Genomic DNA, 60,948 nt, shown 5'->3' with positions numbered 1-60,948 from the left:
CAAAATTTGCAGTGATATTATCAAACCTTTCCAAAATTCCAAGGCGTACAATTTTACATTCGCAATTGTATGTTACATGTGATTAGTGAAATACAAAACATATGTATAATTTATGAAAAAATGATTAGGTTTGAAAGTAAAATCTTTACAAGATCAGACACACCCTTATGGAAAAGAGATGAATACACAAAAACAATATATATATTCAAGAATTATATCATCTATTATCATCAATTATCATCAATTATCAAAACAGTACAGATCTGTGTTGAAACATTCAAGTGAAGATTTATACATGTATGTGAAACATCTGGAATGGCTACTGAGTACATACTGCTTTCTGCATCTAAATATGCTTGCCTTCACCACAATTACATTATGTTGTGCAATAAGGGAACATGAATAAATTATGTGAATTACCTGCATAGTGGCTCTTGTCCTGTCTTCACGTTCCTTCCTCAAAGCTTTCAGATCAGGGCACGACAAGGAGATATCGCTGCTTGACTCATCCCCTAAATCCAGACTGATCCTTGCATCGCCACCAGAGGACGCTCTTGCACTTTGGCTCCTAGCTGCTGCCATTGCTCAATGTGTTTGGAGCACTCAGAACCAAGGAAAGTCTGCAAAGGGGACATCAATATTAAAGTGACTGGGATTAATGAAGATTAATGAAACTAGATGAAACCTCGACTGCGCGCAGTCGAAAATTATGCCTCCGTCAGAGCAATTGTACAAACCAAAACAAAAGAAATTTTTCAAATTGGAGTTCGATTGTATATAATCCTTAAAGGTTCTCAGAATATCGTGATTACAAGCTATTTCTCATATACATGTATGACCTGTTGATCTTTGACCTCATGACCCCAAAATCTACTCAGTTCATTGGCTCTACAAGATACATACTGTACATGTCTTGAGTTTGATGGTAATAAATCCATCGGTTCTAATGATCATGCGATCACAAGCTATTTTTGCATACATAATGAGCCCTGTGACCTTTGACCTTTGACCTTGTGACCCCAAAATCTAATAAATTTATTGCCTCTGCAAGTTACATACATGACCAAAGTTTGGCAGGAATCCATCAGTCGGTTCTTGTGATCACGAGAACGGGACGTATGGACGTACAGACGTACACGTAAGGACGGACGGACGGACAACCCGTAAACTTAATTCCTCCGGCTACTTCATAATGGAGGCATAAAAACTGTGTAATTTTTGTATGCAATGTTACTTATTATGTTCCTTTTACTGTACTAAACCTCTAACATGCAAAATATACTGAAAAATTCTCAAACCACAAAGATATATATGGGTTTCTTTGAAGGCGTCACTGTGTGGCACCCTCTAACAGTAAATTCTCCCAACCTTTTTTGAATATTCCATGAAAATAACATATAAGACAGGATTCTAAAAATATGTCAACACTTACATGTACATGTACATGTCTGGAATGGTATATAGAGACAATTCATTGCTTTCTGACCATATCCTCCTGTATATACACCTCAAATGTAATTAAATTGTAATAATATAGTTGGAACTGGAAGACTTAAGGAATCGATCAGATCAGTTTTCCCCAATTGTTATCATTAATAATGGTCTGTTTTCACTCAAACTTTCAGATTAATGTTTAAAAGATACATCTGGCATTGAAGTCACTACCTTAGCACCATTTTCTCTCATTTGAACAATGATAGGCCCTACCAATTAGTTCCTTTAAGAATTCTTGCCACTCAAAAGTACAGTTTATTGGGTAATTCAAATTGGTGTCTTAATAATTACAACAGGGGATACAATCTTTGAAATCCAGTCTATTCTGTTATTCCTTTCATTCATGTTCAAGACAATGCATATGGGTGCAGTCAGACATTAAGTAAACATGAAAATTTACAAACATATATTGAGACCATCAAGTCCTTAGATGCAATTCTTTCTTTTTTCTTAACAATCAAACTTAAATGCTGATGAATATTATGTTAAGTAAGCAACTGTAATCTTAGTTTATATGGTCGCTAACTGAACACACGCGCGCCCCCGCACCCTTCCGTTGGTATGGTATGCAATTGTAGTGTGCTGCAATTTGCCATGAATCCTGTGAGACAGCGCATATTATACGTCTTTGTTTTTAGTCAAAATACTCTGAAAAACTAAGAAAATTGACATGAAACAGGTAACAAACATATTACATTTACCGGTAAATCATGACCTTTATTTGGACATTTGTTGAATATTTACTACATTTTCGGTATGTTTTAGTATCTCCACGCCGGAGTTACGGGTCAAAGTTTGGATAGACTTCTGAACTAGTGTAAGAGTTTAAATTAGACTAATTCCTTACTTGTATTTGTCACAATTACTATTTGTTTCTCTAGTCTCTTCTTTCTATACATATTCATTTCACATCATTTGCTTATTCACTTACATATTCACTTTAATCCAATTCCTTCCTCCATTCATCTTCTCTACATACCAAGTCGTCCATTTCACCTGGTATGTTCCTTGTTCTCTTCTTATTCTCTTCTCATTCTTTATTCATGAATCTTGTGTTTATGCTTTACATATTTCTACTTCTTGCTTATCATTGGTTCTCTTCTCCTTTTCCTTATGAATATTCAGTTTATGTTTAAATCCTATTTTACTATTGGTTGATAGCGTATATCATGTGAATATACTCTGCATGAGGCACACGGACAGCACGATATAATAAAACACATGCAGACTTGCACTGGACTTGCACTGAGTGAGTGGTATTAATTTAGGACTCCGTTTTGATTATAAGTTGGAGACTTAGGAGAGAGGATTTGTGACTTTGGCAGTGGTTTGCATGATTGGTGTTTAATACAGTGATTGATCGGCAAGAGATTATTCATTAGTTTACACTAGCACCAAAAAATTGCCAGAGCCCAGAGGAAAAATGCAAGCGGTAAAAATGCCAGAAGTTAAAATGCCTTGCGTGGCCATCGGGTAAAACTTAAACTTCAAATTCAAAAGTCAGTGGACATTGTAATGTTGAATGTAGATCTAGTGTAGAAAACAAAGCTGCCGAGTTTCAGAAATGTTCATTACCCGTCATTGATTGACAGTTGACTTTAATTCAAAAGGAGAAAAGGTAACCCCCCCCCCCCCCCCATCCCCACTCAGTGTTATTTAGAGTAGGGTCTACGCATAGACCTATCTAGTAGACTATATACTAGTACTATATAGACCCTATCTGAATTATTCTGATAAGTGATATGTTCCCTCCTTTTGAAAACACCCCCCTACGTCCGGTATGTAAAGTCAATACTCTGAGTGTTTCTAACTTTGGCTATACAGGCACGGCGGAGCACCCCAATTTGCATATCATTAGCGGCCCGTTCTATTTGAATAACCAACGGACATCTGCGTGAATCCGAACATGTGTGTGCTAGAATGTCAAATCTTAAAATTCGCGTTGCGCCTTTATTACTGCCAATATCGCTATGAAACTTTCCATACTAACTAAAATTATTATGAATTTGATGTCATTGAAATAAATACGAAATTCCATGGAATAAGACTCGAGATATTAATGTGTTTTGAGCTTCGCCCCTCGAAAAACACGACGTCTACTTTTTAAGTTTGTGACCCTATCAAGCAATGCACGAAGAAGAGACTTGGTATGAATATTCATTAGGGTTGAATCCATACATGGGCGAAATTTTCGCTTCTCCGCTGTATTTTTTTTGGTTATAACGTTCTTTTTCATGGGGCTTCATTTTTAAAAGTTGTAGTCAGCGAACTCATTGAACATGACGTCATCGATCTCAGCGATGTACTGCGCATGCGTCTTAGGCCCGGTGCAGGCCAGATCGAAACAGCTGAGCCATTAGCGTGCACGTGTGCAGTCGGCTGGCAAGACATGTATAGCCAATGCACACGCGAGGTTCAGACATGACACACATTTGAATGTATGGGACTGGTCAAACAATTTTGCGACAACGAAGGATTATTTTTGTTCGATGAGATTCGGACATTGGGGTATGTTTTTCTCTGTTGCGACCCTATCAAGCAACTATGAAAAGAGATATTTCACAAGGATTGAGATTATTAAATTTTCTTTCTGTTCATACGAGGCAATTCTCTTTCGCTCTAAAAGAAATGGTGAATTTTACGGTGATTTTGTATCTCATTTTTTTCGTTTTTGTTCGTCAAAACTATCCCTTAAATTTCACATTTTCTGTGCATCAATAACTCTTTTTATACACATGAGTGTCTTGCAAATTTATTCAATACTCGATTTAGTAGCTTTGATTGGTGATATTCATCACATTAATGAAGAATTTGTCTTCGAAATTTGTTTACTTTTTTTCGCATCGATCGGTACACAATTGTTGATTTTATGCAAATGATGTTTACTGGACGAGAGTCGATCGCACCAGGGAGGTGAAAGAAAAGGAGGCGAAACTCTTGTAATTTATTCAAACGCATTCTTGAGTTCTAAAGCGTAACAATGGGATGTCTAACATTCCACTTGGCTTTGAAGTTCCATGCTCCGAACCGCGCTTCCACTGCGGGGAATTTCGAAAGCCAGGCACCAGTTTTACATTTATTACAAAATATTAAATTACCGGCAAAATTTCAGTGTAAATCAAAAAACTTTATATGGGGATTTTATTGGGAATAGTGCATCAAACAAATTTTCAAATTTAGAACTCCGTCCTTTCTTTAATTTGTGTGCCAGAGTTGGTAAAAGAAAAATTACATCCTGTCAAAAACTCAATATTTTAGGATGATGCGCTAATTTGTGCATGCTTTAATGTCCCGTTATTTGATCCATGATTTACAATCTTCAATAACATTAAGTTTGCTAATGCGTGTTTTCGCGTGTTTTTTGTATTTTTCAAGTTTAAAAAAGGATGAAAGTACACAAGTTTGTGTTCGCTTGTTCTACTCTTTACACATTCAACAATGGATGAGAAATCATTGGAAGGGACAGCGAACAGTTGCAGTGATACCATTTTCTGATGTAGGAATTCTAAATCCTGAAATTTCATGCGCTCTTTTATCTCACCACCTGGTCAACAGTTGCAGATTAGCGCATAACTTTTCGGCGGCTTGGAGCATGGGGTCAAAGGAGAGCGGCTTTATTCCTGTCCTTCTCTATCACGTCCCTGATCGCACGGTAATTGGGGTGCTCCACTGTGCCTGTATAAGAGCCGCGCAGCCGAGGCAGTGCAATGCAAATGCATGGATAAGCCCAATGGCAAATGGCTGAGCAATGGAACCAATGAATGAGAGGACGCGCGCCAGGCCAGAGTCATCGGGGGAGCCCTGGCCGCGCCCCGTGACGGCTGCGGGCCCCTAGGCACGTCTTACACTTTAATAGACTTAGCAGGTCCTACTCGACATTAATTAATAATAGACACCAAAAATATAACTTTCACACGCTAGAAGGTACACTGGTCATTTGCTATGTCTATAAAATCATGTTAAAATCGTATTTTATGCACTGAACTCACCCAAAGTGAACAAATATAAGTATGAAGACCGTTACTAAGAACGCTTTTTTTCAGGTTACAGACGTACACACAGTCGAAACCGGAAGTGGAAAAGGTCACAGGCGAGCTTGGCGCGCCGCTTCAATTCAATACGCGCGACATCGACCAGGCCAGGCTGAACAACAAGTTGTAAATTGAGTATTGTGACACAAAAATGGACAACGAAACCAGCATGTATCTCGAAAATATAGAGGAGTATGTTCTTGATGAAGACAGAGTTGTGAGTATAGCTTAATTAACAAACTTTTTTTTCCTTTAATGTGAATAAACTTCGGCGAAATGATTGAATATAGTTACAAAAGTCAAAACATGGTTAAAACTTGCTTGATGGAATGATATGGTGTTGTTAAAGTTAACTGTACATGTTATTGCCGGGTTGGTATTGGTGGGAAGAATAAAAGAGTTGGGGGGGGGGGGGGAGGTAGGTAGGTAGCCTTAAGGGCTTGGTGGTAATGTTTTTATGATATCATAAAAAACATTACCACCAAGCCCTTAAGGCTAGGGGGGGGGGGCGGAGAGACACGGAAGTGATCTGGGGGCCGTTTCTCGAAACCATCATAACTACAAGATCAACGACATGTCGCCACTGTCACGCAACTTGTCAGCTAAGTGTTTCACGAAGCTGTCTTTGCCAAGATGAGCGACAACTTCCGCGACAAGCGAGTTGTCACTGCTCCGAACCCGTCATATCTTTTTAATTGCTGTAAAGCGCCATCACAAGTCAGTTTGTTGCTATTCCATAGGCCGCGAAATGTACGATTAGTTTCACTATCATTTTGAGAAAAATATAGACGAGTTCGATCGGTACGTAATTCTCTGGGATGCGAAATGCAAATGTAAATGTAAAGAAACGATAATACAGAAATTTTAAAAAGCTGAATATAAACATTAAATCACAAATTATTAAACTATAAGTATAACATATAAATAAAAGAGATAAGAATGTTACACACCGTTGTCCATAGTCGATCCATAGTCTTTTCTTAGGATACCACATACCTTTGGGGGCCTATGTGCATTATTATTCCCTGTCTAATTACTTCTTCCAAATTATATTTTTGATATCAAATCAATTATATAACGAGTATTTATGAGACTCTAGAATAAAACTGACTGAAAAAAGGTATTTTGCCTAAAATTCGTTGTCACATAAAACAAAAAAAGTATGTATTGATAAACTATCACATTACGGTATCCTTCGACTACCTTTTGATTGGACTGTCAAAAAAAAAACACTCACTGGTTTTTCTTCAATTTAAGAATCTTAACAGAAATATGCAAATCGTTTGATGATCTACACTTGATAATGACACTATTTATTATTTAATTTATGAGAATTTATATATATATATATATATATATATATATATATATATATATATATATATATATTTCTTTTTGAACAATTTTAGCCCCAAAACTTGTTTTGGGTTATTCGTGATAAATCAACTGGATCGTGACGAAGACTATGTTCTTGAGCTGCTAATATCGCGAAATATCGATATCATGTCTGTCATGGCTTCGTGAAATGGTTTATCCACTTCATGACATCTCCGTAGGTCACCGACAAAGATATGACTGTTATGGAGTTGGTTTCGAGAAACGGCCCCCTGATGACATTTGATGCATGCCATATCATAGAAATGTAACCGTTTATTCAAACTGATCTCTCCCCACGCATTATGTGTCGTGAAAGTAATTACGATGCCAATGGTGAAAAAGATGATGGATGTTTGTGTGCATGGTGTCGCACCAGGCCTTTGGGCGAATTTGGCCTGGCTGCAAATGCGAGGCCGGGTTGTCTCGACAAGATTAATCGATCAAGAGGGGGGAGGGGGGGGGGGGTAATGAGTATTGAACTATTTAACCCCCAAAACAGCCCCTATACGTACGCGCCTGCTCCACTGTGTACCACCCCCTCCATCTCACAAGAGTTACTGATGATCTATATATATGGAGGTTAATTAGAGCCTCAACTAAATGTGACATTTAAATGTAATTGAACACGCTGACTTGGAAATTCTGAAGCATGCTTATTAGTCTAATTGACTCAGAGATATTGACTAATTTTTTTCCAACTTGATTAGTTCAGATAAAATGAGAAAATATAGATCTAGATATTTCATAAATCATCCCCCTCCCCCTCACTCTTTCCTCAGATTGAGAATCACTTTTTATGAAATCCTATATTGATGTAAAATCTATCCCTTTCTCTTTTTTAGGTTACTTACAAATGGCTCAGCCAGACTCTGGAAATTCATGTGAATTTAGCTAAGAGGTAAGAGCACCAGTAAAATAGAAGTTCAAAATCTACTCTGTATATATTTTAAGATGCATTTAGAAAAGCTTGACTGTCATCATCATCATCACAATCATAATCATCACTGTTATCAATCATTATCATCATTATCATATTGATGATGGTTTCACTTTAGAAAATGTTTTGAGAGTGTTGGAAATGTGCTAACATAAACATGATCATGTATTTTATGTTTGGTCTTTTTTTAATTATATATTTAAATTTTAAAGTACTAATTTTGTCATAATGTTTGTTTTTATCTGCCACAAAAGTTTTTGGCTGTGATGATTGTTATCTGTGTCAAGCCATTATGTATGGAAATTATTTCTTTAATTATTTGTATATGATATATGGATATACTGTATATGATGGAATTTGTTTTGAAAATAAAGAACCATGTGGAAGGGGGGGGGGAATCATTATCATATTATCATCATCATTATCATCATGATAATCATCTTCACTGTCATCATCATCATTATCATCCTCATTATCACTGTCATCATCATCATTATAATCATCTTCACTGTCATCATCATTATCCTTTTCATCATTCTCATCACTGTCCTTTTATAATTTTCATGAACCCAGTAGATCTGTGTGTCATCATTTCCATCAAGCTATTTTTTTGCATTTTAGTTATGTTCCAATTTTCGTAATATCCATCCTTCCTTTCACCCTTAGATTACTGGAGACATTCTTAAGTGAACAGAAGAAGAAGGGATCTTCTACATTGAATGTCACATACGCAATCACAGGAACACAGGAAACGAAAAATGGAACTCAGGTACCAGCCTTAGAAACCTAAATTATTTATACAGCTGTCATGATTATCATTTTTCGGTTTTAATTTATGGTTCAATTGTAATTAAGTTTTACCTTTAACTCAAACAGGCCCCCAATTTTTTTTCTTTCTCTGGGGGCTAAGAATTAATAATTAATATGTTTAAGGGTTTTAGGGTTTGTATGCATGACAACTGTTGAAATTCAGGGGTTCAAAATTTGGATTTGGGAGCCCACATCTCCATTGGACCTGATAATGTCTAGGTAGTCATGAACAAAATGTTACGTTGTAAGATGTGTCATACTTAATTCCTGTCACATAGAGCATAGCGTATTCAAATCTCCATTTAAAAAAAAAAAGATATTCAGATATCTTATAGTATCTTATTAAGACAATTTGCCAAATCAAAAGTGTAACACAATCAATAATTCAATATAAATAGCACCTAAATCAAGGTGCATGCATCAGAACTTCATTCTAGTTGCATGAAAATGTGCACCAAATGGGGTTTCAATTTTATTTCATTTTCTCCTATAGATGACGAAGATTGCTATCGTGAAAGAAGATGGGTTAGATGGTAAGCTATTTAGCTACGGTATTCAACAATCAACGCAAATCAAACTCCATTGTGTTAAGAATGATAATCAGATTTGTATTTTGCTGTAAATAGTTTTATGTGGCTTGACTTTGAAATTATTCTGCTCATCTTTAGTTTATTTCATTATTTAAAGAGCTCGTATTGTGACCACTAAACTTTAACCCATGTTTTTACATAAATGATTTTTGAGATATGAAAAGGAGTTTGCTTCAACAATTTATCCCTCCTGCAGTGCACCAAGGTACCAAATCCTGTTCATGTTAATTGTGCTATATAGTTTTCCATTCAGGTAAATGTGTGATGAAACATATTCCCATGAAGATATTTTATACAAAATTCAGCATTGTGGATTGGAACCATGCCAATGCACTTAGATTATTTCTCTTTTACATAATCCTTCGTATCTAATGAAAAGGCGCTTTATAAATGTAATATTATTATTGTTATAATTATTATTGAAACAAAGAATTTAAACTCAAGGATAGCCTCTTAAAAGTTAGTTTATGATACCGGTAATTTTTCATGATTTCTGTATTTGTAGAAAAGGGAGAACACTCAAATGACCTTTATTTTCATTTGTTTCATTGTGCAATGTGCAGCTGTGAAGTCAGGTATGAAGGAAGTGCTCGGACAACATGTCTTCAGTATTCAGAAAAGCGCCCTCAAAGACAACAGCTCACTCTTTACAACGGATTATGAAATTACCCAACAGAACATTGCACAAATAAACAGGTACATGTTCAGGACAAGTCTCAAAAGAAATAGAAATAGTTACATTTAAATTGTGCTTGATACAGAGAAACTTGCTGGAGTGCCTTGAGAGGCCATATTCCTATAAAGGCCTCATCATTTGTTTCCAACAATTAGCATACAGGTTTAATCTACATATTTGTTAATTTATAGTTAGTAGATATTCAAATTTTAGTAGGATAGCCAAATTGAGTAATTGTTGAAATTTAGGTGTCATAGTGAATCTTGAAATGTCACATACATATCACGTAAACATTTACGTGTATTTCTCTTTTACATATGACTGGCTCAACTACACTGGTATATATAAACAAGCCCTTGGTGAAACAGTTAATGCTATTTGGATCAAAGGAGGCATATGTAGTGCAAAACTTTCTTAATCCTTTTAAATTCCTTTATAATAATAGTAATAGTACAGGGTAAGAGTAATAGTTATAACAATAATAACAATAAACATATTTCTTAGAAAGAGCTTTACAAGTTACAGCATAAACAACCATAGAGCTTTTAGTATTATTATCCGGTCACTGTATTCTGTTACGATTCTGTAATTTATGGTGCACACTCTCCACTCCCTTGGGAGCATTCCAGCCAGTTGCCTTTTGACTGGCTGGCACGCACATGCTAATCCAATCACATTTTAATTGATGTAATAAAATAAATTGTGTAATAGTGAGAGGCATTACAGTTATGTTTTACATCTTGGAAGATATAATAAGATATAAATGTTTACTGGTGATACACTTTTTATTTTATGATGTCCAGGTTTAGTGCTATTCAATGTAAAGCAGTTGACGTGAGATCATTGGCAGATCTGGAAAGGAATCAAGTACCGCAACAAAAGTCTTCAACAGGAAAACCGAAGGTAAGATAGGGATATTGTTTTATGAATATTGGTCATAAATATTTCCATATTTCATTTGAGATTTCTCTTTTTTTACTTTTAATTTTTGGAAGGCACAGATATGTCTGTTTTGATTGTGTGTATTGCATCATAGTTTGCTGACACCAGATTTGGTTGAAGTAATTTGCATATACATTTCTCCCAGGCAGCTAAACTCTATGGGACACAGTAATTACTTGAGCTTGCCTTGTCATGGAGCCGCCCTAGAGCAAGGGAAATGTATGATGATGAATTTTTCTGATGAAATTTTTAGTGGAGGTTGCAGTGCATTAGATTAGACCTGTATTTTGTAAAAATGAAGTCCACTCTCCGTGCTTGACTACCCTTGTTATAGAAAGATTAACACCAGACTGTTAAAACATTCCAAATGAAAATCCAAGACTTCATCTTTAACTTTGTTTGCCTGTGTTGGCATTCCTTTGAGCAGGTAAATGGATTTGGCAATCAAAGTACGTCATCAAAGCCTGCATCGTCAACTTTATCATCATCATCATCTTCAGCGTCGCAGAAATCCAAAGTTAAGAAAGGCTCGATTGAAGCTAGCTTTGCCTCACAGTCAACAAAAAACAAAGCTCACGGACCCAAGAGTGAGAAGACGGAACAAAAACCAAAAGCAAAGAAGAAAGAGGAGCAGGTATACAATTTTGATAAGTCGTATACTTTTACGGGGAACTTTGATAGGACTTTGCTTTGAGTGAAAGCAGAAAAATTAGCTTAATTTGTTTTTCAAATTTACAAATGAAAAATGGATTTACATTTTAAAATGTACCTTTTTGATATGGAAAAAATGTATACAGAGACATTTTATTATAAGATTGATTGAAACACTTGAAAATATGCTAATAAAACAAAAGAAAAAAATGTACATTTTAATGCTCCAATCAAGGGTCATTTGATGAAAACGTCACAATTATAATTTTTAAGCATATTATGAAAACTTTATGCACAGTACCTTAGACATGCTTTCTTCTCATTTTGTGTTTAGAAATCAAAGCCTAAGGGTATGCTAGCATTTATGAGTCAAAAGAAAAAGGAAGATTTGCCTTCAGCTTCTTCAGGACCAGCAGGGGATTCTGGGAAGGATGATAAGAGATCAGTCAAAGAAGAAAAGGAGAAAGAGGAGGAGGAGGAGGAGGAAGTAGATGTAGAAAGCAGCAAGCATGAGAAGACAGGGGTCAAAGGTGGAAGGTTACAGAGGTCAAGTCAGGCAGACAAGAAGAAGAAGAGAATAGTTGCTTCAGATTCAGAATCAGGTATATATTTTCTGATGATACTTTATCCTCATCCTCTCGTATCTCTCTCTTGTGTAGTGTGGTTTTCTTTCTCTCATCTGCTCTACCCCTCTAGGTGTCTGTCTTCTGATCTGCTGGTCTTTCTCTCTCTCTCTCTCTCTCTCTCTCTACCCCTCTCCCCCTCACTCCCTCCCTCTCTCTCTCTCTCTCTCTCTCTCTGGGGCTCTTTCCCAGTCTGTCTGTCTGTCTCCTTATTCAAATTAGTTTAATATGTAATACACAAGCATAACTTGTAGAATTGAGACAGATTTCTTTGGAAGTTCCTCTCTGAAAATACAATTTCATGGTAAACAGCAGTCCAAAGATTTACCAGGGACTACTTCTGAGGCATATAATACCCTTATCCCTTCAGATTGCATTTATCTTCCTCTGCTTGCAGCCTTTAGTCCATGTTTGTAATATGCTGTATAGCCCTTTGACGATTACTAGGAGAAGAAGAAGAAGAGGAAGAAGAGAACATTTATATCAAGTGTAATAGAAGTATGTTCATCATCTTATTCTTGATTACTTTTGTGCAGATGATGAAAGCCAGAAGAAGACGGTTGCTAGGAAACGAAGGCGTATCCTCCGGCAAGAAGACAGTAGTAGTGAAGAGGAGGAGGATGAGGAGCAAGATGACATGGGTAGGTAAACATTTGCTATAAACAGGGGGAAAGTCATAACACAATGATAATAATAATCAAACTTTTTCCTGGCTGTAGCTATAAGCTGCCCTAAAGCAATGAAATCAATTCTGAAATTTCTTCCTATCAGGTACCCATTTTCTACACCTGGATTGAGAGTGGCAAATATAGATTAATGACTTGTCTAAGGACATTTATGCAGAGGCTTGACTCAGAGGAGCCATTTAATTCACAGGATAGAACATATCCACTAGACCAAGACTACTCGAGAATATGGAATTGCTCTGATATTGATTTTAATGATCATGTTTGATTGCAACATTTATGAACTATTACACTTTGCAAACTTTTTTTTGTTCACGATACCGACCATTAAATCCACCTGTTGTGAACAATCTCATCTCTGTATATAGATTTACCTTTGCATAGTAGTTATTGCTATGTATGAAAAACCTCTGGCAAGCTTCCAAGATTTAGTTTGTGAAGTATATGTAGAATTAATAGACAAGTTTGTTATGTCGTATGGATATTTGACTAACTAAAAACTGATATTGACTTGACCGTCACCTTCAAAATACAACTTCATCTTAATTTCTAGATGATAGCCCCATCCCACCGACTCCGCCCCCTGTGGCCCAGCCTGTCCAATCAGATGAGGAAGATGAGGCCACACCCCCATCTAAGAGCCAATCAGAGGAGAGGTCATCGACAGGGAAGAAGAGAATCAGTAAGAGAGTGCTGAGGAGCAAAGTCACTGTAGATGAGGAGGGATGTATGGGTAAGATTAGAAACTCATCTTTCATCTTTTCCTTCATCACCTTCTGTGCTATTGACAGCCTATCCCACCCAAGAACTTTAGTGTAAACAATGTAAAGCAAGGTCTAAGAATAGAGACATTTGTTTCCTGAAATTAAAAAATATGTACCTTTATTGTGGAAGTTTTGAAGATATTAATGCCCAACACAACAATTAAACAAAGCATTATAAATCGAAAAAAAGTAACACATGTTTATGGCATTTGTTCAAAACCTTGGTAGCACCGAAGGGGTTAGACTGATATACAGGACTGGTCATGCAATTTCTTTATGAAGTTGATAATAAATAAGAACTATTTTATTTTGTCTTATGGAATTTTGGAATCAGCAACATCAGAACAAGTGGATAAAATCTAGCTGAAAAGCACAAACAATAAAAGAAAAGTGGAACACTGATTCAGGTTCATGGGACTACACAATCATGCTGCATCAGGCTTTCGTACAGATGCGCTTAATACTGTTTTTAGCAATTATATCTCAAACCAAAGAAATGTTGCAAAGTGCTTTTGAGTCTTGTTACAATTGGTTTCAGCAATTTTACTGAAGTTGTAGTTTCCTTCTTTTTTTCTGTTGATGATAAATCTTTGTTGTTTGATGTTGTTTCTACAGTGACGGAAAAAGTCTGGGAGACCGAGTCTACAGATGCCAGTGACGATGACATTCCTCCGCCAGCGCCCAAACCCAAACCACAGCCCAAGAAAGAGGACAAGGATTCGGACGACGACGATGATAAGAAAGGAAAGAAAGGAAAAGGAAAGAAGACCTCACCACCAAGTAGTTCAGGCAAACAGTCTTCTTTAATGAGCTTTTTCAAGAAGAAATGAAAATCTTACCATTATTTAGAGACAATGTTGAAGGCTTTCTTATGCAGGAGCTTCTAGAGGCATCAAGTACTTTTAGGACCATTTTGGAGCTCTTGCTCTTTTCAGGATTGCTCCAAGAATGTTCAGCTCGGCTCAGGAGAAAATTCCTTTGAGAAATTGTCCTTCATGGCGATGGATGTTTTTGTAAAGTCATGGAATGGTATTCCGAGACTTGTCTGTTGTAAAGTGAGACTGGTTCATAAGACTAATCATTGATAGATGATGTGTATACAACATGCCATCCAGTATTATGCCTGATTGATGGTAACCTTCCTACATCACCATCACATGAAACGCATGGCTACCAATGAAAAATTCATGGCATCATCTTGGTACGTGCAGAGAACATTCTGTGATGCACATTCGCTCGGAACAGTGGGTTGTACGACACATGCTTTAGCAATGATTATTTCATGGTCGATATTATACACTAACCTGACTGGAAGCTATACCTAACCCTAATTAGCCAATGAAAAATGGAAAATTCAGGAACCCCAACCCTATATCTTTGAAGAAAATATGTCTGGAGCAGTTAGGGCAAAAGCAACTGTCGGGTCATGGAAAACATGAGCTGAGACTAAGGAATGTTGAAGAGGCTTTTAACTAAAGAGAGATATGTTATAGTTCTTCTGGAGCAACCATTTTTTCCTTCACTACTCTTTTCAGTTAATAACTGTACAACCTCCCGTTTACAAAGAGCACCTGTATAAAAATACCACTTTTTTACCGACAACAAAGCGGACCTGTTTATAAACATTAATTTCTCATATAAACTGCTTTCCTTGATTTCACAGATTTCAATACAATTCAAAACATATTTTCAATATTTAAACAAAGGCAATGTGTTAACTTATGTAAATATGATCAGCTACTCACCACAAAATATCGGTACTGCAAGTTCTGAAATTGCAATTTTTTTATGAAGAAATGTCAGGATTCATATTCCCTTTGTATTTTGATAAGGGCTTAGAGAAAAACTGTCTACTATAACTTTAATACAGAGATTATAAACCAATATGATTGTGTTCCAAATCAACATAAATTTTCATAATAAATGAACTTGTCTATAATGGGCAGATAGGGGTTGTTTATTGGTGACCAGGGGGAGTTTCATAAAGCTGTTCGTAAAGTTACGCATGACTTTACGAGTGACTTTGATATGAAAAGCTTAATGAGATGCTCAATCATTATTAACTGCATCAACTAAAGTTGAACTGTGCAGATGTAGATTAAAATTCTTATTTTAACAAATATTTTAATGCAAAGTATATTTTTTGCCATAATCTAATTGAGGTTATTGGAAATATCAGAAAAAACTTTGGGCATCCTATCTGGCACTTCATATACAGGTCGTTCGTAAAGTCATGCGAACAGCTTTATGAAACACCCCCCAGGGTATATAAAGAGATGTAACTGATCTAAATTGATTCTTCATTACAGAGTTGCTATTGATATCAATTTGTTATCAATTTGACTCGTTACGGTGGATTCACAAACCACAGCGCTATCTGGTGACATCAGTGTAAAGACAACTTCTCATGATGCATTATGGGAAAAAGTCGGGGGAAAAAAAAAATCAGCTGTGGCATTATTATATACTCTAAGAGATAGGGGCATTAAATCTGAAATTTTTGTGAGGAAGGTTTGAATAACTTATCCGGGGTAAAAATTTGCGCAAATATCAGAACAATCAATCTCATTGAGGAAATATACATAGTTCAGACTACTTCGGTAATTTTGATAGGTGGCTAGCATTATGCTTCGCTGCACAGCACTGGTTGAAAGATGTTGCGGCTTGCCGGTGGGGGCTGGAGAGGCAGTTATTTTGGAAAGTCTTGTTTAAAGACGGGGCACAGGACTATTTTTTTTTGTATACTTCTATACTTGTATATTTCTATTTGGCTCATACAATGAAACTTCTTCCAAGAACAAATTTCACATATCTCAACTGCCTCATATTGCATTTGAGAAAGGAAGTACATATTTGTATTTTTATATATCTGATTGTGCAGGAAAGTTTTGTACAAATTACAAAGATATGTATTCAAATATATAAGGTCTTAAGTCAAGTACAGTATATGTGCCTCTTTTTACATTCAGGGATTATCAGGATGAATTTGATCAGTCAAATGAGTCAATGAGATGAAGGAAAATATTCCATGTACATGATAGAATGTTGTAATATATGACATATTACAATAGAATTTTTTTTTAAACTTCTTGGGATCTAAGAGATTATCTTGGTATTGAAACCTTCGTGGCTGAAAAAAAGAACAATATGCACATACAAAAATGTAGGATCAGGATATTTACCTTGTTATAGTTTTGGTATTATTTTTATGCCTCCGCCACCGAAGGTGGTGCCGGAGGCATCATGTTTTCGGGTTGTCCGTCCGTACGTCCGTACGTCCGTCCCGTTTGACCGTTATCACAATATCTCAAGAACCATTTAAGATTTAAACTTAAGACTCGGGAATAGTATTTATCACCATAGGAAGACGATCTGATTAGATTTTGGAGTACGTAGGTCAAAGGTCACAGGTCACAGAGGTCAACTTATGAAATTCCTTGTATTGAGTTTGTTAGCGCGATATCTCAAGAACCATTTGAGATTTAAACTTCAAACTTAAGGATAGTATGTATCACCATAGGAAGATGATCTGATTAGATTTTGGAGCACGTATGTCAAAGGTCAAGGGTCACAGAGGTCAACTTATGAAATTCCATACATTGAGATTGTTATCATGATATCTCAAGAACCACTGGAGATTTAAACTTCAAACTTAAGGATAGTGTGTATCACTATAGGAAAACAATCTGATTACATTTTGGAGCACGTAGGTCAAAGGTCAAGGATCATAGAGGTCAACTTATGAAATTCCATACATTGAGATTGTTATCATGATATCTCAAGAACCACTGGAGATGTAAAAACTTCAAACTTAAGGATAGTATGTATCACCATAGGAAAACAATCTGATTACATTTTGGAGCACGTAGGTCAAAGGTCAAGGGTCACAGAGGTCAACTTATGAAATTCCATACATTGAGATTGTTATCATAATATCTCAAGAACCACTGGAGATTTAAACTTCAAACTTAATGATAGTGTGTATCACCATAGGAAGACAATCTGATTAGATTTTGGAGCACGTAGGTCAAAGGTCAAGGGTCACAGAGGTCAACTTATGAAATTCCATACATTGAGATCGTTATCGCGATATCTCAAGAACCACTGGAGAATTTTCACTTCAAACTTAATGATAGTATGTATCACCATATCATAATATCTCAAGAACCACTGGAGATTTAAACTTCAAACTTAATGATAGTGTGTATCACCATAGGAAGACAATCTGATTAGATTTTGGAGCACGTAGGTCAAAGGTCAAGGGTCACAGAGGTCAACTTATGAAATTCCATACATTGAGATTGTTATCATGATATCTCAAGAACCACTGGAGATTTAAACTCCAAACTTGTTTAAATTGCTCTATGGCGGAGGCATCATTTTCCACTGCGCGCAGTCAAAATTCCATCTAGTTTAGCAATGTCCCACTTTATGATTAAAGGGCAATCCAACCCTTGAAATAAGTTGATTCGTATGTAAGCAGAAAAATAACAGAAACAGAATGGCAAAAGTTTGAATTGAATTGGACCAATAGTAAGGAAGTTATGAATGTTTAAAATATGAGATCACTAAGTGCGAATCTCAAATTGGGAGTTCGGTCAGTGGATCGTAACGTAGGACGTGGATAACTATCCCATCTGCTGTGTACAACGGAAGTTCCTTCTCCCTTGGGGCACTACTCAAATAGATAGCATATTATTATAGGTCCTCTAAAAAGAATAGAACCGCTTGAGCGATGAATTTTTGAAAAATTTAAATTTTAGTCTTTTTATATGTTGGAACAGATGGGAAAGTAGTCTGGCACTACATCACATTGTCATAACCACTTCAGCCAATTTGAAGTGCCCATAGGTATGGTGATTACAACATTTATCAATTCATAACTTTGTTATAGTTAACTAGATTTAATTGAAACTTTGATCAGTTTGCTTATCTGATTTTTCTGCCTCCTTTTAGAGTATTTGTCTATTTGGCTTGGATTTCCCTTTAATCTTTTTAAGCACTTTTCAACCAAAAAACTAAATAAAACTAAAATGTTTATCCATTGTTTAACGACAAGCACTACCATTTTTTTTCATGAGCCATGATTTTCCACCAAATCTTTGTTTTGAGGATATCCTGTGTAAATTTAGCTCATTGTCAAGTTTAGGCAATTTTGAAATTACACCAAGTATGTAATACATAGATAATATTAGCATTCATGGTATTTTGAATATTATTTGCATCTATTTCCATGGTAACTATTTGATAAAGTGCAAATATGAAGCTCCTGTTATTGATCAGATGCCACTCACATCAGGGGAGTGTTTCACAAAGCCTTTTTTCAATGACAAATTACAAAAATCAGTGACAAATCTGCTGATAACCAATCAGAAGCAAGGATTTCAGTAGCTTATAACAAAAACTGTCATTTGTCACTGATGAAAAGTTTTGTGAAAAGCCCCGTTGTTTCCCTTCCATTAGCTTTAAAACGCAACTGTTCCTCATAAACCAAACATAAGATTACATTTACTGTTGTGTATAAAGCAATATGATTGCCTATCATGTATACAATAGGGGTTGCTTCTCATTAAATTTGTACATGTAGTAAAGACATAATAAGTTGTACAACATTTAATTGTACTTGATATTGTTTATCATATGGTCATGAGGACCAAACATATGATTTTGAATGATTTATTGTACAAATAAACTCAAATATTTTGATGTTGATACAAATGAGTATGCAGTCATTTATGTTTGCCTGTTTAATTCCTGCCTTCCCTATTTTTATATTTGTTTTGTTGTGCTATTTTTTTGCTTTTGTTGTGTGTGTGTTTATTTGTTAGTTTTTGATTGTTTCCATTCAACTATTTTAACCTCTATTATGAAAGGTTTAAAAATACATAAAGGAATATCACTTCTTCCATTACACACCAGGGAAAAAATTACTATTTATTTTTCGGGGGCTACTTTTCAAGCTTGCATGCATGAAAATAACAATCTAAAATTTGTTTTGCATTGAACTCTGTGCAAATTTACAGGGGCTCTTTTCTGATTTTCGGGGGCTATTTTGGGCATTTCGGGGGCTAATTCGCCCCGAGCCCCCGTGTATTTTTTTCACTGTTACACACTCTTGCTCGTCCTCTCCCTCTCTCAGGAAAATAATCATATCATAACAAATGTTATATTATTTCATACATTTTAATTCAAGAAGCTAAAATAAAGAGAAATAAAAAAAAAGGTTGGCTCTCTTGCCATTCTGTATAAAGGGTAATGTTGGTTAGTTGCACATTTTGAATCTGAATATTGTTGAATTAAATGCAAAATGTTGATTGTTCAAATTTTAAAATAAAGAATCCTACATGAAAAACAAAATGGACTACAGACTGTAAAAAATCTTTAAAAAGGGAAGAGCCATAAAAACAACTGCTCATCAAAAGGTATATTGCTTAAAGTTAAAAATCAAGTGACAAGACATATCAGTCTTCTCAGTACAGCTGAAAGACTTTGAGAGTTTTTGTATCACTAGACGAGGACTGTTTGGGTTGCGCTCTCTGTGACTGCTGAGCAAAGTGGATTCTAAGATGATCCAATGCCTTCCGGGATCTTCTATGTTCTGTCTGTTCCTTCTCCAGCTCTGCCCTGCACTCCCCAAGCTCTTGGTACAGAACAGCAATCTGTGATTCATACTCGGACCTCATGGTCTCTTCCTTCTCCATCGTCTCCAACCTATGTCTTGTGTCCGCTTCGGATAACTTGATCCTCACTTCCTTTAGATCCTGCTTGGTTTGAGAAAGAGCCTTCCGAAGGTCGATGGCCTCTTTCCTCATTTTCATTCGCTGCTCGACAACTTCCCTGTAGTCGTCTTCTGCCATCGCAAGCTTGCTTTTCTGTAGCCGCACATCCTTGGTTAGATGTTGGTTTTGTAACTGCAATCTCTGATTTTCTTGGTGTGACTGTTTAAGTGCGTTGACTTTGGTGTTGAGAAGCTCAGCCTGCTGTTTGTATTTCTTGTCAAGGTCTTTGTAGTGTCTCTGCAGAGCTTTTAATTCAATGTGAATAATCTGTTTCTCTTCTTTGACTTTCTGAAATTCCTTCCTAAGGATCCCTATCTCTCCTGCAGTCCAAAGACCATCTTCAACAGTTTCTGTTCTATTCTCCTCATCCCCATCACGACTTCTTAACGCTTTCTCCTTCCGTGAAGATTCATTCCTCTTCACCTTACCCGTCAGCCTCACTCTCTGCTTCAAATCAGACAAAGGCTCACCGACCTGAATGTTCTTGTGCTTGGGGATTTGTGCCTCGGCATCCATTCTTGCCTTGACTTGCTCATATATATCCTTTGCCTTCTTCCTCTGTGCGAGCCTCCATGCCTCCTGTGTGCCTTCATCAGCCTCTTGTGGTTTTCTTGTAAGGTCCGAGAGACTAAGGCTGAAGTGAGGTGGGAATAAATCTTCTACCCAGTGCCTCTGGCTGGTGGCTGTGTCTTGCATGGTGTACTGCGACATACTGCAAAGGTAACAGTAGGAAAAGAAAGTAGTTTTATTTAATGCTCTTGTCTAGATCCAAATGTTTCTAATTTCTGCTTTTTCATCATTATCCTGTATCTCGTTCAACCCATATTAAACAGTTATCTGGGAGAGCAGGCTCAGAAATGAACTTGAATGAGACCACCCTGTTAAAATAAAACTATAATAAATAAATAAAAATCATACTTGGAAGTTGGAACCATCCCAAAAATTAATTGACGATTAAACAAAATATCAATGTTGTTATTGAATTACTTCAGTCCGCTGGCAGTAAATATCATTTCTATAAACTTTCACGAATGCCAACTGATTTCTTCAAAGTCAAAGACAAAGTTGCATGCAAATGATAGACCCTAATCACAAATTCACAATGTCAAAGATAACATTAACAGACCTTACAATCTTGATTAGAATAGATATGTATTAATGCCACACTAAAGCAAGGACTGTTTGTTTGGAAATATAAATATCAAAAGATGGATCGGGTATGGACAGACAAGGGGTTCTGCTCGAATAACCGACACGGGCGCAGAGCTGAGCCATGGCATATGGCACAGATTACTTATCAAGACACCCAACTACGAGTAAAAGAAGTAATTACACTATGAATAGGGAGGCCAATGCCCGGGCGTAAGGCTTCTACACCTACGATTTGTGCGCTCGTCGCCCACTTCAAAAAATTAGCAAAGGGAAAAAAATGATGTAAAAATAAAAATTGAAGAAAATATGAAAAGAAAATACAATTATACATTTCACAACATACCTATAATCACGGATCTGTAACAGTCTTTCACCATTTGTTGACAATCTTGCAGATTTTGACGTTTTTTAATCCAATAATTGTGGTTGCAGACGACCTTGACGCACTCGCACCACCGACTAAGAAAATCCTAGAGGGCGTAGAGGTTTGCTCACTAAAAACCTTCTCATTGGCAGAAGGTAGACCCTAAAAATATGGGATCCGTTTTGAGTAAAGAACTTTTGATAGAGATCAACATTTCAGATGTTCACAATTGCCACTTCTAACAACTAGAAAATATAAAGAAAAAAGATTATATCTTTTTAAATACAGATTTTTACAAACTGAACATTCGAAAGTAGATAGAGTACGATGTTTCTGTCAATCTTGCGTTGGTTTGAGCCCTATAGCTACATCCATCTCAAAATGAGAAGGAAAACAGTGAACAGTGACGTCATTGTTCGCGCCAAAAATAAAGGGTATTGCGACATAATCTGAGCTCCGGTCAGAGCGTGCCCAAAGCGTAGTCTTATTTATAGACCCTAGTACCTTATTCTCACAGCACTAGATACGAGTGTCGTGAAGTAATGTATGAGAAGTGTTAAAAAAGATATTTCAGTAAAAAAAAAAGTCTACGTGAGCAGTCTATACTCCAATTGAGAATTGAAATGAAAGCCATGATTTGAATGTGTGTGTTGTATGATACATGGTTAGTGAGTGTGTATGTTACGTATAGCGAAAGGGAGAGAGAGAGAGAGAGAGTGAGAGAAATATTAGTACACGTACGTTGCATGCATGGATGTGCGCTATGATTGTGTTCGCTGCAAGATGGATTTTAATTGGACCTCGTAACTTCTCGATCGTTGATAATAAGGAATACTCATGAGGAAATCAAATTATTGGAATACACATCTAAGGTAAATATCAATGAATTATATATATTTCTTTCCTTTTTTGAACCATCGTCTTCGGCTCGTAGTAGTAGAAGATGTAATCGTTCGCACATTGATGGCTGGACTTCAGCCTGCATCGGGGCTTGCCTGTGTCGGTGGAGGGATCAACTAAGAAGAAGAAGGTGTGTACGTGTGCGACCGATTCAAGGCTAGCCGCTGTTGAGTGATTGCACTTTCGCGCGAAGTTTTAAACTTCATCATGAACTTTGTCCCTCGGGCCTGTCTAATTATGAACGTAACTTTGCGACATGAAATATAATTGTTTCAAGGCTCTTACGTACGGAAAGGCGTAGAAGGAAATGGCTACAAACCAGCTGGATATCTCCTATTTGATGGAACCTATGGAGTCGGCAGATGGGTGGATTTTCTTAGTGAAAGTAAATGCTTTCTTTTAATCTTAGTTTTAGTATAAACAAATTAGTAATTAAAAAGTTAGATTTGGGCATTGGCCTCCCTACTATGAACATGACAGACAAAGAAAGCGGACAAAATATACAGTTCCTCAGGTAGACAAAGGAACATCCCTTCACTGCCATTATGTAAAAAGGTGAATATGCATGTGACACCTGTTCTACACATTTTTACATAATAGCAGTGAAGGGATGTTCTTTTGTCTACCTGAGGAGCTGTATATTTTGTCCGCTTGCTTTGTCAGTCATGTTCATAGTGTAAGAAACATGAAATTGAACTTGAAGCCCGACTGCTGAAGGCAATATCGTTATCTTCCAAAATGTAAAGGTGGTAATATTCACGCGACGTGTGAACTTCGATTCTAGTTCTAGATCTACTTCTAGTCTACTTTCCAATCGCAATCCCGGCCCCGCAGACAGTCAAATTCAAGGGGACATGGATGGCAACATGTGGGACCGAGGTTAGGCTTATAGAGTTTAGTCATAATTAAAAAGATGAGGCCAATTTCGATAGTTCAAAATTGATTACTTGGATTTCATTGTTATTCCATGGTTATTAATGAAATTTTAAACCAAAATATAACAAAATATAATGTATTGTTTACTCACTTTTCGCATTTCTTGCTCTCCAATCTTAATGTTGTTGCGTTGGTTTCAAATTTTAATTTTCCCAGCAAATTTGTTGTTGTTGTTCGTTTGGTATTAATATAATGGCTATTAGTCAAATTTGACTATTGTTGCCAATTTCATCGCATCTCTTTCTTTTAATGTCTTGGTAAAATTATTATTTCTTTCTTTCTTTTTCCAATCTCATTTTAATATAATATTAGTCATAGTCTACAAAAAAATAAAAACAAAAAATTATTTCAAATTAAACCACGATCCGCACACAGTTCCAACTCACGCTGGCCCTGTCCTTTCTATGATGCCTTCTTACCAGCCCAGCGAGTTATGTTACGCCGTACGCTTCTCGGTTGATAAACTCAACCTAGGTCACTCTGGCATAGACAAGGGGGCGTCGTGTACCTGTATGTTTAGAGGGTTTATTTATTTATTAGGAGAAAGACAACTGCATAAGCAAAACACTTGTGGGCTTTATTAGTTTATATGAGTTAGTTCATGAAATTATTTATATAGCGCATGACTTTTAACTACTATAATCATTGGGGGGTGACATGCTTTCGAGTAATGATATAGCAAGTTTTAATTGCTTTTTTTCTTTTCCCCAGCAAAAAACATGCATGGTGTCTCTCAATCACTAAAAAACAAAAATAAATGAAAAATTCTTCGCTTCACTTTTTCCGCTCAGAACTTATTTATGACAAAATTAACGGCAACTTTATCTCTAATAAAATCATAGTTTAACTATAGGTTCTTATATATTTATGTACGATACTGTGGGATAAAACGATAGATTCGGCGCTATTATTATTGTTCAAAAATCGTTTATATGTTTTCGTGAAGCCTTGCAGAAAGTATTGGATTTCTACTTTCCACCTCCCTTGGAATTATTGTAACGTTGCGTCGTCTAAATAAGAGGCACTATAGCTAGCATATTTTTGTTACGGCATAATCAAAATGATGATAACTGGAATAAAATAAAGGGGAATATAAAGGTAAACAGTTAACAAAAAAGCTATTGCATACTACCAACTTTCAATTTGCTGCCCGACCCCACATTTTTTCCGCATGCGTTCTTGTGAGACTCCCACGCATTTTGTATTTGTAATTTTATAGTGAAATCTGACTATAATTTTCGAGTTTTGTGTTTGTGTAGTTGATCATTATTTTGTAATAACTTTGAGTACTTTTCCTCCGAGCAGCATGTGCAGCTGCCCAGTCCCAATAACTGTTTAAATCTTTCAGTTTTTTCAATATGCTATATCTCCCGCTCTCTTTTCTCTCCTGAAACTCTCTTATCTCCTCTGGTTCATCTCTTTCTCTCCCTTTCTCCTTTCTTCTTGTCTTTCTCTTGTTACTTTCATTTCTTGTTTTCCCTTCTTCATTCCATTTCTCTCCCTAGTCTCTGGCTCTTCCTTCTTGTTTGAAGGAGAGTGAAGCTCGGGATGGGGTGGGGGGGGGGTAGTTTGGAGTTACTTTTCCCCGGGGCTACTTTCTCCTTTAATCCCCTCATTCTATATATTCTTCTCTATTCTTCCTTCTATATAGAGTCTTCTTTCATTAATTTTATCCCTTTGTTCTATGCAATTTGTATCGTATGCATGTATTATTTATCTATTCATGCTTTTATGCATTTGCTATTTTTATATGAATGTATTTATATTCCTTCTATATATTAGAGTCTTCTTCCATTTATCCCTTTGTTCTATGTAATTTGTATCATAATGCATGTATTATTTATCTATTCATACACTTTTTATGCATTTGATATTTTTATATGAATGTATTTATATTATAAATTATGTATAGGTTGTGTAATTTTGTGTAGGCTAATATGCTTCACCTGGATGGAAAGTTTACTCTTTTGTTTTGGAAGAAGAAAAATGATAATATTTTAGTATATTCTATTCTGTGCATGTGTATAGATGTTTGCAACCACTTCAATGCCCCCCCCCCCCATCCCCTCCTCACTCTCTGTCTCTCGCTCTCTCTACCAACCTTTTCTTCAAATGTAATTGGATATCAAATACACCATCCCATACAATGCTAACACGTTCAATTGTAAAAACATTAATCACTTGATTAAGGAAAAGGTTAAAATGAAAGTTATTCATAATTATTATTACATGAAAATTAATTGGATGAGCAAGCCCCATGGGCAATCGGTAGGTACATACAATATTCAGTGACAGGCAACATGAAATTATAATATTTCTAGCCTGCATGTCTGACAAATTGATTAAAACCATCTGCTCTATTGCTTTTGATGGAAATACATTTTCTTGTTAGGTGAAAGTGAACAAAACATATACATTTTACTCATTTCGTTATTCTCTATGTTCAAATCCTTTTTTATAACCTGGTTTCCATTTTTTGTTTGTTAAAATCGTATTTTGTAACTTTCTATATTTATTTATATTTTTATATTTGTATCATATACATTTTACTCATTTCGTTATTCTTTATAATCAAATCCTTATTTATAACCTGGTTTGCAATTTTTTGTTTGTTAAAATCGAATTTTGTAATTTTCTATATTTATTTATATTTTGATATGTTGATGAAATGTATATACTTGTTTGTGTCATGAAGGGCCTCAACGAAAACCAGTATCTGTTTGCTGATTGGGCTACCCTTCTTTTTAAAGATGTGTTATAAATAAACAAATACAAAAAAACAAGATATGTTGAGGGAACATTGTAATTAGTACAGGTCCTGACAGAATCAATATTTTCTTAACCTTTCAGTCCATGTAGCCATTGGAACTAATCAAACAATAGAGGTTGCTCTGAAATCTAATTAAAACACCGATTGACCAAAATTATGGTGCAATCACTCTAATGCAGGGATGCCAGTTAGAATTGATCAGAGGGCCTGAAAATCACCTAAAATGAGCTATTTTGTACCCCAAAAAAGCCCAACTATTGTCTGAAAATAACTCGCAAGGGCCTGAAGTCAGGCTATTGCCTGAAAACTGGCATCTCTGCTAATTAATGTATCATTTGAATGATGAATGTCATCTTGCCCCTCACAATTATTTTAGAGTGAAAATTATTTTTTAATGTTTTTATAATCCCTCTACAGTCTACACACAATCAATGTTTTATGTTCAGTACTGGAAACTACACGCCCTCCATCCCCCTCCCCCCCCCCCCCCCACACACGCACACAAACACACGCAAACACATAAATAGTAATATTGATAATAGTGACATTAATTTTATAAAGGAAAGAAAGAGCTAAGTAATAAACATTGTAACTACAAATTAGATACTAGAAAAATAACACTCCTGCACTTCACAATACCATTTCAAAAACTTTGGCCCATAATATATCAACATCAGATTAATACATTTCAATGACTACAACAAAAGTGAAATAATTCTTTTGATTTGTTCCTTTTTATTATTGTTACTCATGTTAATTTCATTCATTTATGAATCAAAATCTCAAAAGTTCCTCTCTTTATTACATGTACATCACAGAATGAATATTCTAGATATATATATATATGCAGCCAGGTTTAATTCAAATTTGATCAAAATTTTGAAGGTTAATTTGTTATTTTTTTCAAAACATGACATTGAGAATAATACTGGTGGGGATTGTGCCCACATATTTTGATACTGCAAATCAAGTACTCTATTTTCTGGTTATAACAGAGAACTGGCATACTGAGATGAAATAATTGACTAATTCCAAAAATTCCAATCATAAATTATTAACTAAAGACAATATTACTCTGTGTGAAAAATTCTGGAAAGGAGGTTCCTAACCAAAATTGAACAGATGAATATTTCTAGTTTAGTGCCTACAAATAGCTAAGAATGTTAAGACTTAAAATTCTAAGTTATTTAAAATGAGACCATTCTACCCAAAAATAAATTAAGTGCAAGCAGATCAAATACAAAAAGAATTACTTTCTTCATAAATTTTGTTTATCTACCTCTTAAGAGTCTGAAAGATGTCAACAATTTTGAAGAGCAACTGATATGAAAAGATACTCACAGATTTGAGAAGTTTTTTCTCAAAATTTTAAACATTTAAAAAGCATTTTCAAATATTGAAGCTCATTTTCATTTTGTTTATAGTAAGGGTTTCCTGCCTATAACAGAGAACATGTTGGTGAATATAATATTGACACATTTTTTCATTCTCATAATATAAAGAGGGGCAGTATCCAGTCCCATAACTTGTTTGAAAATGTGTTTCAATAAATTACAATAATAATTTGTCCTAATACTGCTGTGGTACAATTTATCAAATTTCCTCTATATTTCATGATTAATGAGAATAAAATATAATCTATTGTTTTGACAAGAAGCGGTGGTTAATATCATTCCTGAAAAATTCTCTTCAAAATTTCTGCAGATACAATGTATCATCTTTGAACTTTTATGATACAAGAATATGTCATTACCATGGTACACGTCGTAAAAGATTTTTTGAATCTTCATATCTGCACATAATCATACATACACCTAAAGACATACAGAACTGGGTAGTGGTGTAGCACTGATTTTTTTCTTCTTCAAAATCTTACATTTTTTAAGAAACGGGTTAGAGCTACATAATGCCCTTCTAACCCTAGATCCAACTATGTCAAAGGTCATATACATGTTGAACTGTTTCTACATAGTAACGACCTCTTACCAGGTCCCTGCTGTTACTACTTCTAAAAGCTGAATTATTGGGACTCAGGTTTCAATGTACAGGTAGACAGAAACTTTACAGTGTTTATATATGTACAAGTATGTACCAAAATCTTATTAAAAGAGAAGCACTATACAGGAACATATGTTTACACAGAGACAGAGGTTGTCATAATAATATTATTTAGACATTACATTTTCTCAGAGATTAATCATACTTACAAAATATCAAATTGAACCTCGTAATGTACCAATTTCAACATACTCAACCAAAGTTTGTTTTATAAAAAAAAATATCACATTTAACACAGACTAGTCATATTTCTACCAACAAAACATGAATTGGTATATGTACAAATACATTCATTGAAAAGAAAGAGGTTTGTATTTTTGGTATATGGTGTCATTCAGGCACAAACGTGGAAAATGGAAACTGGATTTGAAAGTACCAACAAATAATTTTTTTTAAATTTTTTTTTAGAATCCACCCTGATCAGTGTAGAACTAAACATCACTACATAGTCTTGAGATGTAGAAAATTATCAAAAATCTTGTTCTCTAGATTAGAAAAGAATACTATTAGCCAAGCATGACATAATATGTGTTTAAAATAAGTGTGCATTACTTAAAACTGTCTAAATGTGCAGTGTTTACATGATAGTAGGGTCAAATAGTTGATGAGAAAATGAGGAAAGACATAACCTCTCTCTGGAGCCAGAAAGGTGTTAACTCATGTCATTTTGCAGAGTTAATGTCCCTTCTGGCTCCGAGCAGTTGATGAAAAGATTTTTTGTTGTTTGTTTTAAAGTCTAGGCAAGTGAAAGCAGTTTTCGGTGGTATTTTGAGTTGGAATAATCAATTGGTTATATATGTAAATAGATCCCATACATGCAAGTATACAAAGAGCCAATGATTGCTATAAGAATCTACATACAACAAACTCTCCTTGAAAATTCTTCACTGACAAACATGACATATGTAGTGTATCCTGTAATAACAACAACATAAAATCATCTTGTGAGAGCCAAAAAGTCATTACGGTAGTTGAGATACTTTTACATAGAGTTAATGCCCTTTTGGCTCTCAGCAGACCCTTTATATATCAGTCGGTAACAAGAAATGTGTAATAGTATATGTTCAATATTACTGCTATCTTACATACAGTCGTAGATGTAAATGTTCCTAATGAGTACATGTCAAGAACATATCTGTGTATACATTGTCTTTATACATTAAAGACCCCTGAGAAACAAATAGATTTGATTTAGATTTAATCAGGTTTTTATTTCAGCTCATTATCACGGACAGTGGATCAAACATCATTCTCTCAATAAAGCACTTTGCAGGCTTACATTAACAGCTAGCAAGGGCATGTAAGACTTCTTTAATAATGCAGAAAATTTGCAATTTCTTTGAGCATATTAGATTGCATATGACAATATGTTGCCAATCAAAAGATTTCAATACCTATGATAAGTATTTTCTTATTTACTTTACATCTAGTCTGTAATGTGAGGCAAAGCAATATAGATTACGCAGTGACATTAGATTCGCTCTTGTGCTTATACACAATGTACATGTCATATCCCTCTGAAGTAAAATAGAGTGTACCCAGTATGGCACCTTGAGGCACACCATCTACTGAGATGACAGCTAAATATATGTATTGGGGCAAGAAACATCAGCACAGTAATTCCTACTATTTTGTTAGCTGTATTTTAATACATATCAAGCCTACTTCACAATTTGTTTTTCATTAATCTGGACATTTATAGAGGCAAGGTTCAAGACAAACACATACAGAAGAGTTTTTGGACTGGAGTTTCCATCCATTGATAAACTGAATGTTACATGATTAATATGATTGAATACAGTATGAAAGATTATAATTCCTAGAAGTATCAGTATTTCTGCAAATGATAAGGAATAAAGTTTATGGAATTAAATTGTAATAGCCCATCTAATAATAAGTCTTTCCTAAAAGATTGCTTCAGTAGGCAAGTCTATGTGCTGTGTATGATTACACGACCATATGGCATTAAAAATTAACATTACTTTTGGAAACATCACACAATCACGACATACGATAACAGTACATGAAAATAGAAACAAAGTACATTTACAACAACAAAAACACAAACATAACAATTAACAAAAATAAAATAGAAGTAAAGAGGGAAATTCTGCTATTCCCCTCTAGCTCAGTCAATATCTGGTGCCTCTATATCGATAACCGAGAGTCACTTTGTGCATGCATCATTGTTGCTGATCAGCTAAGTTTTGTACGAATAGCGCCATCATTGTCAGCCTTCAACCGATACACCTACAGCGGCTTAATATGTATGACTAAAAATATCATCACAAGTACCACTATCAGTATCTAATGGCAAAATATAAAAAACGAATTTTTCAAATATCATCATGTCTCTGAGGACTATTCAAGAAATATCATATTTGAATTTGGAATATATAATAAAATTAAAGTCAAATTACACAACATATGAAAAGGAAATACATGGAATGACTCATAAGTGATGAAGACATGCTCTAAAAAAAACATCAGTTAATTAATGAAAAATAATAAATTGCAACCAATTCTTTACTCTTTCGTGAAAACAAAATGGTAGGAATCTAATCTATCTTTTCCAGAAGAATAGTGCTGTACTGCCTGTACATGTACTCTGGAACACATACTGGTCCAAACTTGCCACAGCGAAGTTCTTCTACAGAGCCAGACATGAATCAAACTAAAACAAAAAAGTATGTCAGATCTGTAAAGAGGTCTGATAGAAAAGACTATTGGTTTAAGTTCATAATTTTTCCAATATATTTGAGTATGAAAAGGAGTATTGCATTATGTGCAGCAATGGAAACATGTTTTAAACAAATATTGATTGAAGTTCATAAATTTCTGAAATATTGGAGTACAAACATGAGTATTGCAATATGTTGCAATGCCGGAAACAAACAACAGCCTCTAAAGGATGGTGCCAAAACTTTAATCACAGATTTATCAGATACATAAAAAGCGAGTGGATCAAGCTACATGTACATACATGTAGTAAGGATTTATAAAATTTAGTATGCTGGATCGGACTATGATCTTAGGTTGTGAGCTACACATAATTTACATTTTTTGGGTAGGATACAGAAAGTCCACTTCATAGAATTTATGTTGGAAAATGGAGTACAAGGAACATGTTTCACCTACTCAGAAACAACAGCATATCAATGCTAGCCTATTACACATGCCTTTCTTTGGTTCGTGTGTGAAAAGGAATAGTCACTCAGATCTTACTATAAAAGAAATTGTTTCTATTCAATTGTTTCTATTGAAGCCAGAATCTCTTGTACGACTCAAGAGTCCTTACCAATATTATGCTCCGGTTAATTAGAGTACATGAATAGTTGAATTTTTTTCAAGAACACTCTCAGTGCCTTGAGCATTTTGAAAAATTGAAACATGTAGACTGATTCTGGTAAGAGAGATAATACAAAATAATAAAGTCATTTTTATATAGCGCATAGTAATAAATTCTCTATGCGCTTTGTGAAGTACTGAAATTCTCAATCACCCAAATAGGTTTGAATTCACAGGTAAAGCCAGAGTAGTGATGATGATGATGATGACGACAAGAATAATAATAATAACAACAATTATAACAATAATGATAGATAGGCCTACAGAGCAATCAAACGTCCATAATAAGTTCATTTATATGAAAGCAGAGAAAAAAGAGAAACAGAACATCAAAAGTTTGAAATAAATCAGACCAATAATAAGGAAGTTATGAATACCGGTATATAAAATATGTGGTCATTAAATCTAGATCTATACGAATCTCAAATTGGAAATTTGGTCAGAGGGCCTTCTCATTTGGGGTACTACTCAATATAAAATATGGAAAGCATATCATTATACATGCAGGTCCTCTATTTAAAAAAGAAAAGACTCTCCAGTGAGTCATACATTTAGAAAAATTTACATTTTTAATAGTCACTTTGTGTGTTGAAACCAATGGGAAAGTTGTTCTGCACTTATAGTATTCTCTCTTTTTTTTGTCTGATTTTATTCAAACATTCACCAAGTCTGATGATAATTATAATTTTTAAAAATTCCAACGTTCTTATTTTTTGTCTGATTTCATTCAAACTTTCACTGGTCTGCAAATCTGATTTTGTTCTGCTTTCTTTTGGAGCAGATATCTGTTCAGGTTGGATTTTCTGTTAACTAAATTGATGTTATTTACCCAGGGTAGTCACATCAGTATTGATACTGCTCTTCCTGCAAGCTCTGTAATCATCATTACCCCTGCAATGCCAGGTACCTCTTTATTCACCAGGGGGTTGTTTCACAAAGATCTTAAGTCGGATTTAACTCTAAGATGGACTTAAACATTATGGAGAGCTATTTGTAGCCTTAAAATAAAATATATTCAAAAGCAAAAATTCAAGTACCGGTACCGATATTAAATTCCACATCAAGAACATGAAATCTCCTTGATAATGGAAAATATGAATGATTTGAATCAACATTTTATGCCTTTTAACATAACTTTTACAAAACATTTTCAAAGATGCGAACGGCTTTCCATAATTATTAAGTCCAACTTAAAAATAAGTTCAACTTAGGACCTTTGTGAAATATCCCCCTGGGTCTGGAGGGGAAATGTGGGTGACTTTTTTCGAAGGATGTATGACTGTATGTACCCCAATGAGTGAGGACTGAAACAGGAGCCTGCTGTATGACTCAAGAACCTTCATCAGTATACCAGAATGCTCCCACTAGAGATCATACATGTATATAGTTTCTGAAGCACCTAAAAAGAGACTCGGGTTGATAGAAAACCGTTTCTTTCTTTATTCTGTATTGCATTTTTTCTGATGACTCGATCATTGTCTTGTTTGTTTCCAAATAAGTACCCATGCATGCAAATTGCATGAAAACTCATGTATCCCTGATAAAAGTTACATATTCCTTTTATTTTCTGATACTAATCGCATTCCTTTCATTAACAGTATTTTTTCAACAGTGCTCAGGTTTATAGATGTGATGAAATCATATACATGTATGCTTTCACAAAACTAATTAGCAGATGATTTTCCTCTTTTTTGTGTGTTTGTTAGTTGAACATATGTTGAACATTTTACACAGCAGTTCAGGCTCTACCATATGGTACTTATTTTGCTGAATTTGTATATTTGTGGGGTAGCTGATGCACACTACCATGTAATCAAGTCATTAAATATTGTTGGAAGATAAAGAAACTTTATGAATGGCATCATGTACAGTTTGATGTTTTCAAATCAATGTGTAAAAAGTACAGGTACACTTTAATATCCATGATAAATACAAAATCGATCAAAGCATATTATCTTCATGATTAGTATTTTTTTTAAGTCGTAGACAGTCAAGAAAATCAAAAAGCATTTATACGCAACAAAGGAATGAAATAAAATCACAAATAATTTAATTAATCAAACTCAGAAGCAACAGAGAAAAACACATTCTGGACAGGCTATTGCACATGAGTTGAATTTGAACGATGTCTACTCAGATTCACCACCATTACTGTTATATTATCCATGGAACCCCGGTAGAACGCTTGAAGGACGAGGCTTTTGGCACCAAAATGTGGCTCCCCTAATCGCTCTTTGATATACTGGACGGCTTCTTCGTTGGTAAAGGTATCCCACAATCCATCGGTGGCAAGGATCAGGAACTGGGGATTGTGTTCATCGAGGTCAAAGGACAAGATGTCGGGGTCGGCGACCACAAACTTGTGATCCTTGAGCGGGTAGTCTCCGATGGCACGGGAGGTGGCGAGGATTCCTGCAACGCGCCAGACGCCGTTGAAAGCGATAAAACCTCCAGCTTTCTTGATGCGTTTGCGCTCCTGGGGATGGTGGGGTTTGTGGTCGTAGGAAAGAGGGACAGTTTTGCCGGATCCGTCGCACATAACACCACGAGAATCTCCGACGTTTGCGACGATCACATCCGAGTCTGTTATCAAGGCTACAAGAGCTGTTGAACCTAAATAGAATAAGACAAAAGGAAACAATTAATGAATGAAAGAGCTACTATCCTCATATGCATATGTATGATATAACATGGCTGCACACACATTTTTTTCCCTACGATGTAGGTTATACGTACTACTATTCTTAGGGTCTACATGTACATGTATGTGCATGAATGCATGAGGGCCTGTTCAACATATATATGAAATTATGAGGGTGCAGACTTTAGAGTTTAAATTAAGGGACCCCTATCTGTTTGCATTGGGTCCTGGACATGATCATTACAAAATACAATCAAAAAGAATAGTGGATACAGAAAAAATGTTTTCCGTTTTTATAACATATTCTAATTACAACTGAATGGCAAAGCAACATCTCTTTCTCCAGTTCAACAAGAGAATAAGACACAGGTCAACATAGATCTATGTGAAGTATGAGAGATGTGTACATGAGTAAAAAGAAACATTCCACATTGTAAATGGTCTGTAGTGCTATCACCCCATTTGTATTCATTCCATCTACCGATACCTTTCTTCATCTGGCACAAAAATGACAGGTTGATGAATAATTGTAAATGAGGGAATAGAACTCCAGCATTGACTGCCCCCATCAAAATAAATGCCAGATAAGACATGTCTTCATCAGCTAAAGTTTGCAAAATAATCCGCTATCTCAACTGTCCTGCTCGCAAATTAGTCAGTTAATTTTCATTTTCATCAGCCCGCAGATGCAATTAGCGGGATATTTGGTTGAGAAAATATCCCAAGAAATCTTGGTCTTATTTCCAAAATATCCTGCTATTTCCCGAATAGCAGGCTAACTTATGCTCGCCCGAGCGAGTTTTTGATGAGCATATCGGTCTGATGAAAATGCAATTTCGAGCTTCGGGACAATATCCCGAGTTTAAAACATTTGGCAAATTTGAGCTGATGAAAACAGGCCTTATACATGTAGAAACAGCTGACGTCCACAAAGAGGTCATCGGTCTGCATACTGTTATCACTGTCATAACACACAATGCTTGGCACGTACAGATCGGAGGATGAGTAATTATAAATGACCTGATAATCATTGGCATAGCCAGGATGGATGATATGGAAAGTGAGTGAGGGGTAGGTTGGGGGAGAACATCTTTGATATACTGTATGGCATCCCCCCCATCACCCCCCCCCCCCCCACCGATTTTAGGGGGGAGAAGAGAGAGAGAGAGCGTAAAGGATAAATCCCAACAACAAGTGCACTTAATAATATTATAGTACATGCAAATGTATACCGGTAGTATAGTTTCATTTGGTTGTGGGCAAACTGCCTCTTGCTTACCCCTCCCCCTTAAAGGTAAAGACCAGTATTGGAAACGCCCCAATTTCAAAGAATGAAATGGAAGCTCTCATTACCAATCATGTGAAAGAATATGTTTTGACTAATACATGATGATAAAAAAATTGCCGGGAAACCGCCTACTAATTCATATATTTGGTAAATTTGTTTCTCTCATGGTCTGTGAGAGATATAGGGTAGTCCCATATACATCTTTCTGTGTATAGTGCTTGTAACTTTACGAAGAATGGGCCAAATTTCTTATCATTTTGATGATTCCAGAACCTTGCAGATGCTAGATGCTAGATGATTAACCTTTTCTGATCGATTCCATAACGTTTCTTTCACAATGCAATCGCATGACCATAACTGGTCTTTACCTTTAATATAAGAGCTCTTATATTAAGGGGGAGGGGTAAGCAAAAGATCTGCCACTGACAGTATAGCAGGTTTGCCTAGAGTTATTTCAACAACAAAAAAGAGAAAAGTAAGAACTTGCACACATAAGGGTAGGATTAGGGAAAAGAAGTACAATTACATGTAAATAGTTTCTATTGGCGGGGCACATCCTCATGACCCCCAGTTGCCTAGATATGTTTCCTAGAGTTTAGTTTAGGATAAATGTTGTATGCTCATAGGAAAGAAATGGAAGGACGTGATTGGCAGAAAAGGTATAGTTACTTCAGTACATGTACAATGTACAGTGTATGTAGTTTCTTTGGGCTGGATGGGGGACTGTATTATGTACTACCCCCCCCCCCCCCCCCCATACCTTGTATGGTACTTCAATATGTTTCATGAGCGTTACTTTATGATTTGTGCCCACACAAACAAGAAAAGAGAAGAAAAGAAAAGAAAAGAAAAGGAAAGAAAAGAAAGAGCTCACAAGGATATCTGTAGACACTGAGGAGAAAAGGTGATGGTTACATGAACTTTCTTTTGGCTGGGGGCATATCCACAAGCCACCACCCCTCTCCCCCTGACCTACAAATGTTAACACAGTTGCCTTAGTGCTCATAGTAATGGAAGAATGGAGTAGACCACATACAGATGGGGAGCGATAGATAGAAAGAGATAGCATCATATTCTAAGGAAGCAACCCATTTGTAGGACTTGATAGACCATTATAAATAGAGCAGTAACGACAGGACGCAACACTAACCGACAATTCTGGTGGCATGCCCTTTAATGTACATTCCTACTGAAATACATTTCACGTGCACATTAGATGATAGATAATTATTTTAATAATAGATGAATCTCAAAATAGAAAATGTCAGTAAACAGGTGAAGAAAAGGTCATGTCTCCACACACAAAACAAGATTTGCATTGTGGCAATTCCTCTTCATCCAATTAAAATGAGAACTGTTCAGCAAGTTTTAAAAAGCATATGGATTTAATAAATGTACATTAATTGCTTTAATATCATATTGGCTATTTAATTTTTTAATTGATTCTTCTTACTTGTTTTAAACAAATTGATTGTATTAAGAAGAAAAAAAGGTCTTCCAAAACAAAACAAAACAGCAAATAGTATCTCTCTCCCAGCATTATCAACTCTTATTGAGTGTCACTGTAGAGTAAGGTACACATTAGGACATGGTATTATACTACTACATAATCGACTGGATTGGTTTAAATTGATAGGTATATAAACAAGGTGTACAGTATGTTTGATATTTTATGCTAGAATATTCTCTCCTTTTCTAAACAAATATGACTCTAAAACTACTTCTCTCTATCCCTTTAATAATTGGTTATAACAGTACTTACATACATGTACATGTAACTTATCAGAAAAGAAAAAAAAAAGAAAAAAAAATGTCCTATTGTAAAACAATGGACACAGTGCAATTAATCAATAGATTAAAAGTACATGTAACTAAACCACAGAAAACAAGTCAACAGACACCGTGTCCACACACAAAACAATTTATTCCGAAACTCTATAACAAAACGTTGTATAAAGAATCATCGTATAAATTCCAGGGTGTCCACACACAGAAGAAAGTAATCCTGAAACTCTACAGCGAAATTTCGTATAGGTGCGCAGTTTGCTACTGCGATCATGAAATGGAAGCGGAAATGAGAGGTCAGGTCTCCTTTCGCTCGAGGTCACATTAAGCCCCGCCCAGTTATACCGTTCTAGTTCGACTAGTTATACTAGTTACGTCCACACACAACATATTCCGTGATTAGGCATGATTATTTATACGTCCTATAACCAAACGCATGTTTGGGCATCGTTTCGTTATACGACGTTTCGTTATACGATGTATAGTTAGTAAGCGTCCACACACACAATTTCATCGTATAACTATCGCCAAACAGTATAACTATCCCGAAACGGTATAACTAATCACACCTAATCACGGAAAATGTTGTGTGTGAACACGGGGACTATCAGTGATCATACACACAGATACTCTACTCTTACTCGAGGACCCCTACAATTCCAAAATGCAAAATCTACCATTCTCAGGGGCCTGATGCAAAAAAGACCCCCCCCCCCCCCCCCCCTTTCCCTCCACCCATTTTTGCTCCAGGCCCCTGAGAAAAATGTTATCATGGATCGCTGCATCAAAGCATCTTTACTTTGATGTCCCCCTGGATGTCTGCTTTAAAGGCATCGTTTAACAATGTTAAATCTGAGATGCATGGCCCTATGTGTTATCAGTGTCTGTGATATAGTGTAATATTGAAGCCCTACAAAAAATTGTGCTTCAAAATGATCAAGAAGTGCCTCAGAAAAGTAAAAATCTTGGAGTGACCGGTTGTACCATACACATTTTCCCCAATAGACTGTATAGTGTTATGAAAACTGTTAGGAAAAACAGAAAATGATATTTCGATTTCCAATCATAAATATCTTGATAATGCAAACAGGCGATCGGCTTGTAAAAGTCATGGGGTTCCTGACTGACCTAAAGGTTTATAATTATCATTGCAGCATGAGCTAAATCCAGGATTTTGTTTCATGTGTTTCGACTTGGCAGCTACAGTGTAAGTTGTAAATACATACTTTATGACACGATCCTGCATTATGTGTTTTGACTTTGCTTCAAAGTCGAAGTGTAGGTGTAAGTTGTAAGTGTAAGTTGTAAAAACATACTTTTATAGATGTGTTTCGACTTTGCAGCTACAGTTGTAAATACATACTTTGTGACATGATCCTCCATTAATGTACATGTGTTTCGACTTTGCAGCTACAATTTAAATTGTAAATACATACTTTATGGCATGCATTCTTATTTTTGAAACTATAATATACTAAGAATTTAGATCAATAGCCAGGGAGTAGTTTTGTTCTCTCATATTTGTTTGAAATTCACAATTTATTAAATATGTGACAGAGTATATGCATTTCACATTGAATTTCTATATATACTCTTTCCTTTAATGAACCTTTCCTGGCCCCAGTTACTAACGATAAGGGTATGTGCAGTACTACATGCATCATATCTACCTTGCAATCATGTCATGAAAACGAGCTCTCGTGACAAAGACTTCCTCTCGAGATAGCAGAACTCTCCCCAATGTTTGCTCCATTGCCGTCTCATGAATTGGAATTCGAATAGCCAGACAGTGACTCTACAAACATTTATCTCTGTTGCCATGGTTTTATTCAATCAAACACCCCCCTCCCCCCCCCCCCCCTCCCTTCCCCGATCCTAGATAGATAAGGCTTTATAGCTGGTAACCTGGTATGTTTTACTACTGTATAGAATCTAATATATTCTAAAATATAATGGATCATGTATTCATGTTCATTCTCGAATCTCGAAGCACAAATAAATTTATTACAATGACATGGATTTCTGCAGGAAAATTTAAAGAAACATCAAATGACAAGAAATAATGCTAAAAGTCCTGAAACTTGGTCTGATCATTAATCTTCTAAGAGATATATTATCCAGCTCAACTGTTTTTTAAAACCAGCGCTCAAAATACTTAGGGTCTTGGGATGACTGGAAATACATGTAGTAACATGCAACCATTCAAATAAACCGAATATATTCCTCTTCTTTTGGGACAAAATGACTAACTTTTTTCCAAATATATGAAGACAAAAATGCACTAAAGCTGGAGAAATGAGGAATATTTACAGAGACCTTTTATTTGCTCTGATGACTTTTGCAGTGGACTTCATTTTAACAAAGTGTTATGGTTAGGGTTGCAATTGAGCTTTATAGTAGGTTTAGAGTTAGCCATAGTGTTTGGTCTAGGGTTACTTACAGCAGACCTGCCAACCTCTGGAGTTCAAAAACTGTATTCTTTAATACCAAAAGTTGTATTATGCTGACAAAAGTTGTATTCTTAAAAATAAACACGGACTGTTATGCGGATCAATGCCTCTTACAGTTCCTACATACAGGAAGAATTTTTTTTATGGATCATTGGTTGAATTATATGCATGATTTTGTCACGACTGGTGTGTTTTATGAACCAATGAACATCCCCAAATCGCCGATGTGAGATGCTTTATAGGACAGAATGGGCATTTTGCCATTGAAAATGGCACACACACACACAAAATACAACAAAACAAAAAAATATTTAAAAAAAATAAATAAATAAAAAAAAAATCTTTTTTTTTTTTTTTGAAAATCGTATTTTATTGAGGAAAATCGTACTGTCGTATTTGCTTCTAAAAATCATACTAAATACGACTAAATCGTACTGGTTGGCAGGTCTGTTACAGTTATGAGTTTGTTTCATTTTAAGACTATGAAGCAATAGTCATCACAGAATGTTTTGCTGAACCAAGTGAAGTCCTACCTTTATACTCTAGGTCTGGATTCTTCTTCCTGTCATGATGGATGCATACAATATACATGTACCCCCCCCCCCCTCCCCCTCTCCACCCCTCACCCTGCTTATGTAAACCACGCATTTGACATGACTTCGCCGACAGACCTAATTTCCCCAAATATCCAATTACTGTTGATGTGAAATTGCACCGCACCTGCACAAACGGAGCGAGCGGGGGCAAACTTTGAAGCTCAAATTGAATTCAAACAAGCCTATACAGCATCTGGTTAATGTCAGTGCCATTTCCATAGCAACCACTCATCTGTAGATGCCCTGATCTCATGAATATTTTGGGAAAGTTAAACATGGCTGAGTACCCTAGCTCCCCACATGAATAATTGCCCATTCTCCTTTGTTGCATGTACATACATGTACATGTATATACTTCCACTTTAAGCATCCTGCTATGATAAAAGGGCGTGCTGGGAAGAAATCAATTCTGGTTGCTAAGGTTACAGTCAGGTGAGCTGTTCCTTGCTATTTGAAATTCAAGTGCTTTCATCCAATGCTGGAAGCACTATCTCAAGACATCAGTGCCAGAGGGAGAGGGTGCTCTGGTGTGGGTAATGTCGAACATGTACTGAAAAAATATTTTTCAACCTATATCATACATGTATGTAATACATGACATGGACATGTATTCAAATTTGTGCAGCAGAAGGCTTACCAGTAGTGTAATTTGTGCCATATACATGTACGTACCTACATGTATGTAGAGCTATTCAATTCTTCTGAAAGAAATTATGTAACAAAAAAGAGATACATGTGCATTGAAAGTTGTAGATGGGGGGGGGGGGGGGTACAGAGTTTGAAATAAATCTGACTTAAATCTATCTCATTTTTGTCTCAATAGAACAAATTACAGCAGTAAATGTTGTGCTACATGTATGTAAACAAGATTATCAAGTTCTGCAGCCATAAATAGTTTGATAGCAGGGCCCTCAGGGAGAACAGTACGAGTACTGTTGAGGCTACCCTGGGTAAATAAGACATCATCATCATTATCATCACCACCACCATCATCATCATCATCATCATCATCATCATCATCATCACCACCATCATCATCACCATCATCATCATCACTACCATCATCATCATCATCATCATCATCACCACCACCATCATCAGCATCATCATAATCATCACCATCATTATCACCACCACCACCATCATCATCATCATCATCACCATCATCACCATCATCATCATCATCATCATCATCATCATCACCACCACCATCATCATCATCATCATCATCATCACCTTTATTATTATTATTATTATTATTATAAAGACATTTGCTCTGACAGGTTTTATTTTGTCTGAGTAGGGTGGAGTTTGATTAATATTGCATTTTGGTATACATGTAGGTTAAGCCTCAGCCACAACTGCCATTACGAGCTGCTACGAACGCCGTACGAACGATTTTCAGACAATGGAAATTCGGGAAGACAATGGAAAAACAGGAAGATTCGTATGAAATTATCACTCGTACGAACCTTTGTGACTGTAGCTTTAGGTGTAGGTCTTAGGGTAAGGATTATGTGTACTCTTTGGGTCAGGGTGAAGTAAAGATTTTAGCTGTGTGATATTGGCCGCAGAGCAAATTTTTAGCAGGAACATATGTACCTCAATGTGGCAGAAATTTCTGATTGCGAACTATATGCACAATAGTGTATAGTGTCAACTGTCAAATGGATACACAGATAAGTTACATGTATAGTACGTACTGTTCTAACTGAGTATTAGAGCTACTCAATAGTTTAAGACTTCTAGATTTATAAGACAATAATACATGTATTTATAATACTTTTTATACAATGGAAAATCCTTTAAAAATGCCTGTCATTACTAGACTAACTTTGGAACCAACAAGACTATTAACTTACCTGCCATATCTTCATTTGACTTTGCGACAGTGAGGAATTTTTCGTCGACAGCTAATATTTCTTCGACGAGAATCTGTGAGTGATTGACGGGCAGTTGTCTTCGTTTAGCCGTAGCAAGGCGGGCTAGGACTGCTTGGGAGAGTAACTTTTCTGTGAATTCTGCTGCAAACTGGAAAATAGAGAATAAAATAGAAACAGACTTATTATGAAGCTTCCATGTTTACGGACTCTTCAAACAAGTTTGTGAAACATACAATTTGATGAATGAGAAATGATTACCGGTAAGGTGTATGAGATATTTAATAAGTTTTGTTATTTTTATTTTTATATTTCAATTCCTAAAAATAAAGTTACTGTATATTCTGTGTAACTTTTCGAACACCATGAGAATAACATCAGAAGGAGAAACCTTTTGAACTTTAAGACTTGACAACTGTTTCATTCTTTATTTGATTAATGCACAGTTTTGCTGACCCATCTATTACAATGTATGTCTATTTCACTTTTATTTCTTGTTCTGTTTTTTAGTTTCATTTCATCTATGTCATACTCTTTTGTTTTTGTTTGTTTGCTGTTTTCTTTTCCTTGTTTGCTTATATTTGTTTTGGAATGTGTTTGTTTCATTTCTTTAATTTTTTTCTTGTTACTATCCCGCCCCCCCCCCCCACTCAGTGTTATATAGGGTACGCATATGCATGTTCCCAGCACCCCCCCCCCCCTTTCTGAATAAGTCCTGTGTGTAAAGTCAATACAGGTAGATCTTTTTCTTTTGTTATACAAGCCTTTTCAGCACCCCCCCCCCCTTTCAGCATAAGTCCGGTGTGTAAAGTCAATACGGGCAGATCTTTTTCTTTGCTACAAGCCAAAGATTTTGGGAACACGCATGCGATTCGTCCGTTTCTGGAGTGGGGGGGGGGGGGCCGGGGTTACTATAATTCTTAATTTCCCTTTAATTAAGTTCACTATTTAAACACACTCTGGATTGAGTACACAAAAAAGTGCATGTGAACCTCTACACAATAGTGATTGTGCAACACTGGGCTGTTATCATTATCATTTCCCACTGCAAAAAGTAATCATTGATATTGATATGCTTGCTTGAATCTACGTACATGTACATGTACATGTACAGTACTGTACATGTAATAGGGCATACCGGTATTGTCAAATTTCAGACACAGTGTTAATGGAGAAATTATACACCCCATGAACTGCAGCCAAAGAAAATTAAATTTGACAGGTACATCCTGGTTCTACAAATAATTGTCAGCCTTTGTTTCGTATTGGGGGTTTTGAATACAAAATATCAAAATAGTGGCTGTGTACCTGCAGACTACTTTTAGACATACATTACACAAAAGGCCCTTATAACTCGATGTTGAGTTTCCCGTTGCCCGCCCGCACTGTGATTTGTCGGCCGCGTTGGCGATCGAAAATCTGAAAATCTATCATTATCATTTTATTTCTATTTTTTTACATGTAACTTTTACTTGGGGGGAGGGGGGAGGGGGGATTCGACTTCTGAATTTGGAGATTAATTTGTCTGTCATCTATAGTTTTAAAAACAACATTGTTACTATTATTTGTGAGAAATTCACAAGCATAAATCAGCGCCTTCAATTGCAACTCGCAGTAAAATAGGGTTTTCGTAGCCAGAATATGGGGTGCTTCCTACAACATCGGCAAAATTCAATAATTTAGATTTAAAATTTAAAAATAAAAAAATAAAAATTGGCCGCCAAGTATTCGAGTATTGGCCTGTAAGCCTTGGAGTGTACTTGAGTAATTACACGGTTATATGCACAGCCTTAATACATAGTAAAAAAATAGATTGGATTGGAAGTAAGGGAGCACACTGCAAATTTGTATTGTACATGGTACATGTAGCAGACAGGATGTACACGATGTGTAGAGTATGCAGAATGAGAGTTGCTGACAGGGCGGTACTCTGGGTTATTAATCATGGAATTAGTCCTGTCAATCATAATTTGAATCCTTCATCAGTAGATAACACACATTAATACAAGTATGCCAATATCATTAATGGACATTAGGAGTGTGTACACATGTTATGAAATATGTACTGTACCTGTATGTACTATGTAAAATCTTGTATTGAAATATGTATTGTACACTTCTATTCCAAAGTGCTGATGTGTGATATCATTCACATTATTCTTACCACCATCATTATCATTATCATTATCATTATCATTATCATTATTATTATTATTATTATCATCATTGTTATTATGATTATGATAATGATGATTATTATCATTAGTATCATCATCATTATCATCATCACCATCATTATTACTATTATTATTAACACTTTTATTATCATTATTATTATCATCATTATTATCATCATTATTATTATCATCATCATCATTATCATTATCAATTATCATCATCAATCGTTATCATTATCAATTATCATTATATTATTAACTTTATTAAGTGAAAATTGATTAATCTTTTTTTCAAAGAACAAGAAAGACAAGAGTATAAATATGCCTACCGGTACATCATACAATAATTGATTCCTCTTCAGATTTTCCTTGGCAAATTATTTGTTTTGTACATGAATAAGAAGAAAAAAATCCAACTTTTTGGGTGCAGTCTTGCAGATGAAGAAAAATATATATTTTCAAAGAGGGAGGTGTATTAGTACAGTCATGTCAAATATTTTATCAACACATACACATACACATATACATGTAGGTATGCAACTATAATAAAATATGTATTCAGAAATCAGAAATGTATGAAATTTCTAGTTCAAACTATTGGAGAGCTGCTGCAAAGAAGGGATGTTATAATACTACCCAAGTGGGATTGGTTATGTTAATTGAGGATTTCAATCCCTCAAATTTGCCTCATTGGCTCATCCTTTTAGAAATGTGTTTTTCTATTTTCCTAGCTTTATCTAACCCCAAGTTTTGATACAAAGTAGCTCTTTTCGCTGCAGCTGCTTGTCAATGGATTAAAGATGAAAAGAACTTTGATGACCAAAATAAATCCGGGATTCTTTTTTGTCAACATTGTCTTTTAGGCGTTTTAGCCTTGAAGTTCAATAATATTGTTATCTGATATACATGTATGTATGAGATGAATAAATGAGTACAGCCATAGCAATTCAATGGAGAGTTTACTGCATATATTTTAAGAGAGGCATTAACCTACATGTACATGTAGATCTAGTGTAAATTCATCTATTCTCATCAAGTTAGAATGAAGTTTATTTCATACATTGATTTACAATATTTTGTAGGCCGACAAGGAAATTACAACTATTTATTCAGAATGATATTAATCTCAATGTTCCTATCTTGTAGACATCAATAAGTCTTGTAGATATCAATAAATTCCCACTTGATACTTAATGGAGTAATCTCTTTGACAAATCACTCAGTCCCCCATTATTACATTAACTTAACTTAACTTAATGGTGAACCCTACATATCACAGGTCTAGACTATAGTATTATACTGTTCCAAACTTCTGACTATTCAGACTAGTATTTTTAAAGCTTATTTGCAGAATAAAATATTAAAATAAAATGTGAATGGTTTTCGATAATGATTATTAACAACTTTGTTTCAACAAATATAACATATTGAGCTCATTAATAGTGATAAAAATACCAGTATACCTCTCCTCCATGTCCATCATAAATCCCGCAAAATTTTTCTGTCACTCCATCCTTCTCTCCCGTCGCGTAATCGAAGCGATCTTCCATCCCCGGTCGTCGTCCTTGTATTGAATACACCGCAACATTGTCCTCTCGGAGTTCCCAATGTGCCACATCATTTTGACTTTCAAATTGTTTATGGCTAGATCTGTGACTATGACTGTACCTCAAATGCCCATTACTCCTACCAGCGAGTCCCCCTTTATTCAGACCAGGAATCCGCATCAGCACTGGCGGCCCGGGCCCGGCGTCTGAATGCATTAGCGTCCGTCTGAACACCGAGCGCAATATGTGATCTCGATGGAAGACATAGCCGTAGAGAAACAACAGTGCGAACACCAACGCAACTGTTTCATATTTGAACAAAGTTCCACGCACAAAGCGACTAAATAATGCTATAAGTGTCATTTTGAAATCTTGGAGAGTCTCACCGATCTAGTCCTGCCATTTCCCGGAAAGAATGATGAAAATGATCATGATGAAACAAAGATAATTGTCTGCTACGACAAAATACAATCGTGCGGAGCCATCATCATTTGTGTAATGCGATCATCGCATCATATGGAAGTGCGAGTCAGACGGGGCGGGGGCGCTGTTTTATCATTAGCTATTTCTTTCTTTTTCTTCTTGGGGCCAAGGGAGGGGGGGGGGGTCTACATTACACTGTGTAAAGGTTCGACATGGTAACACATATTACAGTTCATTTTGATTGGGAACATTTGCATGTGGTAGCACTAGAATTATAAAAAAGGGACAGGGGTATTTGGATGTTGGGTATGATATGGGGGGGGGGGGGGGGAGTGGCAGGGGAGGGGTTAATATTTCAATCGCCCCACTATCACCACCGCTACTATCAAAGATCCTAAATCAAATGTTCACCACCTCCATCTCATTGCTTAGTTATAAGCAGACTAGACAAAAAGCACAAGCTATAGACACAAATTAAGACAATTTTGTTGAAAGTCAGTAGGCCTAAAAGGGGACGCTTCTGTCGTCTTGAAGCAGAGGAACACGTTTTGGGGTGTATCTACTTTAATAAGATAGGCCCATGGTCAAAATGAAGACAAATAATTTTGTGATTCAAAATTAATATTGTATTCTGACTTTCAATCACAAATTTATTTGGGCCATTTTGTTTGTTTACATCAAAATGGCCCAACAATTATGGAAGAACGCACAATTTCGGCCTACTTTTTTAATGTGATGTAGGTCCAGCTGAAAGAAAAGGTGAAATCCCATAGCATTTAATTGAAAACTGTGGGCCTAATAGCTAAGTTGAAAGTTTTACAGCGGCATAGCTAGCTACGGGGCACACCCATGTCTCCCCTTCCTGGAACCAAATTGCACAAAAGGGGAAAAGAGAGGAAACTAAAGGAGGAGGAGGAGGAGGAGGAGGAGGAGGAGGAGGAGGAGGAGGAGGAGGAGGAGGATTAGGAGGAGAGGAGGAGGAGGAGGAGGAGGAGAGGAGGAGGAGAGGAGGGGGAGGAGGAGAGGAGGAGGAGGAGGAGGAGGAGGAGGAGTAGGAGGAGGAGGAGGAGGAGGAGGAGGAGGAGGAGGAGGAGTAGGAGGAGGAGGAGGAGGAGGAGGAGGAGTAGGAGGAGGAGGAGGAGGAGGAGGAGAGGAGGAGGAGAGGAGGGGGAGGAGGAGAGGAGGAGGAGGAGGAGGAGGAGGAGGAGTAGGAGGAGGAGGAGGAGGAGGAGGAGAGACACAGAGACACAGAGAGAGATAGAGAGAGAGAGAGAGAGCGAGAGAGAACCGGAAAGAGACAAGCAAAGAGGATCCATTACTCCCTTTAAATCAAAGAAAGTCAGCTTTGATGAAACTCGATCCATATAATTACAATTAATTAATTTTTTTGGCGGAAAATCCCGATGACAAAAATCAAAATGTTTCACTTTTCGACCCGTTATAATTATCATTACGGAACGAGATCCATACTTCTACACAAAAACAGGGGGAGGGGGCCTCTGGTGGGAGGGGGGGGGGGGGGGGGAGGGAGTAGTGTTGTAAAAAAAAAAAAAAAACTATTGGGGAGCCATGGGAGAGGTCATCCCTAAAAAGGGCCTATTTTCTTTTGTTAAGTATAAGCTGGAGCTGGCAGCTAAGTTGGCCTGAAAGCTATAATGATGGAAAAAGAGCTGGGGAAAAGATACCTTGATAGATAGTGCAAGTGAAAAGAAGTGATCTCTCGCCCTCTGTAGACACTTACTTACTTACTCATTCGTTCGATTGTAGATAATGGGGTACCGGTTTTCAATGGTAATTTAACTAAAACTCATGTATATATTTTAAAACGTATTCAGAAAAGAGCTTGCAAAATCTCTTGATGACGTTAGTATGGAAGTTATGAAGCAGCATTGGAAACGTGCAATCTACGTTCAGACGTACAAAACAGAGACATGAAATTCGTTTTTTTTTTTCTCTCTCTCTCTCTCTCTTTTTGTCTCTCTGTCTGTCTCTCTCTCTCTCTCTCTATCTCTTTCTCTCTCTCTCTATCTCTTTCTCTCTCTCTCTGAGGAGCAACAATATAGTTGCAGCTGAAAATGGGCTACCAGCCGTATTTTTTCCCTTTTCTCTGTATGAATACTTGTTATGTATTTTATCTGATTTTATCAAACGGAAACAAAAACAACAGCAATCTCGCTCTCCTTTTTCATATTGCACATCAATCTTTATCACTGGTGCCATCTCACTTATGATATTTCCCCGAAACTGCTGCCTATTGAGCATTTGGACTAAAAAGCATTGAATTGACTTGATGGAGATAGCAGTCTTACTGTCCTCATGTACTTCGTATAATACGTTCACTTTGTATTGCTCATTTAAAACTATAACATTAATTAATGCTTACTTTTAGTGAAATAAAAAGGGGTTGTACATCAGTCTATTTCTAGAGTTTAAAAAAGGTGATTATAAAAAGAGGGAGAAAAACCTGCACTAACTATTGAACCCGATACATTCCAATTACGAAGCTATCGTCCATCAGATAGACTGCTGGCTCACTGCCAATCTCGAATTAATTTTTTGTAAAAAATATAAATACTTTCTGTTGTCGTTGGAGCCGGACAGACGTTTCATTTATTTGAGAAATAAAATATTCTTCGTAATCAAGAGATTCACACATTTCCGCACCTAAAAAATACTTCATACGCACTCATACAAAATGATAGCAGATCGTTTTGGATGATGTAATTATGTAAATAATATATAGGCCAATATGAAAAATATTTCGAACGTTTATTCAATATCTTAGTTTTCGTGTTAATCCATACATTATCAATGTACTATAGATTTAATACAAAATAACTATTTCCATAGTTGCATTCACTATGATAGACCGTATATGTACATTATTTCATTCTGTAAACAATAAACTCTCTGACATTCTTAAACATATAGCTTTAAATATCCACGTACACCATGGTCGTCTGAACACATCTTCATTTCATATTGGTACCAGAAATGCACGTATTGTACTCATCATCTTAAAGGTCTTACTTCTAATGAATTGTGTAAATGTAAGAAATGTCAACAAGAAAATCTTATTTTCTACAAAAAAGAAATTAGGTATTCTATACCTCACATATACAATATGTTAATTAGAGCTACGCACTTATTTACATTTACATCAGTACATTTACACCAAATCGCAAACATGCATGTGGAAAATAAAGATAAGCGTAAAAGGACACTTATAGTATTTACATACAGGTATACCTCGTGTCATACTTAAAATTATCCACATGAAGATTCGATTATTGAAAAAGTACGGGTGTTATCGCATGTTTTTTAATATGTATATAATTATGAAAGTCGTTGCTACGCAATTGCAATACTATTGAAAGAAAGCATAACTACAACATAATCTTAGACCAAAACCGATTCTCTTGTTGTCAATTTACCTGGACATAACGTTTCTACTCTATAACTTAAAACAATAACATTGTTTCATTTATATTGTTGAAACTGTGTGCTTTCTTGGCCATCCTGAATAAAATAACATTGATAACCTTATCTTTTACAAATTTGTATTCAACCGGGGTGTTCAACCAGTGAATGCACTACAGTTGACATACAGTACTGTACCTCAGGTAGCTTTATACCCGCCTACTAGGCTAGTAGGCGGGTATAAGCTATAGATAGTTGTATCAAGAGAATCTCGAAACATGTCATGTTATTTCATCTCTCACATACCTTATTGTCTTTAAAGCTGTGAAGATTTTGTTCCTGCATCATTCGTTAAAAAGGGGCATTCACAGATCTGCGCCATTACTGCATCATTCGAAAACCCTTAAACCGAGACACGTGAAGTGAAGCTACTATACATGGGCCAATCATATCAAATGATAAAAAAGAAACGTAGATAGTATAGAATCTTCAAGAAATATATAAACAATATGTACCTTATGACAATATAACTTTACAATTTACAATGAAACTGCAGCTTCCAGTATAATTGTATAGATGGAAGAATAATTGCAATGTATATACAAAACAGAATTTTCCTCTGAATGGTGCAATGCATCTTAATGAATTAAAAAAAAGATTATGAAATCACATATCTGTTTGATCGATGCATCGTTATTCAGATATCATATATGACAAAGAGGAAAATGGCATGATAACATTGTAAAACATCTTTAATTAAAATTTCACAACATGCGCTTTATAAGAAGTAAAGTATTACCAAACGTTTTCACTGTTTTGGTTGACACGCGGTAATCAATGGTTATATTTACACAACATAATAGGGATTGAACCCCCAAAATAATTTTAAAATCCATTTGGTATTAAAATGCAGAAACATCAAGATAGAATATGGGGCTTCTGAATTTTCGTTTCCGGTCTTTCAAGATTCAAGATTTAATATATTTTATTTAAACATAATCATAAAAACGTCCAAACACTAATACAAAATATAGTATTGAATATAGAAAGGACCAGTACAAAAGAAAATTCTTGTGAGAATGGCCCAAGAAAAAACACATCAAATAATATAGAGTCAATTCAATCAATAACAGAAACAAATTTACACAGAGAAACGCATACACTCAATTCTTTACGGGCACACATTTAATGTACCAATCCTAACAAACCACAAAATATGATTAATTATTCAATAGATAACTACGACAAAGCTTTTTAAACGTAGATAAAGTTGAACTTGGTCTAATTTGTTCATCTAATAATATTGACTCCAAAGTCTTTATCCCAGCAAAAATCAATAACTTCAGAGACGATGTCAATTTTACAATAGGTACATGTAAATGAATCAGTTGTCTTTGAAGAGTTGCATTATGAATGAAAATTTGAATATCATGGAACACAATTCCATTTCGATAGTCATGGATGTCAATATTTAAAGGTTATAATCTTCACAACAAATAAAGAAGATACACGAGAGAGGCATTTCTTGGAACAGTGAGAACTGCCGGTGAGGAAAGTAACATTTGGTTAGGTGGCCAGCTAAGGCTCGTTTTAGAGCAGTGGTCCCGTAACCGGGAAGTCCGGGCTAGAATCCCAGTCGGTGCACTAGTGCCCTTTGGCCCCTTTGGTAAGGCATTAATCCTCATTACGAAGTCCCTCGGAGATGACTTAAAGCCGTTGGTACCCTGGTTGCGTACGTATATACAAGCTTTCTTAATCATGTTAACAGTCAGGTTAACCAAACCAACCATCAACCATCTCAATCTATATAGAAGGGCAGAAACAGTGAGAAACCGACACTGGCGAAATTTGATCCCGTGTCCCGCCCGCAGAAGACTCGTTCACAGTCATATACCACGGTAAGCCGCCTTGAGGATTAGTGCCTAATTACCAAAGGGCACTAGCCATCGCCTCTCCCTGAAATTATTTACGTACTGGACACACTTTTTTTCATTGGATTATAATTTCTATTAAAGTTAATAGTTTGTCGCAATATTCAATGAAAAGATAGGCCATAATTATATACTATCTTAGGCCAACGTGACGTATTTCCTTACAAAACTTGATATCAGTATAAATATACATGTAGCTAAAAACGCGTTCAATGTTGGATCAACATATCTGAAAGAAAACACGAAAGCGTTAAACATTATATACCATTAAGATGGAAATATAAACACTATAATTATAATATGTGCATGATATAGATAATGACCAGTGATAGCGGTCGATACGAATAATATAGTACATCTATATACAAGTCATGTATGTAATTAAGATACACAATATTATTGGAATATCAGAATATTTAAATTGGAAGTATACGTACAAAATAATAAAAGTGAAATTTTGCTCTATTTCACTATGCGGCATCACATTCGTCAATATTTTGCGCTAAGTAAGATTTAATTTAATGAAGCACAATCGTAATTATACATGACAAAAATGTAAAAGAAATGTTGCTTTACAACTTCATGAATATTACTGTGGGTCCTCAGACATCAGTTCATGCTGTATACACAATAGTATGCTTTGTGTATTCGTATGTCTATGATCAGTAAGTCAAGAAATTTAATATCAATAACTTTCAAAAGGTCTTTTTATTTTCTTCCTTCTAAATATTTCGTTCCGTGTATATGAATGCCAATTTTAGAATGAGCTGTTTTCACATTTGCAATTTGCCAGAAATAAATAATCTGCAAATGAACCAATAAGACAAGAGGAGAAAATATACATCAGGTTATAACAGGGAAGGAAACATACATGTCTGTTTTTGAGAGAAAAAAGAATTTATGTTGAGTATAAATGTACCCAACAAACATGCATGTTCCCTTTCTCCCTATTAAACATGTCTAAAACTTTACCCAACTCTGTTTAGAGTGTATAGTGAAAATTTTCTACATTTTGAAGCCACTGAGGACTCCTTATAAAAAAAGATTGAACCAATTTATTTACAAGTCCCAACGATTCAACTAAAATGTCATGTAGTAAACAAAAACATAGATATAATGTACATGGATGATAATTAGCACTATACTGTTCTCGCTTATCAAATCTTTTTTCGAATCACTTCGCCAATAAGTGGTTGCATCAATTTGTAACTTTATCAATGGAAATCGGAGACGCATAGAGCAGATATTTGTTTGGTTAACACACTGCGAGGAATAGTAGTTAAAAGATTAAGGTACGCTTGATTTATATGTTTTTCCTAATTTCAGAATGATTTTTTTTCTCTCTTGCATTACCAAAGTAGAAGATATTTGGTGGAATATCAAGATGACCATGCATGCATAACGGCACTGCGTAATGCAGTAACTACCGTCATTAGCCCCTTCAAGCTGCACCTCAGCTCCTTGGCTGATGAGATATTTGGTGACATCAAGATGACCATGCAGAACGGTGCTGCTTAATGGAGTCCTAATACCGTCATTATTATTTCCCTTATTCACCTCTTACACTCAACGCTCGACTTTAAAATGTTACGATTAGTATTTTAAATATTTTGTAGCAGATAAACCAGTTGCATTCTGCATGTTACAAGCATATGAAGCATACAACACACTAATTCTATTTTTCTCGCAACGTGCAGTTGTTATTTTTGTCGTTTACACCAAGTTCCAAAGTCCTATGCAGTGAACTAAATCGTAGTTAAAATATATGTCATTCCTATTCCACTGTTAAACTTTGCTCTTTCCTCTTTTATTCTCTTTTTCTATTTTTGATTTTTGCAGTTATCAACATTTCAATCAATATAAAGCGAGTGCATTTTTGACCCCCTTCCCCTTCCCTTTCACTCTAAAATAAAGGGTGGAATCCTTTGTTCTGTTCGTCTTTTCACGGTGATATAATCAAGTGAAACTACGTAGAAACATTTTCAAGGAGGGAAATAGTCTTGCCAAAAGAAGGAAAAACAGTCCACGTTTTATGACACAATTCGTATTAAAGAAGCGTATGAAGTTGTCCCCTAATGACGTATCTTACTACACAATAATTAAAATATTTACTATGCGTGGAGAACGCTGATTCCTATTAATAATTAAATTACTCATGAAAAATAATATATATTAACTCTCATTATGACACTAATTAATAGGGTAATGATAATGCGATGAAGGTTTGGACAAAAATCCGACTGAAGATAATTGCAATAATTGTGATGCGATGATAACGACGACGATGACGACGACGATGATGATGTGTACAGTATTCTAATGATTACTGCAATCGCGGTAAGGGAGGCGAAGATGATGGCATTGCACGCCATGGAGAGTGCATAATATGTCTTCGCAAATTATATTTTTAGAGACACCCACCGTTACTCTTGATATATTCATAAACATCAAGATGGCCATTCTCAGAAGCAATGCCTAATGCAGTCCAACCGTAATGATCCATTTCCCTATTCACCTCAGCTCCTTGGCTAATGAGATATTTGGTGACATCAAGATTACCCTTCTTAGCAGCAACGTGTAATGCAGTCCCACCGACATTATCTTCCTTATTCACTTCAGCTCCTTCACTGATCAAATATTTGGTGAGATCAAGATGACCACCTAGAGCAGCTATGTGTAGTGCATTCCAACCACTGATATCCCCCTTCTTCACCTCAGCTCCTTGGCTGATCAGATATTTGGTGACATCAAGATGACCGTTCTTAGCAGCAACGTGTAATGCAGTCCCACCGCCGTTATCTCCCTTATTCACTTCAGCTCCTTCACTGATGAGATATTTGGTGACATCAAGATGACCACCCTGAGCAGCAAAGTGAAATGCATTATAACCGAGATTATCTCCCTTATTCACTTCAGCTCCTTCACTGATCAAATACTTGGTGAGATCAAGATGACCATCCTGAGCAGCAATATGTAATACAGTCGAACCGCAATTATTTCCCTTATTCACCTCAGCTCCTTGGCTAATGAGATATTTGGTGATATCAAGATGACCCGTCATAGCAGTAGCATGCAATGCAGTCCAACCGTCATCATCTCCTTCATTTACCTCAGCTCCTTGGCTGATCAGATATTTGGTGACATCTAGATGAGCACTGAAAGCAGCACCTTGTAATGCAGTCCGACCGATATCAAATCCCTTATTCACCTCAGCTCCTTGGCTGATGAGATATTCGGTGACATCAAGATGACCATTCGCAGCAGCAAAGCCTAATGCAGGCGTACCGCAATTTGCTCCCTTATTCACTTCAGCTCCTTGGCTGATGAGATATTTGGTGACATCAAGCTGACCCTTCCTGGCAGCACAGTGCAATGCAATCCTACCGCCATCATCTCCTCCATTTACCTCAGCTCCTTGACTGATGAGATATTCGGTGATATCAAAATGACCCTGCTCAGCTGCAATGTGTAATGCAGTCTCACCACCATCTTTTCCACTATTTACGTCAGCTCCTTGACTGATGAGATATTCGGTGATATCAAAATGACCATCCTGAGCAGCAATATGTAATGCAGTCCAACCGCCATTATTTCCCTTCTTCACCTCACCTCCTTCGCTAATGAGATATTTGGTGACATCAAGATGACCCTTCCAGGTAGCAATATGCAATGCAATCACACCGCCATCATCTCCTCCATTTACCTCAGCCCCTTCACTGATCAGATATTCGGTGATATCAAGATGACCCTGCTCAGCTGCAATGTGTAATGCAGTATTACCGCGATCGCTTCCTCTATTTACCTCAGCTCCTTTGCTGATCAGATATTTGGTGATATCAAGATGACCATTCTCAGCAGAAACGGCAATGTGTAATGCAGTCCGACCGCCATTATCTCCCTTATTCACTTCAGCTTCTTGGCTGATGAGATATTTGATGACATCAAGATTACCCTTCCGGACAGCACAGTGTAATGCAATCCAACCGCCATTATCTCCCTTATTCACCTCAGCTCCTTGGCTGATGAGATATTCGGTGACATCAAGATGACCCTTCCGGGCAGCACGGTGTAATGCAATCCTACCGCCATCATCTCCTCTATTTACCTCAGCTCCTTTGCTGATCAGATATTTGGTGATATCAAGATGACCATTCTCAGCAGAAACGGCAATGTGTAATGCAGTCCGACCGCCATTATCTCCCTTATTCACTTCAGCTTCTTGGCTGAGGAGATATTTGATGACATCAAGATTACCCTCCTGAGCAGCACAGTGTAATGCAATCCAACCGCCATTATCTCCCTTATTCACCTCAGCTCCTTGGCTGATGAGATATTCGGTGACATCAAGATGACCCTTCCGGGCAGCACGGTGTAATGCAATCCTACCGCCATCATCTCCTCTATTTACCTCAGCTCCTTTGCTGATCAGATATTTGGTGATATCAAGATGACCATTCTCAGCAGAAACGGCAATGTGTAATGCAGTCCGACCGCCATTATCTCCCTTATTCACTTCAGCTTCTTGGCTGATGAGATATTTGATGACATCAAGATTACCCTCCTGAGCAGCACAGTGTAATGCAATCCTACCGCCATCATCTCCTCCATTTACCTCAGCTCCTTCGCTGATCAGATATTTGGTGATATCAAGATGACCATTCTCAGCAGAAACGGCAATGTGTAATGCAGTCCGACCGCCATTATCTCCCTTATTCACTTCAGCTCCTTGGCTGATGAGATATTCGGTGACATCAAGATGACCCTTGTCAGCAGCACTGTGTAATGCAGTCACACCGCCATCATTTCCTCTATTTACTTCAGCTCCTTGGCTGATGAGATATTTGATGACATCAAGATTACCCTTTGTTGCAGCACTGTGTAATACAATCCAACCGTCATTATCTCCCTTACTCACTTCAGCTCCTTGGCTGATGAGATATATGATGACATCAAGATGACCATTCTCAGCAGAAACGGCAATGTGTAATGCAGTACAACCGTCATTATCTCCCTTATTCACTTCAGCTCCTTGGCTGATGAGATATTCGGTGACATCAAGATGACCCCCATAAGCAGCACTGTGTAATGCAGTACAACCGTCATTATCTCCCTTACTCACTACAGCTCCTTGGCTGATGAGATATTTGGTGGTATCAAGATTACCCCCTCGAGCAGCACAGTTTAATGCAATCCTACCGACATCTTTTCCTCTATTTACTTCAGCTCCTTCACTGATGAGATATTTGGTGATATCAAGATGACCCTTGTCAGCAGCACAGTGTAATGCAGTCCAACCGCCATCATCTCCTGCATTTACCTCAGCTCCTTGGCTGATCAGATATTTGGTGACATCTATATGACCCCTGAAAGCAGCACCTTGTAATGCAGTTTGTAATGCAGTCGAATCCTTATCAAATCCCTTAATATTCACCTCAGCTCCTTGGCTGATGAGATATTCGGTGATATCAAGGTGACCCTTCTCAGCAGCAAAGCGTAATGCAGTCATACCGCAATTGTCTCCCTTATTCACTTCAGCTCCTTGGCTGATGAGAAATTTGGTGACATCAAGATGACCCTTCCAGGCAGCAAAGTGCAATGCAATCCTACCGCCATCATCTCCTCCATTTACCTCAGCTCCTTGGCTGATCAGATATTTCACTACATCAAGTTTCCCATATCCTGCTGCGGTGTATAAAGGAGTGCAGCCTTTAGAATTTCCCTGATTTACTTTACCCCCCTGACTGGTAAAGTATCGTACTACTTCAAGACGACCATTCCTTGCAGCGCTGTATAATGCAGAGGAGCCGTCTTTGTCTCCTTTGTCCATATTAGCTCCATGACTTAGTAGACATTTAGTTGCTTTAAGAAGTCCGAGTGACGCAGCAAGATGTAAGGGTGTTTGTCCATCTGGAATCGCCTTCTCCACATCAGCTCCATGATTTATGAGATACTCGATGACATTCTCCTGGCCATATTGGAACGCCATGTGTAAGGGTGTGTTTCCATCTTGGTCTGTCTGGTTTATGTTAGAACCCTGTTTTAACAATGCTCTGACGCTTTCGATTTTACCCCTCGATGCTGCCTCATTAAGCTGTTTATTTATGTCCTCCATACTCGATGAAGCACCGGCTTACCAGACATCCCAATCTAGCACAACTCCTTGTAATCGTCTATTTCTATCTTACACTCGACTTCAAAATGTTACGATTAGTATTCTAAATCTTTTGTAGCAGATAAACCAGTTGCATTCTGCATGTTACAAGCATATAAAGCATACAACACACTAATTCTATTTTTCTCGCAATATGCAGTTGTTATTTTTGTCGTTTACACCAAGTTCCAAAGTCCTATGCAGTGAACTAAATCGTATTTAAAATATCTGTCAATCCTATTCCACTGTTAAACTTCGCTCTTTCCTCCTTTTTACTTTTCTGATATTTGGCAGTCATCAACATTTCAATCGATATAAAGCGAGTGCATTTTTTTACCCCAACCCTTTCCCTTTCACTCTAAAATAAAGGGGTGGAAACATTATCTGTTCGTCTTTTCAAGGAGACATTAGGGACTTTTAGATTTGCACGTCAACAGACTGCAACGTGTGACGTCATTTTAAGGCACTGCGCATGCGTTACGTCGTCACAGTCGGCGATCGAGAATGCGTCAACCTTGATTTTCCTAAATCTAGTACATACATTGATATTATTTTATATAGCGCCTTTACATGCTCAATGTACTAGAATGCCGCGTGCGCATAACATCCCTTCCCTGCTATGATGTAAAAATGTGTAGAACAGGTGTCACATGCATATTCACCTGTTCTACACATTTTTACATAATAGCAGAGGGATGTTCTTTTGTTGAGGGTAGAATGAGGAACTGTATATTTTGTCCTCTTTCTTTGTCCGTGATATTCATAGTACTTCCTGCATGCATGTATATCGTCGAGTGCAATCTAAAATCATATCGATGAATCTTTAACATGGCATGAACACGTTGGTGTCGTATGCAATCGTGTTGCCAAAGCTGTTGGCATTATTTACCGTTTGAGACATTTTCCAAGACATATTTTAGTTATGTTATATTATGCATTGATTTTCTCCCATGTCAATTATTGTAATATTGCTTGGTCAAACAATCATGATTATTTTATTACTAAACTATTTGTTTTGCAGAAAAAAGCCATAAGAATAATTTCTAATTCACCATACCATGCTCATACTTTACCAATCTTTTCCCAGTTAAATCTCCTAAATGTTTATGACATTAATAGATTGAATATTGCAATATTTATGTTTATGTGTTCTAGAGGTTTATTACCATCTCCAATTACATCAAAATTTATTTTAAATAGTAACATACATAATTATAATACACGTAATGCTGTTGAATACCATCTGCCAAAAGTTAGAACTAATATTTCAAAGTTTACTATTTTTTATAAAGGTCCTCATCTATGGAGCACGATTCCAAACCATCTAAAGAATCAACCTTCCTTAAATAGTTTTAAACGTTCCTTCCGATTGTTTTTATCAAATTTGTACTCAATAACCTGAATATATATGTTATTTTTTTTGGTATAATGTTTTCCTTTTCCGTTTTACTGTTTCTACCTGCTTTCTTTTTCTTCTTAATGTTATGTTAATTACGTATTTGTTTAGGGGTCAACGTATAACAAGGCTAAATGCTCTTTTTTGTTGACCCCTCATTCGAAATAAATTTTCTTTCTTAACTAATTTCCTTGTTAATTTTATTGTATTCATATTATTTGTAATGTTACCCTTCTACATGTATTTATATATTTCTCTCTTTTTTTTTAATACTCTGTATGTATTGTATATGTTTTTTATGAAGAATGAAATAAATACCATACCATACCATACAAAAAGATTTCTAATTGTAGTCAACATGGGCAGTTAAGTACGTTGACATGCATGATCAGTCGGCGTTCGTCGTGTTCTCGTCCACTCAATCAATGAAACTACGTAGAACGTTTTCATGGAGGGAAATAGTCCTGCCGAAAGAAGGAGAAACAGTCCACATTTTACATGTTTTATGACACAATTCGTATTAAAGAAGCGTATAAAGTTGTCCCCTAATGGCGTATCTTATTACACAATAATTAAAATATTTACTATGCGTGGAGAACGCTGATTCATATCCATTAATAATTGAATTCCTCATGAAAAAATGAGAAAAAAACTCTCATTATGGCACTATAAGTAGGGTAATGTTAATGCGATGAAGGGTTGGACAAAAATCCAACTGAAGATAATTGTAATTGTGATAACAATGATAACGACGATGACGACGATGATGATGTGTATGTGCAGTATTTTAATGGATATTGCGATCACGGGAGATGAAGATTGGGAATTATTTCAAGTCAAAAGTATTTATCCATTGCTTTGCAGTCCATGGAGAGTGCATGTCTTGGCAAAATACATTTTTAACAAAGTCTTCTTTATGAAATTCCCGGTTGAAAAGAATTCAACGTGGTGTAGTGCCCCTGGGTAAGACATTAGTGTTTAGTCCGAGCCTCGTCTGTCGACTAGGTAGACGCCTGAAACCGTCAAAAGTACAAGTTCACTGACATCCCATTGAAATGCGTGTATTAAGTTTAACACGCGTTTCAATGGGATGTCGGTGAACTTGTAGTTATGACGGTTTCGAGAAACCAGGGAGGTGAGACTTGGAGAAACGCTGCCCTGGTGCCTTTCTTGAGAACGTTAACCTGCTTCGCTGGATTAATTAGGTACACATGAGTTTGTCAATATGTATTAATGTTTACCACGATGCATGGTTAAACATCAAATGGAGAGCAAGAAAAGAGACGGAATTGTATACAAATTTAATTCAAGTAACGAAACGCCCCTCCCCCCACGGGGGGGGGGGGGGAGGTAAACATGTTAGGAATGCTCTTAT

At 36.3% G+C, this 60,948-nt stretch overlaps 4 protein-coding genes across 5 annotated transcripts; 1 reads left to right on the top strand and 3 right to left on the bottom strand.

Moving 5' to 3' along the window:
• The first annotated feature begins 5,609 nt into the window (after positions 1-5,609).
• LOC586784 (DNA polymerase delta subunit 3) lies at positions 5,610-14,666 on the top strand. Of its 2 annotated transcripts, none has more exons than XM_030982311.1 (11): positions 5,610-5,742; positions 7,745-7,800; positions 8,506-8,608; positions 9,143-9,182; positions 9,803-9,935; positions 10,719-10,818; positions 11,282-11,491; positions 11,843-12,110; positions 12,668-12,772; positions 13,371-13,550; positions 14,197-14,666. In XM_030982311.1, the coding sequence occupies exons 1-11, from the start codon at positions 5,677-5,679 to the stop codon at positions 14,409-14,411; spliced, it is 1,476 nt and encodes a 491-aa protein (XP_030838171.1). In that variant the 5' UTR covers positions 5,610-5,676; the 3' UTR covers positions 14,412-14,666. The 2 variants fall into 2 exon arrangements, with proteins under 2 accessions (XP_030838171.1, XP_030838172.1); XM_030982312.1 differs by having other exon boundaries at positions 5,611-5,742; positions 11,285-11,491.
• A 5,082-nt stretch (positions 14,667-19,748) lies between these two features.
• LOC586803 (coiled-coil domain-containing protein 160) lies at positions 19,749-23,873 on the bottom strand. Its single transcript, XM_011681924.2, has 2 exons — positions 23,804-23,873; positions 19,749-21,072 (listed from the first exon to the last, which is right to left on the bottom strand). Exon 2 carries the CDS (start codon positions 21,069-21,071, stop codon positions 20,052-20,054), a length of 1,020 nt encoding a protein of 339 aa, XP_011680226.2. The 5' UTR covers position 21,072; positions 23,804-23,873; the 3' UTR covers positions 19,749-20,051.
• Positions 23,874-33,575: 9,702 nt separating this feature from the next.
• Positions 33,576-46,762, bottom strand: LOC586824 (protein phosphatase 1L). Its single transcript, XM_786588.5, has 3 exons — positions 46,169-46,762; positions 42,511-42,679; positions 33,576-34,501 (listed from the first exon to the last, which is right to left on the bottom strand). Exons 1-3 carry the CDS (start codon positions 46,613-46,615, stop codon positions 33,987-33,989), a joined length of 1,131 nt encoding a protein of 376 aa, XP_791681.3. The 5' UTR covers positions 46,616-46,762; the 3' UTR covers positions 33,576-33,986.
• Positions 46,763-54,636: 7,874 nt separating this feature from the next.
• LOC764296 (putative ankyrin repeat protein RF_0381) lies at positions 54,637-57,532 on the bottom strand. The gene is made up of 4 exons (XM_030981461.1): positions 57,142-57,532; positions 56,639-56,651; positions 55,411-55,841; positions 54,637-54,653 (listed from the first exon to the last, which is right to left on the bottom strand). The coding sequence occupies exons 1-4, from the start codon at positions 57,530-57,532 to the stop codon at positions 54,637-54,639; spliced, it is 852 nt and encodes a 283-aa protein (XP_030837321.1).
• Positions 57,533-60,948: the final 3,416 nt, after the last annotated feature.

Source organism: Strongylocentrotus purpuratus, unplaced genomic scaffold (assembly GCF_000002235.5).
Source record: "Strongylocentrotus purpuratus isolate Spur 01 unplaced genomic scaffold, Spur_5.0 spur5_scaffold_12, whole genome shotgun sequence".
Lineage (NCBI taxonomy): Eukaryota > Metazoa > Echinodermata > Echinoidea > Camarodonta > Strongylocentrotidae > Strongylocentrotus > Strongylocentrotus purpuratus.
This window is presented reverse-complemented; position numbering and strand designations above follow the sequence as displayed.

Coding starts and splice junctions, on each gene's coding strand:
- LOC586784 (XM_030982311.1), top strand. CDS start 5,677: ATGGACAACGAAACCAGCATGTATCTCGAAAATATAGAGGAGTATGTT. Junction 5,743..7,744: donor TTCTTGATGAAGACAGAGTT/GTGAGTATAGCT, acceptor TCTCTTTTTTAG/GTTACTTACAAATGGCTCAG. Junction 13,551..14,196: donor AGATGAGGAGGGATGTATGG/GTAAGATTAGAA, acceptor TTGTTTCTACAG/TGACGGAAAAAGTCTGGGAG.
- LOC586803 (XM_011681924.2), bottom strand. CDS start 21,071: ATGTCGCAGTACACCATGCAAGACACAGCCACCAGCCAGAGGCACTGG.
- LOC586824 (XM_786588.5), bottom strand. CDS start 46,615: ATGACACTTATAGCATTATTTAGTCGCTTTGTGCGTGGAACTTTGTTC. Junction 42,680..46,168: donor ATGATGGACATGGAGGAGAG/GTATACTGGTAT, acceptor TCTATTTTCCAG/TTTGCAGCAGAATTCACAGA. Junction 34,502..42,510: donor GTCAAATGAAGATATGGCAG/GTAAGTTAATAG, acceptor TATTCTATTTAG/GTTCAACAGCTCTTGTAGCC.
- LOC764296 (XM_030981461.1), bottom strand. CDS start 57,532: ATGACTGCATTACGCTTTGCTGCTGAGAAGGGTCACCTTGATATCACC.